Source organism: Ovis aries, chromosome 3 (assembly GCF_016772045.2).
Source record: "Ovis aries strain OAR_USU_Benz2616 breed Rambouillet chromosome 3, ARS-UI_Ramb_v3.0, whole genome shotgun sequence".
NCBI lineage: Eukaryota > Metazoa > Chordata > Mammalia > Artiodactyla > Bovidae > Ovis > Ovis aries.
In genome coordinates this window covers 127,369,449-127,441,537 of record NC_056056.1, presented here as the reverse complement: position 1 = coordinate 127,441,537, position 72,089 = coordinate 127,369,449, and the positions used below count along the sequence as shown (strand labels likewise).

The following is a 72,089-nucleotide window of genomic DNA, read 5'->3' as shown; positions in this document are numbered from 1 at the left end:
TTGCCTGAAGAATCTCATGGACAGAAGAGCCTGGCAGGCTACAGTCCGCAAGGTTGCAAGGAGTCAGAAAAGACTGAAGCGATTTAGCACACACACATGTATTTATCATCATCTCAAGATAATGGAATGAGATTACCCAAAAGGTTTACCAAAGACTTCTGCTTGAAGTTGTCAGTAAAAAGATCAGTGAAGAATGATGTTGTGTATGTTTCTCTGTGTGCTCAGTGGCACTCGACTCTTTGCGACCCCAGTGGACCTATAGCCTGCCAGGCTTCTTTGTCCATGGACTTTTCCAGGCAAGAATACTGGAGTGGATTGTCATTTCCTTCTCCGGGGATCTTCCAACACAGGGATTGGACCTGCATCTCTGGTGTCTCCTGTTCCACCTGGGAAGCCCAGTTAAGGTTAAGCTTGTACTTAATTTCTTACTTCTTGATGTTCCTTGCATGTGGAGCTCCCTTAGAAAATCTACAAGGAAGGGGAATAGTGGTAAAGGATAGTGCCAGCATTCCTCATGTATCTAATTAAATAACTCAGGGAGCAGCATTAAGTATAATAAGACTCACTGAAAGTTAAAGAATAATAGCAATAACTATCAATGTATACAAAAATTACTATTATCAAATGCTCCCTGTGCATTGGAAATTGCTCTAAATACGTTTAAATGCAATGTGTCATTTTAATATACCACCTTCATGTTAACCCTATGAGGGTATTGTTTTTCCTGTTTTACAGAATGATAATCTGAGGTAAAGATAGATTAAATGAGTTTGTCAAGTTTACATAGCAAATATTGACCTCAGGAGCGATCTGACTCCAGAGCCAAAGTTCTTTACCTGGTGTTAGGAATAAAATGCTCTAAAATCTTTAAATAAATAGCAGAAATAACATGGTGTGATAGCTAATTTTACATGTCAACTTGGCTAGGCTAATGTACCCATCATTTGGTCAAGCCCTAGTCTAGATGTTACTGTGAAAGTATTTTGTATTAATAGATGTGATGAAGATCTGTAGTCAGTTGACTTAAAGTCAAAGAGATCGCCCTTGATTATATGGATGGGGCTTACCCAATCAGTTTAAGGCCTATAGAGAAAAAAATCTAAGGTTTTGAAGGGAAGAAGAAATTCATCCTCAAGACTGTAATATAGAAATCCTCCCTCAGTATTCAACTTGCATTCTACCCTATGCATTTCAGATTCAAGGCTACCTCAACTATTGCCTGAATTCCCAGCTTGCTGGCCTGCCCTTAGAATTTCAGGCTTGACAACCTCTACAATTGTTTCAGCTAATCCCTTAAAATGAATCTCTATAGAATACACACACACACAGATATATATATATATATATATATATATATATATATATATATATATAATATGCATATGTAGAAGAATTTATATATATATATACATAAATTCTTTTGGTTCTGTTTCTCTGGAGAATCCTGACTGATATATGGGGGCATTCATTCACACCTACTCTAACACATATTATGTGCATCACTGACACTTAAGGAAAGATGCTGGTTAAAAACCTGCTTGCTTAAATTAGACTGCTATAACAGAACTCATAAATGGTACCATCTTACGGTACATGCTGACTCATGCTGGCCATTAAAAATCAAAGGAATTTTTTCATGTATACTTCCAGAAATCTTACACACTGCTTTGAAACTATACATGCCTTTAAGATTTCAGGGAACTTCAAGGATATCTATCACCTTAGATTTCAGAGGATGAATAAACTTGCCTGGGCTCATTCCCACTGCCCCCAGGCTCCACACACTTGCCCCCAAATTCTTTTTGATTGTGGTAGATTTAGTTGCCTTCAATGAAACCTCATTGAATACCCAATGAGAGTTATGTACATATGGTACATTTTAGTTCCTAGAACACCTTTAATTTCTTGTCCTTTTAGAGATTTGTGAGGTTCTGTGAGGGATCTTTGCAATGACATTTTGGGTTTAAAAAGATCCACTCTTACTTTTTCTTATTCAAGTTCTGAACTAATTAGAGTTGACCATAAAATATAGAACACTCAGTTACTTTAAATTTCAGGTAAATAATAAGTTCTTCAGTATAAATATGTCTCAAATATTGCACAAGACATAATGACACCTTTCAAATATTTCACTCCCTTGAAATTCAAATTTCACTGTGTTTGCTGCATTTTTATTTCTTAGATCTGGCAACACTTACAAGTAGTTGAGATATATAATTACAAAATACCTAAACAGGAGAGTAAAACATAATATTTTCTATTGAGATTGTAACTGGGAATATTGGCAAAATAATAATTGCTTTCACTTTAATTTTTATAAGACTTATAAGTGACTGGCATATTGGAACTGAAAAAAAAAAAAAGCTTCTTGAATGAAAGAAGGGTTCTTATGAAATGCACAACAGAAGGAAAGTCAGGAAAACCCAACAACATTTACTCACTGAATAGCTAGGATGGTGTGTCACTTAACCAAGTGTCATTAAACGGTATCAGCTCAAAGACAGACACAAGACATACTGAATAATCACCAGTGACCAGTACTGTCTCCAAAATAGACACGTTGATGATACAAGGACACAGTGGTTCCGGTGGTCTTAATCTGGACCAACGTATTTCTATCTAATTGGTATTAGTATTGTGGTAGTGGTTTAGTTGCTAAGTTGTATTTGACCCTTGCTACCCCATGGACTGTAACCTTCCAGGCTCCTCTGCCCATGGGATTTTCCAGGCAAGCATATGGGAGTGGGGTGCCATTTCCTTCTCCAGGGGATCTTCGCAACCCAGGGATCAAACCAGCATCTCCTTCATTGCAGGCAGATTCTTTACTCACTAAGCTACGAGGGGAGTTCTATACTAACCGACTCAGTAAAACTGAATGGCCTGAAGGGTAACATAATATAAAATTTGAAGTTATATTTTGTTTATCCAGCAAACATTGATCCACGCCCTCCTTTCTTCCAGAGACAGAGCTGGACAGTGGGTATCCAAAGGAGGGAAAATAAAGCATAATGTTTGCTCCCATGGAATTTCAGTTCTGTGGAAGTTAAATTTGATAATACACAAGTGCAAAATATCTGATATGAAACACGGTAAAATAAAGCAGGATGCTATGGAAAATAATAATAAGAAGTATCTTAGTTTGGATGGGTCAGAAAGGCCTCTCCCAGACATAAATTGGTGGTAGGAGGAAAATGCAAATAAGACAAAGGAAACAAAGAGGTGAAGTGCCTGAACTGAGAATGAACTTGGTGTTTTGGAGGCACAAAAGACTGCTGTGGCTGAATTTTTGATGAATTAGGAACATGGCTGGATAATACCAAGTTGGAAAGGCACTAAGTCATATCAGAAAACATATTTCAGCTATATTAGTGTTTTTTGATTTAATTCTAAACACAATAGTCATTGCTTCATTGTAAATATCAACCAAATTATCAGAGGGTTATTTTAGTAATTACAATGTAAAACAATGCACTGTGGACAATTTGAAGAAATTCAAACCAATGTATTGAGTAGAAATATAAATTTTATAGTCCTTCAAATGGAGAATTTCCTTAGTTGTTATAAACAGACTGTTTATATTTCCTCTTATAAAGAGAAGCATTTCTGATTCTTTGAGATGTTTACTTGGCATTTTAAATCATAAAAAAAGATGAAATAAAATTAAATATTTAAGTTTGGTGCCATTCTATGTAATATACTACATAAAAGTGAAAGTGAAAGTCGCTCAGCCATCTGATTCTTTGCGACCCCATGGACTACAGAGTCCGTGGAATTCTCCAGGCCAGAATACTGGAGTGGGTAGCCTTTCCCTTCTCCAGGGGATCTTCCCAACCCATAGACTGATCCCAGGTCTCCCGCATTGATGGCAGATTCTTTACCAGCTGAGCCACAAGGGAAGTCCAAGAGTACTGGAGTGGGTAGCCTATCCATTTTCCAGTGGATCTTCCCAACCCAGGAATCGAACCTGGGTCTCCTGCATTGCAGGTGGATTCTATACAAACTGAACTATCAGGGAAGCCCTAATATACTATACAGTTGCTTTTAAAATTTTTAATCAATTATTTATAAACTTTCTGAACCGCATTCTAGCTCTTTGGTATATTTTTCTTTTTATTATCTAACTTTATTTTTATTAATGATTTTGGCAACTAAATAATAAAATATAAAGCCTAAAAATGATTATAACTGGGAAACCAAAGGGACAAAGGGTGGGGGGCTGGAAATCTTAGTAGCAACATATAAACGCTCATTGAGTGCTATCTGAAGTGGCAAACACCAGAGTCAAATTAGTGTCTGAAATGCAGAAAGAGTGAAAGTTGGATGATATTTTGGAATCAGAATCAACCTTGGAGCAAAAGCCTATTCACTTACACCAACTGTGAAGGCCAAGAAGAAAAACATATCATTTTGTAAACAAGTACATGAATTAACTTATTCAGTCCAGAACAAGTGATTTAACCAAGTTAGACAACATAAAGTAACTTCAGCCAAGAAAGACTAGATATTAACTGTAACAGAGCCAAAAACATCAGAGTTAGAAAACTTAGGAGTGAAGTGTTAAGACTGCTGGCATTTATATGCCTGTGTAGACCTTAAAAGTTAGACGTCAGAAAATAATCTCTAGGAAGAACATCATAAATGGACTGTGTGATACAGTTTCCTGTTCTGATAAAAGCCTCTTTTGATTTCAAATGTTTTCCTTCAGCAAATATTTGCTAAAGGAGACAAAATTTCTGGAATTGGTATATAATGTACACAGTGTGTGGGTTTTCCCTGAAGATTAATGTAGGAACCTATCTGCAATTAAAGTAGTAACTGCGGGAGAGGTAGTACCCATAATCATATTTACCTCATTTTAAAATGTAGTTGATTTTTGAGTGAGTGATAGTTGCTCAGCTGTGTCTGAATCTGCGACCCCACGGACTATAGCCTGCCAGGCTCCTTTTTCCATGGAATTCTCCAGGCAAGAATCCTGGAGTGGGTTGCCATTTCCTGCTGCAAGTTGATCTTTAATCCAGTATAATACTGAATATTTAGTCTAAATTATTCCCACATCAGAATTCTGTAAAGTCATATACAGCAAATACAGTGCCTGATATGTAATAGGAACATAGAAAATAAGGCAAATTAGGAAGTAAAATAATATATTAATCTTTTTTATTGGTGTGAAATGAAGAGATTGGATATCTAATTTTTTAGAACAGTTTTGGATTTACAAAAACATTGAACAGATGGTGCAGAGATTTTCATGTAACACTCTCCCATTGCACATTTCCTGTTTTATTAATATCTTGCATTAGCATGGTACATTTGTTATGATAAATGAAGCAATATTAATACATTATTATTAACTATAGTCCATCATTTATATTAAAGTTCACCACTAGTAATGTATGGTGCTATAGATTTTGGCAAATACATAATGTCATGTAGGGCTTCCCTGTTGGGTCAGATAGTAAAGAATCTGCCTGCAATGAAGGAGACCCAAGTTCAATCTATGGGTCAGGAAGGTCCCCTGGAGAAGGGAATGGCAACGCCAGTATTCCTGCCTGGAAATAGCCTGGTGGGCTACAATCAATGGGGTCACAAAGAGTCAGACATGACTGAGTGACTTAACACTAACCCATAATGTCATATATTTACCATCACAATATCATACAAGATGAGTTTACTTGCCCTAATAATCCCCCCTGCCTCACCTCTTAACCCCTATTCACTCCCTCTATACCCCTGACAACCACAGATCTTTTCACTGTCTCCACAGTTTTCCCTTTTGCAGACTGTCATATGATTGGAATCACACAATATGTAGACTAAGAGTCCCCAATCTCTGGGATCAAATACCTGACAATCCTAGGTGGAGCTGATGTAATAACAGAAACAACATGCACAATAAAGGTAATGCACTTGAATTATCACAAAACTACCCCCTCACCTTGTCCATGAAAAAATCATCTTCCATGAAACCAGTCCCTGATGCCCAAAAAAGTTAGGGACCACTAATGTAGACTTTTAAGGTTGTCTTCTATCACTTAGCAACATGTATTCAAATTTTTATAAGTTACTTTATCGTTTGATAGCTCATTTAAAAAATTTTGTTAATAATGCTTCATTGTACAGATATAGCACTGTATATTCATTCACCTTTGAAGGACATGTTGATTCCTTCCAGTTTTGGGTGATTATAAATAAAACTGCTGTAAACAGAGTATTCCCAGCTCCTTCCTTCCATCCTTTACAATATTGTTGTCATTTATTTTATTCGTCCATATGCTATAATCACCTAAAACATTATTGCTATGATTATTTAAACAAATTATTATCTATTAAATTAAGAATAAGATAAATAAAGTATTTAATTTCATCTTTATTTACCCCTTCCCTTATGCTCTTCCTTTCTTTATTTAGGTCCAAGTTTCTGACCTATATCATTCTTCTCTTTAGACTTCTTTTAACATTTCTTGCAAGGCAGATCTACTGGCAACAGATTTCCTCAGTATATGTTTGTCTAAGAGTCTTTATTTCTCTTTCACTTTTGAAAGATGGGTTGCATGTGTGTGTGCTAAGTCGTTTCAGTCATGTCTGACTTATGACACTATGGACTGTAGCCCACCAGACTCTTCTATCCATGGGATTCTCCAGGCAAGAATACTGGAGTGGGTTGCCAAGCCGTCTTCTAGGGAGTCTTCCCAATTCAGGGATCAAACCTGCATCTGATGTCTTCTGCACTGGCAGGCGGGTTCTTTACCACTAATGTCACCTGGGAAGCCTCAAAGATAGGTTAAACAAAGACATAACTCAAGAATTTAGGGTTGGTTTTTTTTTTTTCCCTCAACACTTTGAATCTTTCACTCCACTCTCTTCTTGCTTGCATCCAATGTAATTCTTATCCTTACTCCTCTAGAGATGGCTTCCTCTACTGTTTAATAATTTTTTCTAGATTTCCTCTTTGTCTTTGGTTTTCTGGTGTTTAACTCTAATATGCTTAGGTGTAGATTTCTTGGTATTTATTTTCTGCTTGTTGTTCTCTAAGCTTCCTGAATCCGTCGTTTGGTGTCTGTAAATAACTTTAGAAAATTCAATTATTAGTATTTCAAATATTTCTGCTGCTCCTTCCTGTCATTTTTGTTCTTCTCATGTTTCTTATTATACATATTTTACATCTTTTTAAATTCTCCCACATGCCTTGGTTATTCTGTTTCTTTGACTTTTTTAAAAAACTCTTTGCATTTCACTTTTGGCAGTTTCTATTGGCATATCTTGAGAGCCATGAAATTAAAAGACACTTACTCCTTGGAAGAAAAGTTATGACCAACCTAGATAGCATATTCAAAAGCAGAGACATTGCTTTGCCGACTAAGGTCCGTCTAGTCAAGGCTATGGTTCTTCCTGTGGTCATGTATGGATGTGAGAGTTGGTCTGTGAAGAAGGCTGAGCACAGAAGAATTGATACTTTTGAACAGTGGTGTTGGAAAAGACTCTTGAGAGTCCCTTGGACTGCAAGGAGATCCAACCAATCCATTCTGAAGGAGATCAGTCCTGGGATTTCATTGGAAGGAATGATGCTAAAGCTGAAACTCCAGTACTTTGGCCACCTCATGCGAAGAGTTGACTCATTGGAAAAGACTGATGCTGGGAGGGATTGGGGGCAGGAGGAGAAAGGGACGACCGAGGATGAGATGGCTAGATGGCATCACCGACTCGATGGACGTGAGTCTGAGTGAACTTCAGGAGTTGGTGATGGACAGGGAGGCCTGGTGTGCTGCAATTCATGGGGTCGCAAAGAGTCGGACACGACTGAGCAACTGAACTGAACTGACAGTCACCAATTCTTTCCTTTGCCATGTTTAGTCTACTTATGAGACCATCAGAAGAATTCTTCATTGTCTATTATAGTATCTGTGACTTCTATATTTTCCTTTTGGGAATTCCCTGGTAGTTCAGTGCTTTAACTGCTGGGACCCTAAAGTTTGATCCCTGGTTAGGATCTAAGATCCCCTAAGCCATGCAGTGTGGTGGAAAAAAAAATTTGCTTGATATTCTTTCTTGGGAGTTTCTGTCCCTCCATTTATATCACCCATCTGTTCTTGAAAGCTGCGTGTGCTTTCCAATGAAGTCTTTAAAATACTAAACGTAATAGCTTTAAATTCTCTGATAATTTCAAAATTCATGTCATATCTGAGTTGTGTCATTTTGTCTCTTTATCTCAAAACTTGTTTTGTTTTGTCTCTTCAGATTGTTTCTTTGTTTTTTTATCTTTTAGAATACCTTGTAATTTTTTGTTGAAAGCTGGACATGATGTATTGAGTAATAGTCATTGAAGTAATTAAGTTTTTACTGTGACGTTTTATGTTAATCTGGCTAGGAGTTGGATTGTGTTCAGTGTTTGCCATAACTGTGATTGCCAGAAGCTTAGATTTTCTCTAGTTTCCTTGTCAGACTTTTTTCTTCCTGTTGCTTTTGGGTTTCCCTAGGGACTCCTTCTTAGATAGAATCTGTGATTCTCATTTATAATCTGTGACTCACTTATGATCTTTTAATATTGAAGCCCTGTTGAAGTGGCCGTAAGATGTTGGGAAAGGTAAGAACTCTATATTCTTAAAATAAATCTCAGATTTTTAATAGACCTTAGACCCTGAAATGTGGTTTTCAAAACATTCCTTAGCCCCTATTTTCTCATTGTTTATAACAGACAAGTCTAGCAGGGGCTGGAATTGTCTGATTGTTCTTTACTCAAGTAAGATAGGGTAGAGTAGCTCCCCATGGAGGACATTGTTAAATTTTCTTTGGGCATACTTTTAAATATTCACTAAAATCTGTGGAAGAGTGGCAGAGTTAAGAAAATATACAGAAAATATTGAGATAATAAAAAACTGATTAGAGCAAAAACTGATTGTGATGGAACAAAGCAAAATGAGTTTTAACATAGCATAATTATTATTCCAGAAAACGATTACAAGGAATTAAACAGATTCAAAGGTACATTAGAAGAGATTTGTCCTGAAATTAAGAATACTAATTAACCTGCAAGTAAAAAATGAAACTTTTTCTTTTGTAAAGATTGACAAAACTGTAAAGGTCAAGCCATCTTTTGTGATGTTCCAAGATTCGAAGTCTAGAAAACATCTTGAGTGTCCAGAGAGGAAAAGTAAGTAACCTAAACAGTGGAAAATAACTAGACTGGCTTCAGACTTTTCCACTGCAACTTTTAGTGCCAGAAGACAATGAAGCAATGTCTCAATATTCTAAGAAAAATGTGACCTAGGAGTATTCTACCAATTTGTCCTTAGAGTAAAATATTCACAGATATTAAAAAAAAAAAAAGGAAGTACTCAGGGAACATAGCAGATACGAGAAAGAAGTGAATATACTTTAAAAAGAGTTCTAGCAAAATCATACATTCAAAACTGAAGCAGATGTGAATAAAAAAGAATGAGTCATTCATACTAAATACTATTGTGCATATATCTAAAGTCAAACACAAGACATATAATTGTATAATGTGACAAATAAATGGTCTGGATCCACATTCTTATATTATAGTTTTAACTCTGACAAGTCTTAGGTCTATAACCTTGGGCAAATTAATGATACAAACTATTTCATGAGGTCATTTTGAAGATTAAATGTGCTATCATCTGCAAATGAAAGTGCAGGAGACATTAGACTATGTTGGCTAAAGTAAGCAAACATGTATTCGGACAATAAGAAAAATTGCCAATCTCTGATAAGTAAAATATAACAAAATTGGAAAGTGAAAAGAAGTGCAAATATAAATGAGTACATAAAAGTTAGAAATATTTTTAAAAGATTTAACTCGGTAATTTCATAATTTTTAATATTTGAGTGAATACTTTTGAATTTTTTGGATAAAATGTCTATTAAACTTTTACCAATTCCTTATATAAATAATATATCATTATTATATCTTATAATATTATCTACACTTATCTTTTTCATCCTTTTTTATCTCTAAATAATCAGAGATGATAACATTTTGTGTGGTAAGCTTGTGGATGATTAGCGGGTCTTTTCCTCAAAACTTATAGTTCCTGAATTTTCATAATGATGAGTATGTATAATTTCTACCAAGATAATATGCTTTTTAAAAAATGCAACATAAAAAAGACAAGTAAAGGGTAATAATTCAGGGTCTAAATTATGATGAAATAAGCATTAACAGTATCTAAAATTGTTATTTTAAGTTTTACTGATTAAGCATGAGTAATGCCAAAATGACCTGGAAAACAGAATATATACATATGTTCTACATGAAGCAGAGATTTAATGATACTGCCATAACATTTTGGTTTTCAATGATTTAGATATATCTTACATCCAATTCATTAGAAGACAGATAAGAATCAGAAACTGAACAAAAGAAGCAGCCAAAATAGTTTTTAGAAAGTCCATGCACAAAAGTTCAAAGACTTTGTGATGCATGATAAATTCACTCTTCTTTCACTAGTTTTTGCTGGGAACGACCATTCACTCTCTTTTCAGTCTGTTACAAGATCAAGGAGAAAGCATTTGGCCACAGGTCTAAGTCAACAAATATTTACTGAATGCCTAATATGTGTAATGGCCCAGAAGTACAGCAATAAACAAAACTGATAAACCATGTTTTGTGGAGATAGCATTCTGGTGGAGAAAATAAGTCAACTAATAATTTATGCATTTATGTCATATAGTTATGAGTGTTATGAAGAAGTTCATTCACTTTTAGATGGAGTGCTCAGGGAAGGAGAAACTGAGGAGGTAACATTAAGCGGAGTCCCAAATGGGGTAAGGATTCAACCAAATAGACACTATATTCTCCCAACCCCATTGTTATCTCTTTCCTTGTTTGTCTTCTGAGTGGTGAGCCTATGATTTGATCAGAATCAATAGTACAAAAGAAAATATTTTCTTGGGTTATGAGAACAAAGAGTTCTCATCTTCTTCTCTGTTTTTAACCTAAAATGATATAAGGTATGGAGCAGATGTAGCTACCACCTCTATGTGGAAGATCACTAATTATGGCATCAACAAAAAGAAAGCTCTCTGGAAAAAGAGAAACTTGTCAGTTGGGTCAAGTTACAAGTAACTTTTCAGTTTATTGGGCCAATGAACTACCTGTTTCCTAAGTCAGTTTGATTTTTATACTTCTATCCAGGAATCCTAAGTGATATGGAAGCTCTCTTAGATTCTCATCAAAACCCTATGCTATATATCTTTGTATGTGACACAAGAAAGTCATAACAAACAAATGTAAAACCTTGCTGCTGCTGCTGCTGCTGCAGCTAAGTTGCTTCTGTTGTGTCCGACTCTGAGACCCCATAGACGGCAGCCCACCAGGCTCCCCCGTCCACATGAGGCCAATGGACAACAGCTTGGAAAGTGTCACTGGACAGATTAGCAGTTGCTAGAACACAAAATGTAGTTAAAAAAAAAAGAAGAGAATGAATTTGGTATGTTACCCAAGAACCAGTTATTATAAGTGGAAGTAATCCGACTAGCCCAAGCAAATCATTGTAATTTTGTTAAGTGATTATTTATTACTTTGAATTACTATGCATTTGATTCATACAATCATTAATTGACTGATTCACATAAGAAACACTGGGCATAAATTGTGGGCCAAGAACTATGTTAGACATTAAGGATACTACTGTGACTATGTCTAGTAAAGTCTATGCCTTGTGAAGCTAGTATTCACCTAAGAGAGATGTATATAAGAAAAGAAAAACTATAATAGCAGGTTGTAACAGGTGCCATGAAAATCAACACTTGGAGGAAACAATGATTGGGTGTGACTTGAGAACAGAAAGGTCATTCATATGACTGCAGTAGAGAGACGGAGAGAGAGGTGCTTGATCTAGGCATGGGAAAGGAGGGGGGCTCCAGCTGATGGGGAACTTTCTGGGACATGGGTCAGGAGTTTAGATTTTGTTCAAAGAGAAATATAAAGCTACTGAACGCTTCCAGTGAAAAAGATGTGGAGTTCTATGTATTTATATTTTAAATGACTCTTGCTGGTGTTTGGAGAGTAAATGATAGAAGCACAAAACAGGAAGCAAGGAGACCCAGCAGCATGCTTCTTTGGTAGTTCAGGTGAGAGGAGATAGTGGAATGAAGTATATTTTAAGTAGAACTGATTTCTTTGATGGATTAGATGGGACACAGTAAAGAATTTGAAGGAATCTACAATAATTGTAAGGCTCTGAGCTGGAGCCAACTAGAGAGATGTGATTATCATTTAATAAAGTGTAGAGTGAAGGAACAGAGTTTACGGTGGGTCCTAAGGCCATTATTTTGGGTATAGTATGATTAGACACCCAAGTGAAGATGTCAAGTTCTAAGTAGTCAATGACATAAAAGAAAAGAAATGGCAGCTCAAACTGAACTATGCAGATTGGAGAGGCAGCAGTGGGAGATTTAAACATAAGGTGGTGGTTCAAAGTTGTGGTTAAAAACTTGGGCTTTGCTGCCAGATGGCTTCAGCTTTGATTCTGGCTCTGCCTCTTACTAGCTGAAGTCATTTAATCTTCCCGGACCTTAGTTACTTCTCCAGTAAGTGAGGCTAATAAACAATGCCAGGCCCATAGTAAGCATTCAAAATGGTAGTTATTCTTAAAATTTTGTTTTTGTTGTAATTTTAGAGTGGAAACAGATGAGGTCACCCAAAGACTAAAAGCTAAGGTACTCCAACATTCACAGGCTTACTAGGGAAAGAGGAAGTTGAAAAAGGAATTGAGAAGGCATAGCCAATGAGATATGGAAACCAAGGAGGGCTGCTAGGACAGCAGTTGGGACAAAGCCAGAGAACTATCCATCAGTTCAGTTCAGTTCAGTTCAGTTCAGTCGCTCAGTCCGACTCTTTGCGACCCCATGAATCGCAGCACGCCAGGCCTCCCTGTCGATCACCAACTCCTGGAGTTCACCCAGACTCACGTCCATCGAGTCAGTGATGCCATCCAGCCATCTCATCCTCGGTCGTCCCCTTCTCCTCCTGCCCCCAATCCTTCCCAGCATCAGAGTCTTTCCCAATGAGTCAACTCTTCGCATGAGGTGGCCAAAGTACTGGAGTTTCAGCTTTAGCATCATTCCTTCCAAAGAAATCCCAGGACTGATCTCCTTCAGAATGGACTGGTTGGATCTCCTTGCAGTCCAAGGGACTCTCAAGAGTCTTCTTCAACACCACAGTTCAAAAGCATCAATTCTTCAGCGCTCAGCCTTCTTCACAGTCCAACTCTCACATCCATACATGACCACAGGAAAAACCATAGCCTGGACTAGATGGACTTTAGTCGGCAAAGTAATATCTCTGCTTTTGAATATGCTATCTAGGTTGATCATAACTTTTCTTCCAAGGAGTAAGCCTCTTTTAATTTCATGGCTGCAGTCACCAATTGCAGAGATTTTGGAGCCCAAAGAAATAAAGTCTGACACTGTTTCACTGTTTCCCATCTATTTCCCATGAAGTGGTAGGACCAGATGCCATGATCTTCGTTTTCCGAATGTTGAGCTTTAAGCCAACTTTTTCACTCTCCTCTTTTACTTTCATCAAGAGGCTTTTTAGTTCCTCTTCACTTTTTGCCATAGGTGTGGTGTCATCTGCATATCTGAGGTTATTGATATTTCTCCAGGCAATCTTGATTTCAGCTTGTACTTCTTCCAGCCCAGCATTTCTCATGATGTACCCTGTATATAAGTTAAATAAGCAGGGTGACAATATACAGCCTTGACGTACTCCTTTTCCTATTTGGAACCAGTCTGTTGTTCCATGTCCAGTTCTAACTGTTGCTTCCTGACCTGCATACAGATTTCTCAAGAGGCAGGTCAGGTGTTTTGGTATTCCCATCTCTCTCAGAACTTTCCACAGTTTATTGTGATCCACACAGTCAAAGGCTTTGGCATAGTCAATAAAGCAGAAATCGATGTTTTTCTGGAACTCTCTTGCTTTTTCCATGATGCTGTGGATGTTGGCAATTTGATCTCTGGTTCCTCTGCCTTTTTTAAAACCAGCTTGAACATCAGGAAGTTCACAGTTCACGTATTGCTGAAGCCTGGCTTGGAAAATTTTGAGCGTTACTTTACTAGCATGTGAAACAAGTGCAATTGTGCAGTAGTTTGAGCATTTTTTGGCATTGCCTTTCTTTGGGATTGGAATGAAAACTGACCTTTTCCAGTCCTGTGGCCACTGCTGAGTTTTCCAAATTTGCTGGCATATTGAGTGCAGCACTTTGACAGCATCATTTTTCAGGATTTGAAATAGCTCAACTGGAATGCCATCACCTCCACTAGCTTTGACAGGACCCCAAACTGCAGGAGAATGAAGAGCGGATGAGAAAAGAGCAAGAAGAAACAGTAAATGCATACCATTAGTTTGAGAATTTTTTTTTTTTTTCTGTAAAGGGGATAAAGAAATGGAGTAATAGTAGGATGAAAATGTGGAATCTAAGAGCCATTACTTTTAATGATGAGACATACCATCTGAAGTCATAACTGTAGAATTTATAGGATGACTCAAGTCTGTAGATAAACATTTTTGGATCCTGGAGTGTTTTAAAATAATTTGATTTTGAATTTTATTTTAGAAGTGGCATATGCTCTGACAGTTACTACAGTACCCATGGTATTTTGTACTTTCACTCAGTATAGAATATCTGCTTGACTATGCACAGGCTGTGTGTGTTTCTACATACAGTAATAGAGAGGGGAGCTAGTGGAGCAAGAGGGGATAATAAAGAAGCATAGACCCACTCCAGTACTCTTGCCTGGCAAATCCCATGGACAGAGGAGGCTGGTAAGCTGCAGTCCATAGAGTCGCTAGGAGTCAGAAACGACTGAGCCACTTTACTTTCACACATTGGAGAAGGAAATGGCAACCCTTCCAGTGTTCTTGCCTGGAGAATCCCAGGGACGGGGGAGCCTGGTGGGCTGCCGTCTATGGGATCGCACAGAGTCGGACACGACTGAAGCGACTTAGCAGCAGCAGCAGCAGACTTTGAGCAGAGAAACGGAATTAGATCCTGTTTGGGGAATTTACTTTACTTCTTCCACTGTCACAGAAGGCAAAACAAAAACACACATAAGTGCAGGTGGGTTTTATAATGAGTTAATTGAACATTTCGGTAATGACTTTCACTATTACTCTGCTGATGTTTGTGAGGAGAGACAGAATATAGGATGCATTTAAGGACAACGGAAATGTAATGTAGTCATCTTAGAGTACTGGGAAGGGAATCAAATCAGAAAAATGGTAGATCTGCTGGCTAGGGTTGAAGCTTATTTTTAAGAATTTAAAGTGACGCCAATTGCTGTAGGTGATTTTCATTAGTAATATACAGCTGCTCAGATGCAAGAGAGAAGAGGGTTGGTAGTTGTGTTTAACCAAAATTTAAGTTTTCATAAATGAGTATGATGAAAGAAAAAGAAGAAAGAGAGCAGAAAGTGCTTGAAAGGGAGTAATTATGATAATGGTCCATCAAATCTAAAAGCTAAGGAGGAATTTGAAGATAGAAAATTTAATAAATAGTGAAAAAGAGACAGAGTCTGTGATGTTCTCCTGAGGCAAAGGGAAAAATAACAATGCCTCAGTAATAGGATTATGTCATGTCTAGTGATGACAAGCTGGGGTTATGACAGTAATAGGGAGTGACTTCACGTGAGAAGATAAAGCAACTCCAAGGCCACCGTGGCACGTGGATTATGCACATAGAACCATGTCATTGGACATGATCACAGGGTATCAGTAGAGAGTATGAGGGACCCAGGAGTCAAAGTCATAGACAAGGAGAGGCTTGCCTAGGAGGTCCAGCAGTTGATGACAGGAAGAGGTTGCAGATAATTAAACCATGGGTCATGAGTTTCAGAATGGATGAAGTTATCTTTTTAAGAGTAAAGAGAAGAAATCATTTGGAAGAGAAGATGTAGAACAGGGAACATCCCTCCATCTTTGCATCACGTGAGTAAAGAAGAAGCACAGCTTTAAGGACTACAGGGGGAAATGTTTCTCAGGAGACAGCCAGAATTTTAAGATTAAGAAAAACAGGGGGGGGATTTTTCAAAAGAAACTGAGGACAAAGGAGACTTTTTGGATCGGAGATCAGGATTGAAAGAATACAGGAAAAGGAGACTGGCTAGGACTAGGGAACACAGGCAGCGCATTGTATTAATACATGAGTGTAGGGTGATGCTAGAAGGCGTACAGAGCTGTGAGTGTCTGATGATGACCAGGTATTTGAGGCAACAAGGGGATTCTTCGGCAGTGGTTTTCCTCCTTATAATCAGTGGAGTGGGACATCTATACCCTCCTGCTGAGTCTTACTGATGTGGTCTTTGGGAGCTGATAACAAGGGCAGAGAGTTGTGGGCTGCCCTCGGAGTGACTGCTCCACTCTGCTCACCACTGCTACAGAAAAGAGAGAAGGGACTCATTAGTACAAGACCATTCTGTTTAAAAATTAATTCTGTCTCAGCAAGAAGGATGGTATTTAATTAACTGTGTAGAGAGTTATAGCCAAAAGGATTTGTATTGATAAAATGTTTGGGGACTAACTTAAAAGGGATAAAGCCATAAGGCCTCAATTACTAGATAATACAAGTAGTCATAATAACTGATCTCCTGAGCATATCTGATGACCAAGTTCAGGCTCTATTAAGAAAATTATCATGAAACTAGAAGATATTTACCAGGGATATGAAAGGCTGGAACTGGTAATTAATCCTGCCTCATTGTTCAGTGGAGATTAGATCCTCAGGAGGCTGTTAAAATTTGAGCTCCCAGAATTCAAAACAGTTTTGAAATATTGGAGAGGGTCCAGGTAAGAATAAGAGAAAGTACTTTAAGAATTGTCCCTTAAAAAAAAATAAACGTTGGAGTACAGTTGATTTACAAAGCTGTGTTAGTTTCAGGTGTACAGCAAAATGGCTAAGTTATACATATATATATATTCACCCTGTTTTAGATTATTTTCCCAGATAGGTTATCACAGGGTGTAGAGTTGCCTGTGCCATACAGTAGGTTCCTATTAGTTATCTATTTCATTTATAGCAGTGTGTATATGGCAATCCCAATCTATCAATTTATCCCTCTTCCCATTACCCCCAATAACCATAAGCTTGTTTTCTACATCCGTGACTCTACTTCTGTTTTATAAATAAGTTCACATGTACCCTTTTTTTAGATTCCACATATAAGCGATATCATATGATATTCATCTGACTTCACTCAGTATGACAATTTCCATTTTTACAAGGAAAGAGAACTTGGAAGAAGACTCAGAAATGATCATTTTTGCTTTCCATTCTATATTAAGACTAGTAATTGTCAACATAATATTAATTCTGTATATAGTTCTATATATAACACAAGTAATTTGGCTATGAAATCATCATGAAAAAACTGCATTCATGGAGAGTGTCCTGAGGCCTATGGAAGACATCACTGAAACATCAATAACTCAAAGCAGCAGTTCCCAACCTTTTTGGCATCAAGGGTTGGTTTTGTGGAAGACAATTTTTCCATGGGAAGAGCAGGGGACACTTCAGGCAGTAATGCTGGTGATGGGGAGCAGATGAAGCTTTGCTCTCTTGATTGCTGCTCACCTCCTGCTGTGTAAGTTTCTAACAGGTGAGTTTCTGACAGGTGTGGCCCTGGGGCTGGGGATTCCTGGTTTAAAGGACAGAAATGCCTCTTTCCAGAAATGCTCTGAAAATACCCTCTAGATGATGCGGTGAGACTGAAAGTGTGCACAGCTGCCAGGAGGAAACCACTGCCTCCAAGATGGCCTCACTACTGTTCCAGAGGTCTGTGTAGATTTTATACATTTTATCACTGCTTCAATTATCAATAAAGCTGACCCTGAGAAAAATAATTCACACTGAGAACAAATTATTTGTAACCAGGTACAGATGATGGGGATAATGACTGAGAGTGCCCTGAAGAGATGGGCAAAGCAGTTTGAAGGACGAAATGTTGGAGGGAACCAGAAAGGGGAATGAGTGTTCTGAAGACAGACCATCTCCTCCTTCGATTTGTCCAGGACCAAACCTGCTTTCAAAATCCAGGGAAGCTGTTCACCTCTGGTCATGAAGGAAAGATTCCTGGTGTACAGGTGAGAGTCAGATGCCTAGATTTACACAAGACATACCAGAACACCAGATGGTAGTTTTAGTTTTCTCTAGAACTTTTGCAGAGTGAGTAAAAGCGAAGAAGAGAAATTTAATATAAATATATTTTCTCTATATACCTGTAATAAAACTCAGCTTCACAAAACATGTCAGGTACCAAAAGCCTAAAATAAATCTTGTATTCTGGGGCAAAAAAGTTTTTAGTGTAACTTGATTTTGGGGGCTCTGATAGATAGATAAAAGAGAAGAAATGGAGCCTTCTTTTCAAAACACTCATATCATATTTATGCATTATTTCTGGGCATAATTTTTTAAAAAGATAATCATGCAAGAGGTTATTGTTTGCTCTCAAAGCATTCCAAGCAATCAAAATAATTTGTTTTCTTTTGTTTCTTTTCCTTACCCAACATTATATAGGTAAGGTTTTTGCAACATTTACTAAATTTCAGTTAATGTCAATGAAAATTGAAAAAGAAAAACAATTCAAGATATGCAAGGTTTGGTAAAATTCTTTCTTCTTAGAAGATTTCTGAAATATCTGTTTACAGTATCACTGTGTACATTAATGTCTTCCCTTAACTGGTGAATGTGTTGTAGACGAGATATGTTAAAACAGACTTTTTCCATTTAAAATTTTTAAGGTGACACGTTTGCAATCAGAATTCCTTTAACATAATTTCAGGAGCTTTATGTACTATGTAATTTGGCTTCTGCTGCTTAATTTGAATGATTATAAAATAATTTGGGTTTATTAAAGACTGAGAAGCATTTCTCAAGGTGAGCTTTTCCAAACAGAAAACTGAGTGTTATAAGTTCCACCTCCCACAGACCAGAATTCACAACCATTGGTCAGGGGCAAATACCACTGGGAAGGCATCCTCAGTCCCTGCGTGCCATTTCAACAAGTCGGAGCCAAAGGTAAGTTTTTACACTTGCCTTCTTCTTGGGTTATAGACTGTTTTTCCTACTCTAACAACCTTTGAAAAAAAATAATTCACCTTGCTTTAGTATTTTATGGTGAACTTCAATGGATTGGGTTTAGTTTACTCCTTTTATATTTATATTATTCTTGGAAAATCCAAAATTCTGAATTAGCTTAGGAATTCAAAACATACAGCAAAAGAGTTTATCTTAACAGCCATCACAGATGCCAATAAAATTATAGTTGTTTCCAATATATTCCTTAAATCAGGTGCCCTGATACAGAACATGTTCTTTGCTAGTATTGACAGGCACTATTGGTTGTTATTGACTGAAATATTATGCAAAAGAAGAAAATTATAAGAATCAGGTGTTTAAAATGTATTGATGATCATATCAGAATTCTGCAATTAGAATGCCTTTTTAAGCTATATATTTTAAAGCTTTATATAAGTATATGTTGTTAAAATATCATTAGATGGCATATAGTAGACAGTAAGTTCAAAGTTTCAACAAGCCACTACGTTAAACACTAATGTAAGAATTTGAAGGAAGAGATATGCTTTTTATCTACACATGGATATGTGTTCTTCATATTTCTAAGGTTCCCAGACTGCCTTATTGGTGATAGCTTTAGCAAACATGTCAAATGCAAGTAAATTCTAATATGCAGATCTTTACAGTGTGAAGTGAGAAAAAACTAAGCAAGTGTATAATTTTTTGGAACAATGAAACTCGCCAGAAATGTACAAGGAAAATATATACTTCTTAGATTAGTGTTGGCCATTGTTACTGCTTCCCACCTGAATATGGAGATTGGTTCTTGAGAGATTTGCAAATCACACTGTTTTATTAAGCAGGACTTTGTTGGTGATTGTATAATACAGTTTCAAATCTGAGATCGTGCAAAAACTTCTGCAAAGGCAAATAAAACAGAGGTTTAGTTTATCCTGTGTGAACAAAATTTATTTGAAAAAACCATAGGAGGGGATGAAAAGGAGCTCCTTGTACTACTTTTTATTCTCAGAGGAATTTCATATACTTCTGCCTAAACCTGCTTCATAAAGACTTTCTTTCAAGTAACTGAAGGTCAGTTGGTCTGCCAGTGCATTCAAGTTTAAAGGTAATATTTACCATGAATTCCTTTTTATATGTCTGCGTAGGTACAAAAACCACATGTACTGTTCATAAGTAAATCCAAGTGTATCTGAAATACAAAACCTTTAAAATTAGACATGCTTGATAAAAAGTTTTACAAATACTTTGTTCCTCAATAAAGGGTCATGAGGTAACACTTTTGATAGGTTTAATTTAAACATTTAAAATTATGCTAAGAGATTTTTTCTAAACTACATTGTATTCAAAGGAGTATACACAGAATTAAAATAATTAAAATTATAAGATATTGACTGATTCTCCCAAATGCATGATGTTATCATGGAAAATAAGAATTATATTAATTAAAGAATTACAAAAGATTGCTCTAATCTTATGTGTGCAAATGCTCCTCTAAGGAAATCTTGCTAAATAGTGACTTTTGAACATGTATTCCCATTGATTCTGAATCTAAATTTTAAATAGCCATTAAGAATTGAAATAAAACACCAAGGACTAAAGGAAAAATGGTTTTTCTTATCTCCTCCATTTAGTTAAGAACAAATTTTGAAAATATTGCATGAAATATTAATTTTATGTATGTACATATTAAATTATTTTATGTATTAATGACACCCAGAGGCAACAAAGAAGGGAAAAAAAAGCCTTTATTATTTTGTCTGGAAAAAGCCTTGGGCTTAAATGAATAAGAAACAGTCTTAGTTGTATTACTAGCCAACTCTGTCTTGGTTTCCTCATTTTTAAAATGGTATGACAGTGTAGTAATTATCATCATCCTCAGCTCTGCATCCCAGAGCTGATGAAATAACTTCATGCTTAGTAAGTGGTTAAACTTAGATAATGTGAAGGCTTTCGTGAATAGAGTAAAAGTCACTGAGTCGTGTCCAACTGTTTGCGAATCCCATGGATTGTATAGTCCATGCATTCTCCAGGCCAGAATACTGGAGTGGGTGGCTGCTCCCTTCTCCAGGTGATCTTCCCAACTCAGGGATCGAACCCAGGTCTCCCACATTGCAGGTGGCTTCTTTACCGTCTGAGCCATCTAAGTTTATCACAGTCTTTCTGCATCTCTTTTTCTCCACGTTTCTTTGTAAAATAAAATCAGTTTATTATCATTACAATATCTACTGCAAAAATGTGGGTAGGTTTGTGAATTAATTTGAATACCTGGCAGCAGTAGTCCTCAGAATCCACACAGTTACGCATGTTATGTTATAAATTATCCATTGAAAGAAAACTACCAGCTTGAGTTTCTCAGTATTGGCAGTGATATATCATTCCTATTTAGTGCAAACTATTCATAAGTTATTAGCAATTAAATATTTATGTGTTCCAATGTTTTATTACTAGGAAAGTTTGAAAAATGAAAGCATTAGCAAGACTTATCGTGGGACTTGTCCTCTTGGATGCTGCTGTGACTGCCCCAACTCTAGAATCCATCAACTACGACTCAGAGACATACGATGCCACCTTAGAAGACCTGGACCATCTGTACAACTATGAGAACATTCCAGTGGGGCGAGCTGAGGTAACCGATTCCTCCAACTCTTGAGATTTTTTAAGCATTATATAAGGGATTATTCGAGTTTTTCTCTTCAAATAGATTTTTGTTTACTTAGAAGTAGAGATGGTCCTGGCTTCCCAGGTGACTCAGTGGTAAAAACTGCCTGCCAATGCAGGAGATGCAGGAGGCACGGGTTTGGTGCCCTGGTTCCAGAAGATCCCCTGGAGGAGGAAACGGCAACCCACTCCAGTATCCTTGCCTGGAAAATCCCACGGACAGAGGAGCCTGGTGGGCTGCAGTTCATGGGGTCACAAAGAGTTGGACACGGCTGAGCGACAGAGAACATACACTGAAATGTTCCAACTTAATAATTTCATATGAACATTTTCTCCAGAACATGTTTGATGTGATGGAGGTTAACATTGGAAGACTCTTTTCTTTTTTATACTTCATTTCATTGTCTTTATAGCTCCTCATAAAGTTGAAGAATAAGAGTTTCTATCAAGTTAGAAAGAGGCAATCAGTGAGAGTAAGGTGAATTCAAATAGTACACCTATAGTGATAGAGAAGCTTGGGACGTTTGAAGTGAAGGAAAAAGGTGTGAGAGATTAAAATGTAATAGAAGAAAACTAAACAAATGCAAACAAGGGACAATGGTTTGCAGCTTCACTGTTTTCCAAGTGAAAATATGCTTCCCTAAATGACTGATTACTCTCAGCAGTAATGTAGGCATTGGCAAGGCTACAGACCATTACCTAAATCTAATATGACATGTTCCTAATTAAATGGTAGGCTTTTTATATAACTAAAGGATACAGACTAATTTTTCTGAATCAGAAAACAAGCAGACCTTGAAATGTTGGAGTATAATGAACATACAATATTGACAAAAACTAATTAAGTACAAATAACCAAAAGGGAAATTACATCACCTTTACAGAATCAGAACATATTTGAGGCAGTCATTCAAGTGCAAATCTCCTTAGAATAACTTTTGATAACTACGGACATGAAATATTTAAACAAAAGCATGTATTTAAATTGTATGAGACTTAGAGACATCCTTTTTAAGAGAGTAAATGTTCTCATCTTTCTTTTTATTGCCTTATTAAATAGTTACATTTTCACTGTACAATATTTTTATATCTTCTCGCCCTACCCTATTCTTTTACTGTCTTTCTCTCGTTTGCCCTCTGTCTCCTTATCTTTCTCTTCTTCTTTTTTTTTTTCAGTGAATTTTCAGGCTTGATAACAGACTTTTCTTCTGAACATTTGGTTATGACTTTTTAAATCTTTATTAATATTCACTGTTGATTCATTTCACTGTGTGCCTTCTATTATACAAAGGGGGCTTTCTGTAGAGAATTTATAGTTATTAATATCTATCTTGCTATAAATGTGATATCTATATCTCTACTGCATCAATGCAGAGCATTAGAAGAAAGTTTGCAGCACTTAACTCATCTGCCCTTCTCCTTTTTCCATCTTGCATATTTTTTTTTAACCACAGTGCATATTTGCAGTTATCTACTAAAGTAAAGATTTTAAACTTATTTGTCATTCTTCCAAAAAATATTTCATAGGATTGGTGAGTACCATAAGTGAGTTCTCTATTTTAAGTGGAGCTAAGGAATTTGGATTCAAAGGGCTATTTATTCACTTCAGAAGAACAGATGCACAATAGAGAAAACACCTTTTGAGACTAAGCCTTCCTCGTGGCTCAGACGATAAAAAAATCTGCCTGCAATGCAGGAAACCTGGGTTCGATCTCTGGGTTGAGATGATCCCCTGGAGAAGGAAATGGCTTCCCACTTTAGTATTCTTGCTTGGAGAATTCCATGGACAGAGAAACCTGGTGGGCTATAGTCCACGGGATCGCAGAAGTGAGTAACACTTTCACATTTTTTAATTCCCTGGGAAAACTGTGAAGGAAGTGAAATTTATCTGCAGATTGCTTTTAAGTTATTCCTCACTGTCAGGATTTTTTTTGTTGACCAAGAGTCCCTACACATTCTCATGAAAGTCTAAAGTTCTTTCTACCATCAAGAAAATAATTAAGCTAATCAATATATCCATATAGAGATGATTTAGTAGACAACCTTTCCTCCATGTTTGCTTATTCTAGAATAGAACCTTTCTGTAAGGTACTGAATAGGTGGCATTATATCCTTACACACTCTTGCCCTTACTTCAGGCGAACATTTCTAATTTTCATAATGGCCTACCCAAGCTCAGAAACCTAAACAGCAGAGGGTTCCAAAGAGTCATGGACAACACCTCGTACTTAATTAAAATACAGAAATCATCACTGATTTAATAATTCTTTGTGGCAAAGTCATCATCAGAAAACTGGTTTTAGGTAGGTGATAGATATAGACATAGATAGATATAGATAGAAATATAGATATAAATGTGCTAATCAGTTCAGTTCAGTTGCTCAGTCATGTCTGATTCTGCAACCCCAGGGACTGTAGCACGCCAGGCTTCCCTGTCCATCACCAACTCCCAGAGCTTACTCAAACTCATGTCCATCATGTTGGTGATGCCATCCAACCATCTCATCCTCTGTCATTCCCTTCTCTTCCCACCTTCAGTTTTTCCCAGCCAATGAATATTTCCCAGCCAATCCCTTCCAATGAATATTCAGGACTGATTTCCTTTAGGATGGACTGGTTGGATCTCCTTGCAGTCCAAGAAACTCTCAAGAGTCTTCTCCAACATCACAGTTCAAAAACATCAGTTCTTTGGCACTCAGCTTTCTTTATAGTCCAGCTCTCACATCCATACACGACTTCTGGAAAAACCATAGCTTTGATTAAACAGACTTCTGTCGGTAACGTAATGTCTCTGCTTTTTAATATGCTGTCTAGGTTGGTCATAGGTTTTCTTCCAAGGAGCAAGTGTCTTTTAATTTCATGGCTGCAGTTACCATCTGCAGTGATTTTAGAGCCTCCCAAAATAAAGTCTGTCACTGTTTCCATTGTTTCCCAGTCTATTTGCCATGAAGTGATGGGACTGGATGCCATGATCTTAGTTTTCTGATGTTGAGTTTTAAGCCAATTTTTTCACTCTCCTCTTTCACTTTCCTCAAGAGGCCCTTTAGTTCTTCTTTGCTTTCTGCCATAAGGGTGGCAATCTTGATTTAAGCTTGTGCTTCATCCAGGCCGGCATTTACATGATGTACTCTGCATATAAGTTAAATAAGCAGGGTGACAATACACAGCCTTGACGTACTCCTTTCCCTATTTGGAACCAGTCTGTTCTTCCATGTTCAGTTCTAACTGTTGCTTCTTGACCTGCATACAGATTTCTCAGGAGGCAGATCATATGGTCTGGTATTCCTATCTCTTTCAGAATTTTCCATAGTATGTTGTGATCCACAGTCAAAGGCTTTGGCATAGTCAATAAAGCAGAAGTCAATGTTTTTCTGGAACTCTCTTGCTTTTTCAATGACCCAACAGATGTTGGCAATTTGATCTCTGGTTCCTCTGCCTCTTCTACATCCAGCTTGAACACATGGAAATTCATGGTTCATGTACTGTTGAAACCTGGCTTGGAGAATTTTGAGCATTACTTTGCTAGCGTATGAGATGAGTGCAATTGTGTGGTAGTTTGAGCATTCTTTGGCATTGCCTTTCTTTGGGACTGGAATGAAAACTGACCTTTTCCAGTCCTCTGGTAACTGCTGAGTTGTCCAAATTTGCTGGCATATTGAGTGCAGCACTTTCACAGCATCATCTTATAGGATTTGAGATAGCTCAACTGGAATTCCATCACCTCCACTAGCTTTGTTCATAGATATGCTTCCTAAGGCCCACATGACTTTGCATTCCAGGATGTCTGGCTCTAGGTGAGTGATCACACCATACTGGTTATCTGGATCATGAAGATCTTTTTTGTATAGTTCTGTGTATTCTTGCCACCTCTTCTTAATATCTTCTGCTATGAAAGTATAACACACTTGAAAACATAAACTATATATAATTTTTAAAAGACATTTATGAAATTGGTCCAGTAGCAAAAATCAATCAACCAATCCACTCACCTATGGCAAAAATCCAAAAACAAACAAATCAATATGATAAAGTAAGGTGACATGAGGAACAAAACTCAGAAGAACTTTAGTTCAGATCTTTACAAATTATTACTATAAATTTCCTTATAAACAACAACCATATAATTCCCTATGGGAAAATATGAAATACAGCCAATAGTTCCAGGCATGTGAATGGATTCTAGAATCTGATTAACATGGCATGAATTTTTTGGATGCAGTCTTGGAAGTTTAGATTCTGGAAGGTCAAATAAACTTATATATCTCATCTTCATAAATTAAAGGCAGTATTTCCACATGTTCTTGATCTTATGGGATACTTTTTGTGTGAACACTGATAACACACCCATACAGGGTCTTGTTGATGAAAAAGTTCAGAGTAAATGATGCACATTGAGAATGAGGGGATTTGATTCTTCAGTTTTTTTTTTTTTTTTTTTTTGTCCTTGATGCCAAGAGTGTGGTTCTGCATAATTTAGCCTAGAATTTGTTTCATCTGTACAAAAGACAACTTGATATTCTAAAATTGTAAAATGACAGGATAACTGCTTTTAAATGCCAATTTTCTTTCTTATAAAGTCTAAGACTTGGCAATTTTTGCTAATAGCGTTGATCCTTTGGTCTAAACTTGGTATGATTAATACTTAAGGCCTTTGATATATGTGGTAGGCAGAATTCTAAGATGTGCCCTAAGTGGCCCATTCCTGGAGGCATCCATGATCTTTACAATTCTTAACATCATGTATATATTGGGATATCACTCCTGTAATAGGTTATGTTCTATGGCATACTTGAAATTTAAAAAGGGAGATTATCTTAGCCTGACCTAAACTCATGAGCCCTTTTAAGTCAGTGTCTTGAGGTTAGGGACAAAACTGGAGTCACGAGAGAAATTCAATGCAAGGGAAATGATTTGTTTCTGGCTTTAAAAATAGATAGGTGTTTGAAGCAGGAGGAACGCAGAAAGTCTCTAAATGCTGAGAAGTTGATAGCCAGCAAGTATATGGGGGTAGAAGAAACCCATTTCTAAATATACAAGAAATTTCAGGTTCCACATGAGGTTACAGCCCTGGTCATCACCTCTATTTTGCCCTTGTGAGACCTTAAGCAGAGAACCAGTCAGACAATTCTTGAACTTCTGATCCACAGAAACTATGACTTTAAAAATGAGTATAGTTTCATACTATGTGTATGTGTGTGCTAAGTTACTTCAGTCCTGTCCAACTCTTTGCAGCCCCATGGACTGTAGCCTTCCAGGCTCCTCTATCCATGGGGATTCTCTAGGCAAGAACACTGGAGTGGGCTGCCATCCCCTCCTCCAGGGGATCTCCCTGACCCAGATAGCAATTTTCAATGCAGCAACAGAAAACTAATATAATATGTAGTGATTTAAACTGCTTTTCTGAAAGTCACATTTGAATTACTGTAAGATTGCAAGGCTTGCATTTACGAGTTCAATGATTTATTTAGTCAGTGAGCCAAACCACCCTTGATTCCCAGGGTTAGAATCTCAGTAGAGCTTTATGAATTTCTACTGGTAGCAGTATATTCATTACCTCCTCAGTGGTTGGGAAGTATTTCTTCCAATGGTTTGAAAATTATATGCAGTTAATATTTCAGACTGATGACTTATGTGATTTCTGGAGCTCTAGAATGTCTGGGATCCACTGGACATATGTTAGAAAAAGATTTTAGACCCAGCAATTCCATCATCTGGGCTTCCTGGTGGCTCAGCAGTAAGAATCTGCCTGCCAATGCATGAGATGCAAATTCTATCCCTGGGTTGGGAAGATCCCCCAGAGAAGGAAAGGGCAACCCACTCCAGTGTTTTTGCCTGTGATACCCCATGGGCAGAGGAGCCTGGTAGGTTACAGTTCATGGGGTCACAAATGAGTCAGACATGACTTAGCACATAAACAACACCACCAAATTCCATCACAATGTTTTAAATTATCCTGTGGATAAATTTGCTGATATGAAGTTGCTGCAGTTTTTACCTCTAGCTTTCATTTTACCATAATAATACATGAGTAGGAACTGGTTATAAGCCATAAGACTGAAATGCAGATAGTTTCCTTCTTGATGGATAATAGCTTAATTCTGAGCACTTATTGCATGTCAGTACTATTCTAGGAATATCACATGTATTATCTCATTTATTTCTCCCAACCAAAGAAGTTCATTATTATTCCCATCGAATAGATAAGAATGTTGAGTCAAAGAGCACTTAGTAGCTTGACGAAGATTACAGTTATCCATAATATATAATCATAGTGATGTTCTCTTACCAGAATATTTCCAACAAACTAATAAAGATCATATTATTCTCCCTTCATTTTCTACCATTTTCTAATCATCCTTTTAACTTGCACCAGTTTTGGTTGAACTTAATGCCAGGTGCATTTTATACTGTACTCTTAGAAAGAAAAACATTCTTCTATGGGTGAATATGGTGAACTAGAAGCGAACTTTATAGATAACTGACAGTTATTTAATTTTTTAGGAAAAAATGGTTTAAGACTACTTAAGAATAATTGTGAATAGGTGTATGTATCTAAGTTATAAGGAATAACCTGAGTGTGTAGGGTCCAAGGAAACATTTCACTAATTTTTTTAAAAGGTTCATGAAAAATCTAAATAGTTCAAAATTCTGTATTCTTTGAATGGCTTAAGTTGAGATTGTACTTTTGATTGAGCAGGTATTTGGTGTTCACATTTTCATGATGCAGTTTTCGCATTATTGATTGTCCATTTCTCTTACGTCTAAAAAATCATTGGTCTTGTCCATGAGTAAATGATTTTGCTCAGAAACATACTCAGTGGCTGTATTAATATTTATTGAGGTTCTGCTGAAAGGTATGAACTTCCAATCCTCCAGGAAATTTTCTTGGCTCCTTCCAGGTAATTAGACTTCTCCATACCTCTATCACATTATTTAGTCTTGCATAATTACTTCTACTTAATTGAGCCTGCACTGCGCCTGTATCTTCAATAAATACCAGAGATATATATCATGTGGTCCCGTGAAGCACTTGACTGTATTTGTTGTAGGATGGTGTCGGGGACATTTAGGACAACATCACATGATGCTCTTTCATGAGGACATGAAGGAAACATTTCTCTCAGGCCTCAGTGTCAGAACAGGTTGCAATTTTAAAGAAATTTGTTTATGTTCTAGGCCATCCATCTTGTAAATGGGTTTGTCATTTTTTTTTCAGAAAACTAGATCTTAATTTTTGCCTCATTCTTCCCTGGCTTTGTATTATTTCCCACACCTCTATCTTCCCATCACCCTAAATCTCTTCAAGGAGGTTATTTTCTGAAATATTACCATATGTGCTTCAAAAATTGCCTTATATACCTACTGGAATGAAAGAAAGTATGCATTCATAAGGAAATGGCATTAATAACTAACAAAAAACATCAGTAATAATTGGCCAAGAGTAAGTTTCTTGAATGAGGAATGCTTTTTTTGCTGTTACTCTTCATTGATCTTAAAATTAAGGACTTTCTTTTTTTTTTTTTTTCCAATTTCACAGAAAGAACAGGCGGCCAGATTGTTTAAAATTATCCTTAAAACTGCCATTGAAATAAATATATTCAGCTTCAAAAATAGCATTTATCAATAACCTTCAAGGGAATGAAAATTAAATTTAGTGAAGTTATAGGAATGGGAGAAAACTCAGTGAAGGCAGTTGTATCAATTAACAATAGATTTATCTCTTATCATAACAGGATGTTATGCAAAAAAAATTTAGAATATATGTTGATGGCCTGTAACACCTGAAATTGCTGAAGTAGAATCAAACTAATATGGGACTACTTACAGAAATCAATGTCCACTTTAGATAATGACATATAAAAAGGATCTTAAAGTTAGGTTATACAAGTATAATGAATTGATGTACAACTTCATTAATACCAGAGGACAGTTTGTCTCAAAACTCATCTCTATATATTCTGAACAAAAAACAATTAAATTAGAAATATTTCTACTATTTATTTCTTCTGGTGAAAAAGGCATGCAATACTTTATATTGTATCTGGAATGATGTCTTACTTTGGCTAATTTATATAATACATTTTAAAGTTTCAAACATATGGTTGGCATATAAAATACCTCTTATTGGAAGAAGTAACTTGTTAAAGTATCAGTCAGCCTGAAGTAAATATTCTTTTCAGGCTATGGCAAAAATTAAAAGCTAATCTTTCTCTTTACCCTCCCTTTTCATCAAAGATGCTCTGAGGATGAGAGGAAAGAATTTTGCTGATGATCCTTTAATATGGTTGTCTGATTGAGTTTCCATATGCTTCTTTCCAAAGCAGCATTAAACCATTTGATTTTTATTTTAAGCTATTTGAAACCCTTAAAAAAGTGAAGTAACAAAAATGGTACAATCATGCAGGCTCATCAGGAGAAAAAGATCACTGATATTATTTGCCAGCGATTTGTTTGTGTTTGTATCTGTACTCTACATTACTTATGAGACCACAAATGTAAGTTAATTATCAAAACTGGCCCTTGAAATAAGACTTATTTTTAAGAACAACTGAGGAGCAGAGTTCTTATTCAACTAGGAAGTTTCAGAGTAAAATTTAAACCAGATTCTTCTGATGCCAAAGTACAGAGATCCAGGCACTAAAATCTCCATTATTTTTCAATTCCTCCTCTTTCATTTTTGCTTCTTTTAGCTGTGTCCCATATTAAGGCTTACTTTCTTTGAAATTAAGTTATTTGAGTATTAGGAACCAGAAAAAACGTTTTCTAGTGATTGCAATTAACACACTATATAAGTATCTCTCTTAGCCGTCAAAGTATTTAAGGAAGAGACAGGAAAGATGATCCTTCTGAACTCAAAGCAGCTTTGTAAAACACATGGCGATTGAGTAATCTTTGCCAAACACATTTCTTCCTCATACATTTTCAAGATAAAGTAGAAAATAAGATATAGCTTTCATTGCCAGTGTTCATGGTCGCATTCATTTAGATAATTAATATAAATCACTTAAATCAATTTAAGCACCAAACTTATGCTTAGCGCAGAATTTCATCACACTCAGCCTACCTACATGCCAGAATGTGGAACCCACAAGAATACACTTAGTAACTCAGGCTGAATGAATGGCCCAGGGCCTATTTGGAAACCAAATTTTGATATAATGATGACAACAAAGAACACTTTTAAGACTGAGTATTGACTGGTGGGGTAATTTGGGAGAAAGATAAATTTAAAATTCTGTCCTGTTTTACTTGGTGCTGAATAAAAATCCAAATAGTATTCAGGATTTTGAAGACTTTAACAAAACAGGGAGATGAGCCTGTAATTTAAATATTACGTGCTGGAGGAACGGAGTTCACTGGTTAGGTATAGACTGGCAGAGTGGAGACTCTGAGCAAACAGATAAGTAGGACATTTGCTTTTAAATCTGGCTTTGCCTGGGCACTTAAATCATTATCACACACACTGCAAAGAATGGGGGTAGAAACCACCAGCTTTGGGCGTTGCTCATGAGTACAACTGATTCATCCTTGAGAGGCAGTTTTTCACAGAGTTGAGTGGCATGGGCTATGGAGTCAGACTCCTCATGTGTGAGTCTCAAGTCTGTCACACCAACTGTGTGCCTTGGAATGCCATAAAAACCCTCTGAGTTTCAGCTTCGGAGTCCTAAGATACCTTGGGAGAAGACTTGAGCATCCCTTGGACTACAAGGTGATCAAACCAGTCAGTCCTAAAAGAAATCAGTCCTTAATATTCACTGGAAGGACTGATGGTGAAGCTGAAGCTTCAGTACTTTAGCCACCTGATGTGAGGAGCAGACTCACGGGAAAAAAACCCTGATGGGAAAGATCATCTTCAGAACATGTGATTTAATTCAAAATAATTTTTAAGGGAATTTTTGAAAGAGTTAACTTTTGAAGGTAGCAGCTTTAAAAATGCAAAGAGCCAACAAACTGGAAAAGACCCTGATGCTGGGAAGGATTGAGGGCACTAGAAAGTGGGTGACAGAGGATGAGATGGTTGGAGAGCATCATCGACTCAATAAACATGAGCTTGAGCAAACTCTGGGAGATCTGAAGGACAGGGAAGCCTGGCATACTGCAGTCATGAGGTCACAAAGAGTTGGACACGACTTAAGAGACTAAATAACAATGATTTAACTTAGAGCCTGGAACATAGCTAACGTTTAATGAATGTTATCTTTACCATGGAATCAGTTATTAGTCAACAGCCACAGAGGGTTATGCACTGGTGATCAGAGAAGCCTTCATGGAAGGGAGAGGACTTGTGCTATAATGAAGACTAACTCTACTGGCATGGGTTCACTTACAAATTGTCCACGTACCAATCTTTTGCTGAAAGTCAGGAATAGAAGCAGGTAAATCAGACCAAGTCCGTCCCTGTCCCTCAGTAGCTCTCAGTCTAGTCATCTTAGAAACACACAGCTTCAACATAATAAAGGAAGTGAAAAAATTCAGTATAAACAAGATCTGTAGTTTGGGGACATAAGGTTTCTATGAGTTCAGCCACAAAATGTACAGAAGTGCTGAGAAATTATGTCTCCAAACCTGACGTGAGTCACAGACCTGACAGAAAATCTTAGATATAAATTATTCATTGCAGCACTGTTTATAATAGCCAGGACATGGAAACAAACGAGATGTCCATCAGCAGATGAATGGATAAGAAAGCTGTGGTACATATACACAATGGAGTATTAATCAGCCATTAAAAAAATACATTTGAATCAGTTCTAATGAGATGGATGAAACTGGAGCCGATTATACAGAGTGAAGTAAGCCAGAAAGAAAAACACCAATACGGTATACTGACACATATATATGGAATTTAGAAAGATGGTAATGATGACCCTGTATGTGAGACAGCAAAAGAGACACAGATGTATAGAACGGACTTTTGGACTCTGAGGGAGAGGGAGAGGATGGGATGATTTGGGAGAATGGCACTGAAACATGTATACTATCATGTAAGAAACGAATTGCCAGTCTATGTTCGATGCAGGATACAGGATGCTTGGGGCTGGTGCACGGGGATGATCCAGAGAGATGATATGGGGTGGGAGGTGGGAGGGGGGTTCAGGATTGGGAACTCATGTACACCCATGGCGGATTCATGTCAATGTATAGCAAAACCAATACAGTATTGTAAAGTAAAAAAAAAAATAATAATAAATAAAATTGATTGCATTAAAAAATAAAAAATAAAATGTCAGATAAAGAATAAAAAAAAATAAAAGTAATTGGTGTCAGATATTGTAAAAAAATAAATAAATAAATTATTTTCCTCTTGTGTTTATCTACTATTGTTTTTGAATAGTATGTAAGTCTAGCTACATGCATAAACTCTATAATGAATACAGAAATAGATGTATAAATATATAGATAAATATAAATAAGATCAGATTAATATAAGCTATATACAATGGGTTTCCCTGGTGGCTCAGATGGTAAAGAATATAGTATGGAAGGCCTGGGTTTGCTCCCTGGGTTGGGAATATCCCCTGGAAGAGGGCATGGCAACCCACTCCAGTATTCTTGCCTGGAGAATCATCATGGACAGAGGAGCCTGGCAGGCTACAGTAAATGGGGTCATAAAGAGTCGGACACAACTGAGCGACTAAGCACAGCAAGAGCTATATACAATAATATTATCTCATAAAATAGTTTACAAAAAATATATATAAAGTATATTGTATTATATTTCCCACATCACATCTTTTATTATATATTATTAATTATGTGTTATATTATGATATAAAATATATATTAAGACCGTGAGGCAAAGAAAAGAGTTGTTAACATAATATGAAGCCAGGGGTTGAGTACATATTTGAAAATGCATACTATTCTATATATGACACATAGAGATACATATAATATAGAAAATTTCTGGGCAATAGTGTTAGGTTTTAAGGAACCTTATACATGTTCCTGCTATGGCCTACCTAAATTTAGGATCAACTGAGAGACAGCAATGAGACTAAGACAAATAGAGTTCAAGATATCCCCCTTATTACTGATAAAGGCTGAGTTGTAATATATGACTTAGGTGTGAAGCAACTGTGGGGTTTTTAATATAAAACTTCAGAAATAGGCCAGGTCATCAGTCACAGGTAAGGCTAGTCAACTTCAGGACTCAGAATACAATAAACCTTATTGCCTGCACGAAGGGGCAAAACAGAATGCATCCTCCTGGCAAGCAGGCAACTTCTTCTAAAAAAGAAGATTGCCACTCATGCTGAGCTCCTTTTCTTACTCACTAATTACCCTGGTCATTCTTCTTCCCTTAGGAGGAGTGGATGGACCTAATCCCCAACACGGTGGCCTCACGAGCCATTAGGCATGGCCACTGAGTTCAATATAGCTCTCCACATCAAGAGGGGAAGTCAGCCCATTTTTAGGACACTGGCTCCCACATTCCTGAGGCCTGCATGAGGCCAACCAGCACTCTTGGATATCCTCTGTAGATTTGGATTGCACAAAATCCTGAAGTAGGTCCAAGAACATCAGTGAATTTATCTCAGAGATTGAAATTTCACTCTCAGTTCTATGTTCTAACCTCAAATTATATCAAGCCCCATTATTTAATATCAGAGCTTCTGCAGTGAAGTGAAATGCTGAGTAATTACACCAATAATACAATTTCAGAAACATAGAGGAAACAGATTTGCCTATAGCTCCTCTACCTCTATAACATTTTGGAGGAAAAGTTAAAAAGTACACATTAATGTCCCTTGCATATTAAAGCATGTTGTTGTTTAGTCGCTAAGATATATCTGACTGTTTTGAAACCCCATGGACTGTAGCCTGCCAGGATCCTCTATCCATGGAATTTTCCAGGCAAGCATACTGAAGTGGGTTGCCATTTCTTTCTCCAGGGGATCTTCCTGATCCAGAGATGGAACTCGCATTTCCTGCATTGGAGGCAGATTCTTTACCACTCAGCTACCTGGAAAGTCCATATTAAAGTACGAGTGAAAGTCACTCAGACATGTCTGACTCTTTGCAACCCATAGACTATACAGTCCATGGAATTCTCCAGGCCAGAATACTGGAGTGGGTAGCTTCTTCCTTCTCCAGGGGATCTTTCCAACCCAGGGATCGAATTCAGGTCTCCCACATTGCAGGCAGATTCTTTACTAGGTGAGCCACAAGGGAAGCCTATATTAAAGTAGAAACTTGTTTAAATCCAAAGAGATTATAGTACAAAGTCAGAATTACTTGCCTCATGATTTACGAGATCAAAGAATATGGACTCCCAAACTCCCCTTTTTCACAACCTGAGTGGACTCTACCAGGTACAGATGTAGTTCTTCAAAGGCACGTAAATTGCTGTTTGTTCATTACCAAGTCTCCCATGACTCTGATATTTAAAAAGAATGAAGCACTGATTGCCACATACAATATTATCACAGTATTGAGCCCAACTTCCATCAAATTTTAAGAAATATGTTAATCCTGAGTCCCTCAACAGCTATTCTAGGCAAAAGTGTATTTCTCATGCCTGTACATACTATTGCCAGAGACCAAGGAGAGAGTTGATGGTATCTGAGAATTCAGAAGATGGAAGAACTTTTGGTTTAACCTCATCCGGATATTGGTCAGCTTACGTTCATTGTCCCTAGCCTACAGAATTTGAGGTCAAGTACAATTTGGAGAAATCTCCCACTAGAAGTTAAATTTTGGCACTTTTTTACCTTTACGAGAGCAGCTGTTCTCAAAGAGTAATTCTTGAGCTGGCAGCATCAACATTAAGCTGGTCAGGTATGCAAACTTTCAGGTTCCACTCCAGATCTAACAAATCAGAAACCTACCCTCCAGGTCATTCTGATGTACCTGTGAGCTGCACTGAACTAGAAAACATCCCCAAACATCATGTCTCTTCCCTCACAGTATCATTGGAGATATTACTGTTTATTGGCCCAGTTTTAAACATCCATTTTTTCAGCACAGGTGATTGATGGCTTTCCTGGTGCCTCAGTTGGTAAAGAATCTGCCTGCATTGCAGGAGACTGCCTGCAATATAGGAGACCTGGGTTTGATCCCTGAGCTAGGAAGTTCCCCCTGGAGAAGGAAATGGCAACCTACTCTAGATTTTTTTGCCTGAAAAATCCCACAGACACAGGAGTCTGGTAGGTTATAGTCCATAGCATTGCAAAGAGTTGGACATGACTGAGCAACTAAACCACCACCCCACCAATCATCAGATCCACCTGAAGCTTATATTTCTGCACAGTCAAAGCTTTTGAACTCCATTTTTCTGCTAAGTCCTGGTTGTCTGGCTCCTGGTGCTGCACTGAGTATGGGTTCTTTCAAGGGAAAGATGGTTGTATGCAAGGGTTTTCAGCCAGGGGTTTCTCCAGTTTGGAAGCTCTGTATGCCGGGCGCTTTTAGCCTTGCTTCAGGCTGTGAAATTCAAGAAATCTACCTCCCAGAGTGTTTCCACTGCTTTCCCACGAGTTTTTGTTTGTTTGTTTTGTTTCAAGCTGGAGAATGAACCTCTGTAGATTGCTGAAGTGAAGCTGCCAGCTGATGTCTCTCATGATTGTGGCCCTTGGGAGGCCAGTAAAAATCAATCCCTCTACTGTGTGTGCTGAGGCTATACTCAACATTTCAGAGTTCCAGGACAATTGGCACTTGTGTCTCCTACGTTCTAGTCTGTGGAATTAGACGTTGACCTGGGCCATATATGGAGAAGGAAATGGCAATCCACTCCAGCACTCTTGTCTGGAAAATCCCATGGACGGAGAAGCCTGATAGGCTACAGTCCATGGGGTCGCAAAGAGTCGGACATGACTGAGCAACTTCACTTCACTTCACTTGGCCATATATTTGAATCACCTCTAAGACGCCAGACCTCCCTGTCCATCACCAACTCCTGGAGTTCACTCAGACTCACTCATTCCTTCCAAAGAAATCCCAGGGCTGATCTCCTTCAGAATGGATTGGTTGGATCTCCTTGCAGTCCAAGGGACTCTCAAGAGTCTTCTCCAACACCACAGCTAAAAAGCATCAATTCTTCAGCGCTCAGCCTTATGATATTGAAACTCTGATCAAAGACATAAATATGAACAAAATCAAATTCAGAACGTTTAAAAGTCCTTCACTGTAACTATATTGAATCTATAACACATATATAGGATGGAGATTAAAGCAGATCCATACATTTTGATACTGAGATTAATAAGGAAGATCGTAGAGCCAAATATTACCAGAGTCAATCAACTACTACTCAGCAGCCTTCTGTTGACAGGATGACTTCTATCAGGCTAATGACTGCAAAAACGTACGATAGTCAACAAATTCAAGGATTTCAAACCCTGGAAAAACAGCCTTCTGTTACTTTACGTTATTATAGAGCTGATATACACAGGGTCCTCTGTTCTGCTTCTGTTTCTACAAAGTTTTAACTATAATTGACTGTGAAGAAGGCTGAGCACCGAAGAATTGATGCTTTTGAAGTGTGGTGTTGGAGAAGACTCTTAAGCGTCCCTTGGACTGCAAGGAGATCCAACCAGTCCATTCTGAAGCAGATCAGCCCTGGGATTTCTTTGAAGGGAATGATGCTAAAGCTGAAGCTCTAGTACTTTGGCCACCTGGTGCAAAGAGTTGACTCATTGGAAAAGACTCTGATGCTGGGAGGGATTGGGGGCAGGAGGAGAAGGGGACGGCAGAGGATGAGATGGCTGGATGGCATCACGGACTCGATGGATGTGAGTCTGAGTGAACTCCAGGAGTTGGTGATGGACAGGGAGGCCTGGCGTGCTGCGATTCATGGGGTCGCAAAGAGTCGGACACGACTGAGTGACTGAACTGAACTGAACTGAACTGAAGCCCCCAAGTGAAGCTACAGAGACTACAGAGAACATACTGGTGGCAATAACAGGGTTCAGGTTAACATACTAGGTTAGAAAGTTCTTTTGAATTTGTTTAAAGTCATTCTGCCACTGAGAGATTAAGTCAGATTTCTAAATTTGCAACATTTGCAAGGCCTTACCACCAATCCTGTACAATAGGAAAAAAATATAATGTAACAACTATTTTGAAGACAATTGAATCTTAGCTGCTTCTCCCTAAAACATCCTCTGAAATGCAAGTTTTCCTGTTTAAAATGTCTATAATCACCTCTGATAATACATAAATCATCATCGTGAATGAACAGCAGTTGTATTCAGAGATGGTCTGCATATTAAAAGGCACAGCTTGTTATACTTTGTGCCCAAGAAAGTCTGTGTTAGAAGGAACAATTTGCTTTGTGTTAGGATGGGAAAGATTGAAACTTAAAAAAAATACGAAATTACTCCATCATAAAATAAAGAGCCAGTGTTTGAAAGGTTCCAAATATCTTGGTTTTCAGTCCAGCTTCTTTGTTTTCAATTACTGTGATTGACTCTCTCCCCCTACTCCCATCCTCATGAGATTACTGATTTCAGCCTGCACTAAATTGTCCTTCTGGCAACCTTACTTGGGGAACAAGGGCAGTAAGGGGAAAGGGAAAATGAACTGACTTTGCTATTAGATAATGTTTCTACAGTCTTTGCCAAAGTCCCCTACCAATATCATTTGGAGACATTCAATTATAACTAGATGATACATTTTGTGAGAACTAAGATATTAGAAACCTATTTAGTTTCTGGAGCCTAAGGGGGTGATGGTGAACAGAGTCCTGAATAAACTGGGATAAAACTGAAGTAAAAAACAGTCTATCTGGCAAGTAAAAATGAAATATATCCATTTTCTGACAACAAGAAAAGGAAATGAGAAAATAAACATGTGAACAAAGGAAAAAACACTGAGGTCCCAGAAGAGACACCGGCTAGAGAGGATATGATTAAATGCAACCTTCAAATCATCAGCTTTTGTTTCTTTTGCATTACAGTTTTCACTTAAACATGGCATTGAACACAAATCTACAAAGAATAACTGTACATTAGGATAGATTTAAAAAAAAGAAAGCATTTACAGGTTTTCTTCAATACATACATATCTTAGCAAGTTAATATAAAATATTATGACCGTATGCTATTTTGATTTTAAAAAGCCATTAACTAGTCTTGATTTTGACTTTCATTTATTCATTATATAGATTTACTAATTTTGAAATAAGTTAATAAAATACTGAGATTTAAAGATAGATAAATGGAAATAATGCTGAACTGAGTAAAATTTGCTAATATATTTCAGTAAGCACTACATAAGTGACCTAGATCAAAGAACAGTAGTCTGTTAAAGAGAAATTAGAGAGGATAAAGAGACAAAACATGTGCATATTTACATTTCTCTAATGTCAATGAAATGTGCTAGGTAAATAAATTCCAAAAATGTTAAAAATGGTTTCATTAATTTAATTAGGAAATGAATAAGAAAACAAAAATTGAAAAGGTCTATTTTAGGGCAAGTTACATTAGCAGCAGTAACAAATAATTCAAAATCCCAATGGCTTAATGCAATAAGAAATTTATATCTTGCTGACATGGCTACCTAATGCAGGTCAAGGGGTTTACAGCCTTCCAAGTAGTTATTCAGGGATTCAAACATCTTTCATGTTAGACCGTCACCATCTTCACCTTTGGACTTCAAAGTCACAGTGGATCTTCTGTTGACAGATTAAGGGAAGAGAGAAAATCTGAGGAAAGAATGCTTGCTCTTCTGATTTGAACCAGACGTTGCACTTGTGGTTCAATGATCTTCTCTCCCTATCAGTTGGCCAGAACTAGCCACATGACCCAATCTAGAGTCTAAGAAAGTGGGAAACTGATTTTAGCTGAGTGCCCAAGAGGAAAATGAATATATGAAACTTTCATAGCTTAAGCAGACTACAGCTTCATTCTACATAAAAGCTTATTTCTTACAAAATTGAGAAAATTATAATCAATGCTGCTTGAATTTTACATTCTACCTACATCAGTGTTACGTAATATTTTTTATACTTGTCAATTTCAGGAGAAAAACTGATCAGCTGCCAAGTGCTCTCATAGGGGAGCATGGCCTTGGTAGGGTGTTCAGCCTTCATGTGTAGCAACAGACCTATGTAATCAGTCATGGCCAGATATGATGGTAGGCTGATAAATGACACTGAAAAAAAAAATCACATGAGGCTTAAAATATGTTCAAGAAAGTCCATTTATGAATTTATAATGTGAGGTCATTTCCACCGATGACAATGCTTACTTCTCCTATCCAGAGCTCCTCTTTCTCAGAATGAAGGTATGTAAGAAGTCAGATGATTCAGCATAATTTTTTTTGGCTGAGTACAGAATCAGTAAGTATTAAGGAAGTTGTGTAGTTTTATGACAATCATAATCAGATTTAAATCCTGGGCTGACCACATAGGAGCTGTGTGACCTCAGACAGCTTACTCAGCCCTTCCTCCTTCCATTCTCAGTTTACAAATCTATTAAATGTACACAATCATTGCACCTTCTACAGAGGGCTATTTTGAGAATTACCTGCAAATCAATGGAAAGAGTATAACAGTTGTTCATATACAATGAGTATTCAATCCATGCCCAATATTTTCATCTAGCTCATAATGAGATCCAATGAATCCTCTCTTCTCCATTTTAGAGATGATATCTTTAGGTTCAGTGAATTTAGTGTTTCTCTCTTCCAAACAATGATAGCTACAATAACCAAATATCAGGGAAATATAATATTTCCCTGAACTCGATTTTTCTAGACTATCCTCTTCTTCAGTTTACTTGCGGGAGACCCGAGTTCTATCCCTGGGTTAGGAAGATCCCCTGGAGAAGGAAATGGCAACCCACTCCAGTTTTCTTGAGTGGAAAATCCCATGGGCGGAGGAGCCTGGCAGGCTACAGTCCATGGGGTCACAAAGAGTCAGACATGACTAAGCGACTTCGCTTTCCTTTCTTTGACTATATCACCATCACTAATGAGTCAAGAGTCGTGAGTCAAGAAACTGCTCCCAAGGGTTTGAGACAGTCTCTTCTCACTGATCAGATCTACATCATAAGAACAATCTAAAGTAACTTCAGTTTCCTGGGCTGGGAATCTCATTGTGACTCTATCCTGGACTCTATTTTATCTACTAAAATCCGCATTATTTTTTTTCCAATAGGGTCAATTATATTTTCATTCTTGGATCAATGTTTAGAAAATATTAATGGCAGGGGAGATGGACAGTTGACCATAGCTTAACTGTAATGCTTGGCATAGGCATTCAGTCTGGTTGATTAGATAATGATAAACACTGCTAAACCTTCCATCGTTTATAAATTCATTCATTCATTTAGTGATCCTTTCATTCATTCATAAAGATAGGAATTGAACCCAAGTAATGATTTCCATCTCACATGTATTATATTTTCTTTCCATCTCACAGGTGTAACATTTCCATTGAGTTTTTCACTGGAAACTTAGTGCAGATTAAGCACAGAGATGAAAAATATTAAAATATCAAAAAACAAAATATACTAGTTTTAATTAATTCAAACAGTGCTTAAGAGCGGCAAAATGTTTGTGACTACCCTGAACAGGTGTGAGTAGCATGCTCAACAACAGGTCTCTACTGAAAGAATCAGTGGCCGATAAGACAATTAGAGGTGTGGCTGCTGTTTCTGAACATACTAATTATTCATATTTTTACTCTGAAATTAAGACAAATAAATTTAGGCTTAACGGTAGTAATTCAGTTGCAGAGATCATTTAGATATACGTTTTGCTAGAGGGCAAAATTGATTTGATTAAAAGGATTTTTTTTTGTTTAATATTATATTTCTTATTATTGGAGTACAGTTGATGACAGTGTTGTCTTAGTTTCAGGAGTATAGCAAAGTGAGTCAGTTATATTATATCTACTCTTTTTTAGATTATTTCCCCATGTAGCTCATTACAGAGTATTGAGTAGAGTTCCCTGTGCTATACAATAGATCCTTATTAGTTATATGTTTTTATATATTATAGTGTATATATGTCAGTCTCCCAATTTATCCCTCCTTCTTTATGTTACTGTCACTTAAAATGGTGCTGGGTGCTTTCAGAGAAAGTTTCTTCCGTGGGCAGCTCTGCAGACTATTTTTTAAAAATAAATTTTATTGGAGTATAATTTCTTTACAATACTCTTAGTCTCTGCTATCCAACTAAATAAATCAGCTCTATGTAAATGCATATCCCTTCCTTCTTGAACCTCCCTCCTACCCTCCCTCATTCCACCCATCTAGGTCATCACAGAACACTGAGCTAAGCTCCCTGCCTGCTGACTATTTGAGAATGAAGGTTTCAAATCTTTCACAGTTTTATTAATAAGAATATAAACAAACACAGCCAGTAAAAGTCTGAGTACACATAATCTGGTTAAAAAGAAAAAGTAACTGACTTTCTTTCCACTTAGAGTCCTTATTTCTCCAGGAGGAGAAACCTCATCTAAGCCACCTCAGGGTCATTTCAGCCCTGTTTTCTCAGAGACTGCATTGAGGTGCGGGGTTACCTCCATGGAATCAGGGCTGTGCTGCGTGTGGAGGCCAAGGGACGGTGGAGGACACTTCTTGGTACCATTATCTCTTCAGTGTGACATTTGCAGAGACCTCACTGTGACTTCCCAAGTGGCTCAGTGGTAAAGAATCAGCCTGACAATGTAGAAGAAGCAAGAGACATGGGTTCCAGCCCTGGGTCAGGAAGATCCCCTGGAGAAGGAAATGGCAACCCACTCCAGTATTCTTGCCTGGAAAATTTCATGGATAGAGGAGCCTGGCAGGCAACAGCTCATTGGGTCTCAAAGAGTCAGACATGACTGAGCGACTAAATTCAGCACTCTACCCAGCCTGTGGGCTATGCATCTGTAATCTCTGATAGAAATATACCTCTTTCATGGATATGGAAGGTACTTCTAAACACTGTCTGCCGTGGCATCAACTATCTACAGTTCCAAGGCCAGTAAACAAGAAAATAGAATGAGAAAACCGATTAACTCAAAAATATTCCCTACTGGTACTGGGTCAAGAAGATAAGCACAAGAAGTAATGACACGTGGGAAAAACCTTGTATTGTGTCTTTAAATTTAGGGAAATATAATGATCAGATCCAAAGTCAACTCAGTAGGGAGCAAGTTTGAATAAAATAAGAAGGCGAAATGAAAAAGAGGGGAGAAAAACTCCAAAAGAATATTTATATCAGAGGCTCAGTTATGTGTGCATTTGAGAAAGGGGGCAGGGGTATTTTCTGGCCGTTTATGTTTCTTCCCAAATTTAGGTTTCTGCAGCATTAAGCATAAAAGTCTGTTACTCGGAGAGCCAGGTGGTTACGTCTTCCTGGCCTCATTTTCCTGCATGCATTGCCTCACCGCTTCATATCACGGTATGAAAATTGTTAAAGAGGAAAAGAAGACAGAACCCTAAATCACTCCTATCCAATGGTGAGAATAAATGCATCTGCAGGGCAAAAGTCTCTCCGGGCACAGTACTTTGAGGCTATAGTTCTGTAACTTTGCTGAACTGAAAATGCATTACTTTCCATCGGTCTTAAAAGCTGCTCAACATTCACATTTTATTAGCAAGGAAGCATGAACAAAACAGTTTTTGATAAACATAAAAGCTGTTTTGCCTCATTATATTGAATGACAACTGAGATCTTACAGCTTCACGTCAAATCAGTGGAAAAACAATTATCTGTAAAAAAAAAAAAAAGCATGCACAAACATTTTTCTACAAAGCTAAAGATTCAAGGCAACGTGTCTGGAATGTGTTTCTCCCTTTAGGCTGCCTCCATTCCATGAAACATCTGTCTCAATTTCCGTTCTTCCCAGAACCTCCTTTTGGTCTCTCTGCAAATCCATTCCTTCTGAAACTGCCTCCTTCTGACCCTGCAGATGGAAACCGTATGTTTCTCTGTTTAAGGAAGTGTGCTTCTCAGGCAGAGATTTCTGGACATGTTTTATAATATCTTCATGTATGGCTTCCTAATGCACCCAATATACTGTAATTTGCTTTACGTTTGCTTTCATGCTTTAAATGCAGTAAAATAAGCTTTAATACCTGTGTTGATTTTTCTTAGCAAAATGTCTAAAACCAAGCATGGAGCTGTGAATTAGATATATTTTGGACAAGCAAATATTTTTTTTATTATAAACAATAAGCACTTGTTGACCACCTACTATGCTACAGCCTTGAGGTGCAAAGATAGAAGACCTAACTCAAAGTGTACCATACAGAAAACCGATGGAATCAATACCATACAATGCAGGAAGGGGGTGAAATGGAGAAACTACAGATGCACAGAAGGAGACACAATCCAGAAAAATAAATTGACCAAAAAATAGTTTAGTTTCCTTTAAAGGGATACTTTTCATTTGTGAAGCAATGTATTCAAGCGCATAAAAGTGACCTTAAATCATAAGTCTATCATAAAATTTTAAAATAATCTGAAACATCTATCTAAAATACTCAGAAAGTATCTAGTGTAATTATGTATTTATTTTACATATTTCATATTTCAAACATGAAAGTAGTAGCTTGCATATCATGTTGACATTAAGTAAGTTAGAAAGTAATTTGTGTATGTGTTTAATGAAAACAAATGAAGAAGGATTAAAAAAATCAAGGTGATAAAGGGAGACTTTGGAAATTCTAGGGTGCCCTGAAAAAACTAGTCCTCTAAGGATGATTCCTACATAAGCCTGTGAGCTGGTGTAGTCACTCAGTTGTATTTGATTGCAACCCCATGGACTGTAGCCCACCAGGATCCTCTGTCCACGGGATTTTCCAGGCATGAATACTGGAGTGGGTTGCCATGCCCTCCTCCAGGGGATCTTCCCAACCCAGGGATGGAACTCAGGTCTCCTGTGTCTCCTGCTTGGCAGGTGGATTCTTTACCTCTGAGCCAGTTCCTACATGTTGACAACCAATTGTCTTGAGCAAATTTCTCACCCAAAGTTGCAAGGTCAGCAGGAAGTTAGGGTAGGGTGGTAGGGATTTACTAAGGGATACAAAGAAACAGGGGCTTCCCTAGTGGTTTGTGATAAAGAATCCACCTGCCAATGCAGGAGGCCCTGGTTCAATCTCTGGATCAGGAAGATCCCTTGAAGAAGGAAATGGCAACCCACTCCAGGGTTTTGCCTGGAAAATCCAATCGACAAAGGAGCTTGGTGGGCTACAGTCCATGGGGTTGCAAAAGAGTCCGACACAATTTACAAACTAAATGACAACAAAGAAACAGACACTGAGATAAGGGAAGAAAGGTGAGTAAGGGGCTCTTCTAAGTGCCAGTGTTCTTAGAATCAAAAACTCACTGCATAAAGCATGGAAGTAAGAAGAGAAAATCAAGAATAATCTAAAATAGAAGCCATCTTTGACTAGGTTTCCAAATTTTATAAAAGTGCCTTGTATTGTCAAAGCTCTCAAGAAGGTCAATTTTAATATCCCGATATTATTGGTAATATTTGTTATTCAAATAATAGTGAAAACATATGAGAAATGGCATTCCATGATCAAATCATGTAGTTTTCATACTTTTACATATTGTAGTTTAGCATAAAGGATAAAGGAGAGGAAAGTGAAGTCGCTCAGTCGTGTCTGACTCTTTGCAGCCCCTGGACTATAGCCTACCAGGCTCTTCCATCCAAAGAATTTTCCAAGCAAGAGTACTGGAGTGGGTTGCCTTTTACTTTTCAGTAAAAATGCAACCGAAGGAAGTGTAAATCACTGTAAAGGAACAGAATATTTGAATCTAGAAAATCAAAGATTAAAAGGACTTGAAAATACACATCAATTTCTTATTGGGAGTAGAATTGGGGCTGCAGGAGGAAGGGGAATTTCGGATTTTACTCTCAGAATCTTTCACAATAAGGCATTCTTGCAACACTATGTATTTAGAAAACAATAAACAAGGTTATTTTTAATCCTATGAAATAAACACACGCGGGTGTTTTAAAGAGCAATAAGACCAAAATTAAAAAGGCGCTGGAAACTATTACTAAGATTTGAGAAACAAAATTAATTAAAAACAAAACAGGAACCGCATGTGCCTTCAGAGGCAAGCAGGCGTCACAGTGTTCAACTTCAGGACACCAGCGCCCTCTTGTGGCAAAGATGGATACATTTTTTTTTTTTTTTTTTTTTTAATTTGTGTCACGGCCACAAAGGGTGATTGAGAAGGTTGCCTGATGAAATTCTGCTTCTTTTTTAGATTGAAATAGCGACAGTGATGCCTTCTGGAAACAGAGAGCTCCTCACTCCGCCCCCACAGCCAGAGGAGGCTGAAGAGGAAGAGGAAGAGGAATCTACCCCCAGGCTGATCGATGGTTCTTCCCCACAAGAGCCTGAATTCACCGGGGTTCTGGGTCCACAGACCAATGAAGGTCAGGTCCATCAGGGCTGGACTGTAATGACGTTCAGTTGTCTCTTTCTCAAAACTGCCAAGTTCCAACTCTGCAGGGACCCACATGGAGAGAGCTTTGGTAGAGGCTAGGTTTGAAGCAGGGGATACATGTGTATTTTGTGTTAAAATATAAAGCAGTTTTAATAATTCAGCTTTGGCATGATGGAAATGATCAAATAACCAAAGATCTGGGGTGAAAATATTTGGCATCATAATTCAAAAAGCTTTGTGGTGGAATGCATTTCTAGACCAAAGGATACACTGTTAGCAAGATCCGAATCCATGGCTGAGAGATCAAGTTCCAGCATTTCTAGGAGATAAGTGATGATGGTGATGATAGTAATAATGTTTTCCATTGACTGAGCACACACTTTCTGGGGGCCATAAGGCTCAGCATGTCACATTACCTCATGTGACTACTACAACCTCCCTGTGAAGTTATTAGTATTCATTTTTTTATATTATTACCTAGGAAACTAGCTCAGAAAGGGTTGGAACTTTCCAGAGATCACTGAACATTAGTTTCACACACTGAGTTTTAAGCAAAGTTGTTCTGATTCTTGAGTGTGTTCTTAGCGGAAACCAGGCTGCCTTTCCACTCAATTCCAGGGGCAGAGAAAGGAAAAGGGAAGACAGGGTTCCATAATATTGGACTCCACTTTGTAGAACCTGAACATTATGTAAATCAGGGCTTTTGGGGTGATAAAAGGAATTCCTGGTGCTAAATGTGAGCCTACAGTTTGTCTATATTTCATGTTAGAATTTGTCAGTGTCAACCTCGGGAGGTATTCAAGTGGACTCACACTAGAATACTTTTACACACATGGAGAAAATATGTGCTCTGATGAAGGGGGTGCAGAAAAAAACGAATAGTTTCCATTGAGAAGGTTTACTTAGCATCGAATGTCTCTGTACCGTAAGTTCTGGATATGCAAACATCTTTAAATGACTACTATTTTCACAGATATTTCTGTCTAGTACAGAGAGACAGACATGTGAACCAACTTAGAGACAGTAGGCGTTATAGGTAATATAAGAAAAAGTCAGTACAGAGCGCACTGAGAGAAAGAAAGGGAGGAAAGAGCATTCAGATCCCCACTTTCAGATCTGCTGGATATTCAGTCTTGAGCAAAGCATTCAATATTTTTTTGCCTTTGTTTCCTCATCTAGAAAATGGGGTAATCAGTGACAGATGTTACCTCATAGAGTTGTTACAAGGATTAACTGAATAAATTTAGTGCCTGGCCCACAGTAAACATCATCAGTGGTAGTGATTCTCATTATCATTGATAGAAGAGAATTTTTTTTTTCTTACTGTCAATAAATTGTTCAGTGTATGATACATTAACTGTAGGCACGCTGTTGTAAGCAGATGTCTAGAATATAATTCATTTTACACACCTGAAACCATTTCCCCCTCCCGCCAGTCCCTGGTAATCACCAATGTACTCTCTGATTCTATGAGTTTCTCACTATTCACTAAGCAGTCATATGAAAAGTTGTCTTTCGTGAAATGCTGCCAATATGCCAGTCCCTAAAGTGTTTTCTTGGAGAAGGCAATGGCAACCCACTGCAGTGTTCTTGCCTGGAAAATCCCAGGGATGGGGGAGCCTGGTGGGCTGCCGTCTATGAGGTCGCACAGAGTCAGATACGACTGAAGTGACTTAGCAGCAGCAGCAAAGTGTTTTATTTTGTGTCTTTGAAGAGACACGATAGTACTAAGTACGTGCTAGTTATTATTATTTTCACTTTCTAAACAGGCAAACTAAAATTCCAAATACCGTGAAAGTGGTCCAAGATCATGGAAGTCGTACGTAATGGTGCTGGAATGAAGGCAGAAACCGCTAAATCCTGCCTTTAATGAATACATCGTATTCTTCCCACACAGTCAACTTTCTGTGGGGTGATAGAACATGCTAAAAACAGAACCAGGAAAAAATATATAAAAAAATAAAAACAACAAAATGTGCGTGCCCAGTAGAAAGTCCTCAAAACAGGGAAATTAAATATCTCTAGAACATTACTTACTTTTAAGTAATTTCAGAGCTTTCAAAAGTTGACTGATTTGGAATTACCCGATGTGCCAAGATTAAGAGGAGTAAGAATGCCCAGTCTTCTGAAAAGCTCTAGTAAAATGTATGGCTCGATAATGTAAATCGTGAAACAATGTAAGAAGAACTATGCCTTAAAAAAATTTGTTTCTTTAAGGAGTCTAAGTAATGAAATTAAAAATTTAATTCACATTTTAGTTTGCACAAAAGTAAAATCTAAACTTTAAAAATTAAATGTAAATCGTAAATTTATTTAAGTCAAATAGTTTGGATATATTTAAAACATTAAAAACTGAAACATTATCTGTTACTATAAATATCAATTTCTAGAAATAATACTCAGAAGCTACATTGAGTAGGCTTGAGTTATAAGTGGAAAAAAAAACTAGAATTAAAAACAATTGTTATGCCTATATATAATTACTCTAAGCAATTACTGCTAAATTAGCATGGCCGCATTGGAAAAGGAAATGGCAACCCACTCCAGTGTTCTTGCCTGGAGGATCCCAGGGATGGGGGAGCCTGGTGGACTGCCGTCCATGGGGTCGCACAGAGTTGGACACGACTGAAGTGACTTAGCAGCAGCAGCAAGTATTAAATATTTTATAGCTCTCTCTTAAAAATTTTTCCCAAACTTCCATTCCTAAAATAACTTTCATTCCTGAAGTTGTTATAAGTGATTTTTTTCTATTTAATGACATTGTTTTCTTGGGAATCCTAACTTTATAATTAAAATCACTAAAATCCACCTGCAAATGCAGAAGACTTGGGTTCAATCCCTGGGTCAGGAAGAAGGAAATGGCAGCCCACTCCAGTATACTTGCCTAGAAAATTCCATGGACATTGGAGCCTAGTGGGCTACAGTCCATGGAGTTGCAGAGAGTCGGACATCACTTAACAGCTAAACAACAACAACAATAAGACCTTTGTAGGTGCATTACTAATTCTTGATCTCAAGCCACAAATGGATCCATCAACAAGGGCAACCAAATGTCTTGATTTGCCTGGGAGCGAGGGATCCCAAGACACGAGGCTTCCAAAGCTAAAATCAGCAAACTCTCAGCCAAATGAGGATCACCAAGCAATTCCAAGAAAGTTTTTCATCACTTTTTTCTTCTGTCTCTCATGGCTACTTGACTTTCTCCATCCATCTCACGTCTCACAACCATTCTCTCCTTCTCCCTAGACTCTTCAAACTCATCAGAGAGCTTAGCTTCCTCCTACACAAAGAAAATACAGTCTTTGGGTTAACGGCTCTTTGGTCTTTCTATTTTCAGACACATAATTTACCTACATCTATGTCCATGCTATTGGAGAAGGCAATGGCAATCCACTCCAGGACTCTTGCCTAGAAAATCCCATTGACAGAGGAGCCTGGTGGGCTGCAGTCCATGGGGTCGCTAGGAGTCGGACATGACTGAGCGACTTCACTTTCACTTTTCACTTTCATGCATTGGAGAAGGAAATGGCAACCCACTCCAGTGTTCTTGCCTGGAGAATCCCAGGGACGAGGGAGCCTGGTGAGTTGCCGTCTCTGGGGTCGCACAGAGTCGGACACGACTGAAGCAACTTAGCAGCAGCAGCAGCATATCCACGCCATACCTGTTTTACTTACATTTCCATCCACATCCAGCAAATTTGGAAAACTCAGCAGTGGCCAGAGGACTGGAAAAGGTCAGTTTTCATTCCAATCCAAAAAAAGGCAATGACAAAGAATGCTCAAACTACCACACAATTGCACTCATCTCACACATTAGCAAAGTAATGCTCAAAATTCTCCAAGCCAGACTTCAACAGTAGGTGAACTGAGAACTTCCAGATGTTCAAGCTGGATTTAGAAAAGGCAGAGGAACCAGAGATCAAATTGCCAACATCCATTGGATCATTGAAAAAGCAAGAGAGTTCCAGAAAAACATCTACTTCTGCTTTATTGACTATGGCAAAGGCTTTGACTGTATGGACATCACAAAGTGTGGAAAATTCCTAAATAGATGGGAATACCAGACCACCTTCCCTGCCTCCTTAGAAATCTGCATACAGGTCAAGAAGCAACAGTTAGAACCGGACATGGAACAACAGACTGGTTCCAAGTAGGGGAAGGAGTATGTCAAGGCTGTATACTGTCACCCTGTTTATTTAACTTATATGCAGAGTACATCATGAGAAACGCTGGGCTGGATGAAGCACAAGCTGGAATCAAGATTGCCGGGAGAAATATCAATAATATCACATGCGCAGATGACACCACCTTTATGGCAGAAAGTGAAGAGGAACTAAAGTGCCTCTTGATGAAAGTGAAAGAGGTGTGTGAAAAAGCTGGCTTGAAACTCAGCATTCAAATAACTAAGATCATGGCCTGGCCCCATGGCAAATAGATGGGGAAACAATTGAAACAGTGACCGACGTTATTTTCTCGGACTCCAAAATCACTGCAGATGGTGACTGTGGCCATGAAATTGAAAGATGTTTGCTTTTTGGGAGAAAAGCTATGACAAACCTAGACAGCATATTAAAAAGGAGAGACATTACTTTGCTGACAAAGGTCTGTATAGTCAAAGCTGTAGTTTTTCCAGTAGTCATGTAAGAATGTGAGAGCTGGACCATAAAGAAAGCTGAGCACTGAAGAACTGATGCTTTTGAACTGTGGTGCTGGAGAAGACTGTTGAGAGTCCTTTGGACTGTAAGGAGATCAAACCAGCCCAACCCAAAGGAAATCAGTCCTGAATATTCACTGGAAGGACTGATGCTGAAGTTGAAGTTCCAGTACTTTGGCCACCTCATGGGAAGAACTGACTCATTGGAAAAGAGCTCGATCCTGGGAGAGATTGAAGGCAGGAGAAGAAGGGGACAACAGAGGATGAGATGGTTGGATGGCATCACCAACTTGATGGATATGAGTTTGAGCATGCTCCAGGAATTGGTAATGGACAGGGAAGCTTGGCGTGCTGCAGTCCATGGAGCTGCAAAGAGTCGGACATGACTGAGCAACTGAACTGACTGACAGACATCCTCGCCTCTTCCCCTTCCTCCTGTTACAACAGAGGAACTGTCTGTGCTCCCTCATGTGGGGTGTAAATGCTTCCCACTGTGTTCTTGGTTCCATTTCCTGCTGCCCTCTCAGGATCCTTTTTATCTTCAGTCTCTCTCCCTTTGGATACTTTTCTTCAAATCTCTCCCACTTTAGTCCATTTCCTCACCATACACACTAGAAATATGTTTTATAGTTATCACTGTCTCTCTTTGCTTTTTCTTTACAGTCAAACATCTCAGAAACACTGCCTGCATGTTCTGTAACTGTCTCCTCACCTCCTACATCCTCCTTCAGGGACTGCAATCTGGCTTCCAGCCCTATCACTCCACAGCTCTTTCTGAAGTCTCCTTTAACCTCCACAATAACTACTCCAAGAGACGTTTTTCAGTCCTTAACTGATATCTCAGCAGATTGAGATTTTCTGTTCCCTGTTCCTTCAAACTCTCTCCGCTTGGCCTCCGTAATACAGATCATCTATTATCCTTCTTTTCTTCTGACCATTGCTTCTCTATCTCCCTTAGAGGCTCTCTGTCCTCTATAAGACCAATAAGACCAATAAGCAGAGAGCGAAGGAGGGAGCTCTGTGTGTGTGTGTGTGTGTGAAAGAGAAAATAGATTAATAAATGGAGATATAATTTGAATTTTTTTTGGGGGGGGGTCTGTTGCCTTTTCTTGGAAAATCCCAGAGACGGGGGAGCCTGGTGGGCTGCCGTCTATGGGGTCGCACAGAGTCAGACATGACTGAAGCGACTTAGCAGTAGCAGCAGCAGCAGTTGCCTTTTCTATCACATTATCATAGCCAAGCAAGCACCATCTTTTATCTTGATAACTCACTGCCCCTATGCCCATCTCACTCTGCCGCCCCCCACCCCCATCAATCAGTCTTCCAGCTCACCTTCAAGCAGGGAGATATTTTAACATGCAAATCTGATCATGTAATACTCCTGCCCATCCTTAGGACAAGACACCAGACCTGTAACACAGCCCGTAGGCCTGTGTGTCTTGTGTCCTACACATTCTGATGCTTCTGTGCTGCCGCTACAGACACTGCCTTTCAGTCCCCAGAGTGAAGGGACCTGGTGCGTGCTGCGTCCTCGGCCTGCAGACTCCACTCACCTGAACAGTCAGGGCCTGCTCCTCCTGCAGATCTCAACTCAGTCATCACCTCCTCAAAGAACCATGACTCTCAGACTGGATCAAAGTCTCCTGTTTTATGCTTCTATGATATTCCATGACATCTACCACAATCATCATTTTTGTGTGTGTGATTAACATTTATCTTACACAGCAGATCATGAAACAGAACTGTGTCTGTGCTTACCACTGTTCCACCAGCTAGCACAGTGCAATTTACATAGAATAGATTCAATAAATGCATATTAGGTGAATTAATATTAATGATAATTGCCCTACCATGTCCTTTGATTTTATTTCAGTAGGGTGTATAAAGTACTGAATGAAAGATCTAAAAAAAATATTATATGTGATGTTTTAAATTTATAAAAACCACAATCTTAATATTTACTTCTGAAAATAGAATTTTCAATAAATATAAAAGCAACAATCATGCAACATTCAGTAGATAATTTAAAATAAAATTTTAAAACATTACAAAAACTATATTAATTATTAGGGCAGCCTGGGTTGTTACATGGAGAAGGCAATGGCACCCCACTCCAGTACTCTTGCCTGGAAAAATCCCATGGATAGAGGAGCCTGGTAGGCTGCAGTCCATGTTAAGGGTCAGACAAGACTGAGCGATTTACCTTTCACTTTTCACTTTCACGCATTGGAAAAGGAAATAGCAACCCACCCCAGTGTTCTTGCCTGGAGAATCCCAGGGATGGGGGAGCCTACTGGGCTGCCGTCTATGGGGTCGCACAGAGTCGGACACGATTGAAGCGACTTAGCAGCAGCAGCATTGTTATATTTGACTTTAGTATTTTATTTATAGGAAACTACATAAGAAGATATTAAATATGCCAGCATAGTCTATATGAGACTGTAACCTTGCTTAATAAACATTTGTAATCCCATTATTTGTTAGAAATTGCTTGCTTCTTACATATATTATTTGCCTCTCTTTCAGACTTTCCCACCTGCCTTCTGTGTACTTGTATAAGTACCACCGTATACTGTGATGACCATGAACTTGATGCTATTCCTCCACTGCCCAAGAACACAGCTTATTTCTATTCCCGTTTTAACAGAATTAAAAAGATCAACAAAAATGATTTTGCAAGCCTAAGTATGGATGCTGGCACTAATATCCTTCCCTTTTGTTTCTTAAATGTTTGCATTGTAAAATGTTGGTACCAAAAATGAAACTTGAATATTAAAATATGTCTCATAAGTCAATTTTTACTTATTTGTATGCTTGAAGGTTTGTTTTAATTACAATAAGAAAGAATGATGAATCACTAAAGGTTGTTATGAAACTATATGGATTTCCCAAGTGGCATTAGTGGTAAAGAACCTGTCTGCCAATGCAGGAGACAGAAGAAATGTGGGTTTGATCCCTGCGTAGAGAAGGTCCCCTGGAGGAAGCCATGGCAAGCCACTGCAGTATTCTTGCCTGGAGAATCCCAATGACAATCCTCAGCCCATGAGGTCACAAAGCATCAGGCACGATTGAAGTGACGTGACTTATGCACATGAAACTATATAGTTGTTGATATTCTCAAACTATTTTCAAGTAAACAAAAATCACAAATAATTATATTTTATAAGCTAAAACTCATTATCACGTTATCACAATAAGAGCAGGAAGTCTTGACCATATATTTAGTAGGATCTGGCTTGTTCGAATAGACTTCCATTGAAGCACAATTAAAAAAAAAAGCAAATTGATGAATGCAAATCTAAATTCTGGCCAAAGTTGTTGCCGACTTTGAAAAAAAGTTGGTATGTGTCTTCATTAAGTGTTTTAATCATTTGAAAATTTCTTTTTAATGTCTGTGTATTTTAATGCTAATGTATCTATTACTGTTAGAAAATATAATAATCTGCCAGCACGGAGAAAAAATATTTTAAATAGTAAGATCCAGACAAAATTTATGAGGAATATAGGAAAAAGATCAATTATTTTAAATATAATGAAATATAATGGGTCAATTTCTTTGCAAAGGCTGCATTTTCTTTGGAGTGCATAAATATGAATAGTATTTGGAGGAAATCTAGGTGGTTCAGTGGTAAGGAACCTGCCTGCCAATGCAGGAGACATAAGGTTCAGGGGTTCAATCCCTGGGTCAGGAAGTTCCCCTGAGGAGGGAATGGCAACCCACTCCAGTATTCCTGCCTGGAGAATCCCATGAACAGAGGAGCCTAGAGGGCTATAGTCCATGAGGTCGCAGAGAGTTGGACATGACTGAGCAGCAGCAGTTGTCTATTACATTTTTATAAAGTTGTTAGAAATAATTGTTGCATTAACTATTGCTGATTCATGTTTATATCTGTTTATATGTGGGAAATTTTATATTTTTATGTGAGTGAAATATATTCAACTACTTGTCTCATTTTTTTCCAGATGATCTAAGAAGGATTGATCTGACTTCAAACTTAATATCTGAGATTGATGAAGATGCATTCAGAAAGCTGCCTCAACTCCGAGAGCTTGTCCTGCGTGACAACAAAATTAGGCAGCTCCCAGAACTGCCAACCACTTTGAGATTTATTGATATCAGCAACAATAGACTTGGAAGGAAAGGAATAAAGCAAGAAGCATTTAAAGTGAGTTTTAAGTTTGAATATGAAATACTTTAATCTTCCCGTTCCCTTTGCTATCAGTGTCTAGATTTTTTATTTCCACAAAGGGATTCAATTTGATGAGACTTTTAATGCCTAAAATAAACTTAAGAACACTATGTGTCATGCCTTTGGGAAATACTGTGTTCTGGTACATTCTGAAGCGGCTTAAGAACTAAGAAGAGAAAGCAGAGCTGGAATAAGAAGTGGGTGGAGCACCAACCAGTCTGTTAAGTTGCACCTAATAATACTATACGCCAAATGATACATGTTTACCAAGGCTCCACCCAAGGAGAGTACTTTGTGTGGCTGGAAGGACAGTTACTTGCACAGCGTGTGGGTGGTGCCTTGAGGGTAGAAGCCTTCTAAATTATCTGTAAGGGAGATGGATTCAGTTAATCTTATGAATTTTATTTTCAAGTGAAGGAAACAAGTTGCTTGGCCCAGCTGCAGAGTCTGAGAACAGTAACCAGTTTGGCTTTCTTACCCAGTCTTAACTCCCTTCGAGCTGCTTCTCTAAAGATCTGTTGAACAAATAAATTTAAGCTACTGTTTGAAGGGACATCTCACAACTTCCATGGAGGCTGCAAGGGGTTGTGTGGATTTGCTAGCCCTGGGCAATGGTAGAAAGCCTGTATCTCCACCTGTGCTCCTGTGACACCACTGTGGTGGGCAAGGGAGTTAGGGCACCTCAACAGAGCCTGGCAAAGATTAAATATAGTCCCCTCACTCAGAGTCTATTGGCATGGGTGACAGTGAGTCACAGTTTGTCCTATGACGTAGACCTGGTCGTATCTAAACGTATATTCTGTCTTGTTAGGCTGCCCTCTTGCTACTTGCGATGCAGGTGGTACAATTTTCTTGGGGAGAATTTCTCATTTCCCCATTCCTGTAATGTGAAGAAAATTCTTGTTATTTCTCACCATAATCCTAAAAATTTTATTGCAGAATCTCTATGTGGGAAATCGATGCCTTGCTTAAACAGAGAAAGTTAGAGTAGACAAAGTAGGTTCTTCCAGAGACTAAGATGTTTCATTTACATAGAGAGATATCTGCTTGCTATCAATTCTTGAAGAACCCAGTTGAATAGTCCAGGAACACAGAGAACTAATTTGCCTCAACTTTAGAAAACATGGCAACCCACTCCAATAGTCTTGCCTGGGAAATCCCATGGACGGAGGAGCCTGGTAGGCTGCAGTCCATGGGGTCGCAAAGAGTGGGACATGACCGAGCAACTTCACTTGCTCACTCACTTAGAAAACAAGACCTGAACAGGCCTGTGTTATTTTACAAATAGTTTCATGGACAGGGGATGAACCGTGTGACTGTGGCCCACTAATTTCTATTAAGGCCCTCCATTTGGAATGTTTACAGGATATGTATGATCTCCATCATCTCTACCTCACGGATAACAACTTGGACCACATCCCTCTACCACTCCCAGAAAATCTGCGGGCCCTTCACCTCCAGGTAGGCTTCTGCTAGTAAGTTATGCCCAACACACCCATGGAAAACAGATGCAGATGGGAGGGAGCCACGATGCAAAAGCTGTGTATAATGGCATGTTAATACACTATGATAGGTTTTTTTTCTTCTCTCATTTATTCTCTCTCTCACTCTGAGAACAAGGTGTTTGCATATTCATGACTCTATCTATACTGATTTATTTCTGATAACTTTAGTTTTTATTTTCATTTTTTGCCAAGTCATGATGCATCTTTTTGGCACACAAATCTTCTTTTTTTAGAAAATAAGAGCTTCATCTGCTGAAGAAATGTGTGAAGATTAGAAATGAAAGAGAATAAGAGAGAAAGAAAAATTTAATTTGATTTCTAGCTTTCAGAGGAAAAATTGTCAGTTTTAGGTCTTGATTTTAGGTTCCATGAACTGAGTTAAATTCAATCTTAGGACATTCCTATCTGCTGAGAGATGATGGACTTTCCTCTCTCTGGATTAAGAAAATGCAGTTTTTTCTAAACCAACATATTTGAAAGCTTGCGTTATTTTAAATTCCTTTAAGCTACATTTTATCTTTGAAGTAATGAGTGAAAACACATTTTCAAAATGTTACAATCTAATATTTTCTAAATACTGGGTTTGCCATTAAGTTTGTTCATTTTTTTTTTTTCCTGTAAGATGTTATGGAAAAACCCGAACAAACTTTGGCCAACCAAATATATTCCATTGAGTATAATACAATATGATCAATTAAAACACATTTTTGGTTGTTGAAACAAAGAAAGATAAATTACTTCTTATTTCAGATGTAACTTTTGGTATACAGTTTTTTTTTTTTTTGGTATACAGTTGTAATCAACTTTCTGTAATAATTTCATCCATTCTGTGGAATAAATCTGTAGAGAAAACAACCATTATGTGCTCAAAGACACAAAATCATAGTGCAATATTATAATCTTTTAGGAGGAAAAGTATAAACCATCACAAGATTCTGCTATGTGAGAGCAAGTCTGATTCTTTTTTGCTCTGTGGATTCTGTAATTATTTACCTCTGTGCCCTTTCTTCCATTCCTATTTACACCTTTCCCTATTTCTTTTTGGTGTCTTTGTGTGTGTATCTGTCTATGACTCTTAGATATCTATCTCTTGAGAGTTTTTCTATTTAACTTCCTTAATGTGATGTCCTTTCTAGTCCTTATCTGGTTTCTGGATGGCTCTCTATTGGTCTTCTCTTTTTCTTGGGGTGAATGTCTATGTCAGTGAGAATTTCTTGCCTGGTTTAGGATTGGAAAGAGGATTTTCAATGGAACCATAAAAGGAACTGGAATTTTTTTTTCCAATTCTGAATTAAATTTCATTACTATGTCTGATGATATTGACTCCACAGAGTAACCAGGTCTCTGATGTTACATTAAAACATAATATGCTTGCATATACAATCTAAGATTTTTTTGAAGCAATTGGCTTTACATTTCCTATTCTAAGGATTAAAAAAGTATCAAGTGAACATTTAAAAATATTTCTTTTTCACAATCACCTTACCAATATCCAGTATAAAGCTGTTTTTAATTTACATTGTCTTCATTTTATATTTATTTTTAATGCTGATATAAAAATTTCTTTTTGTGATTCATTTGAAAAATATTTTCCAACATCCTATAAGAATGACAGATCTGGCAAAAGCAGATTCCCTGGGCTGAAATTGTACTTGACACTATTTAATGATTGAACAAATATCTAAACCTCCGTGCATCTCAGTTTTAGTTTATAAAGTGGGTGCTGCATTCACTGATACATCATAATGACTTAAAGATAAGGCATAATAATTATTAACTGTGTATGTATTATCTATCAAAGAAAATAGAATAGTGCACAGGTGCTAAATCTGTATTATTCCTCATGGACACTTTGTAAAATAGAGAGTCAATCTATCAGAAAGACATAAGGCTTATACATACATATGTACCTAACAACAAAGCCTCAAAATTTATAAGGACTTTACTATTAGAATTGAAGGGAGAAAAAGACAATTCAACAATAATTGTTAGATTCCTCAATATTCCACTTTTAATAACTGATAAAACAACTAGCCATAAGATCAACTAAGAAACAGAAGACTTGAGCAACACTATACACCAACGAGCCCTAACAGTCACGTACAAAACTTTCAACCCAATAGCCATTTGACTTTTTTTTTTCTCATTCTTGAACTTTCCATGCATATTTTTCAGAATTTGAACTTAGCGTTCTCTCAGTCTGGGATCTTCTTACCTCAGCTCTCTCCCATGCCCATGTCTCCTTGTCATTCCATTCTCAGCTCCAAGGCTGTCTCTTAAGAGAATTTTTCACAGACAGCTTTCTTTTCTTCTTTTTTCAGATTATTTTTGGAAATAATTTGTTTTCTTTAAATTTGTTTTTTCATCTCAGTATCTTATATTCCCATTACTGAAGTATAAGCTCCATAAAGGCAAGCATATATTTATTATGTTTATTGGTTTATCCTCACTGCTTTAGAAAGTGTTGATGTATATAATAGTTGCATAATGTGCTTTTCTGGATGAGAGAAGGAATGAAAGAGTAAAAGCAGGGGTGGAGCAAAACTGACTATATTATTCATCAGTACTAGGACTATGTGAGAACTCATCTAAGAATTTACCTTAATCTTTTTTAGAATAACAACATTCTGGAGATGCATGAAGATACCTTCTGCAATGTTAAAAATTTGACTTATATTCGTAAGGCACTAGAGGATATTCGACTGGATGGAAACCCTATCAATCTCAGCAAAACTCCTCAAGCCTATATGTGCCTACCTCGTTTGCCTATTGGGAGCCTCATTTGATTTCAGATAATGGTTAGCGTTATGACACCTCCTAAAACAAAATGATTCTTCCTGCTCTCTTCGAAAAGAAAACTCAGCATGATACTTTCAAAATATGTTCTGGAAGATAATATAAGTACATAAAATACAGCTAAAAGTTTTAATATATGATAGCAATGTAGTAGTCTATGAAAATACCAAATGAATCATAAATAAACCGAAACGTACAGAAATAGAAGACTAAGAAAATATTCCATAGATATTCTTATAAATCACATGTAATTTTCAAGTTTTAGGAATTCATATCCTATATAATTTTAAATTAATCATATAATAAAAATTAAAAGTTAACAGTGTAGGTATATTGCCAAGATTTAAATGTTTTAATTAAACTTTTCCTTTTTTTAGCTAAATCATGTTTTTATTTTCAAATTCATTAAAGAAAATGAAGAAAAGAATAAAAATATTTGAAAATTATAAGAGTCTTGTGGAAAATATTCATTATAATCACAACATGCAAAGAATCATAATAATACACATAGCTTCAGTATTTTAACAATAATATTTTATCATCTTAAAGCCCTGCCAACTCGTTTTTGACCTTTCCTAAATTATTAGTTCAACTGGTAATATTTCTATGCCTGTGGAAAAAATAAAACATAGAAAGTGAAAATATAAACAATAATATGAAAATGACAGTAGGGAAGAAGTTAAGGAGTACTTTCTAGAGAGAAAGTTGAACTTTTTGAAATGTGTGATAATAATACAAAAAAACTGAAAGATAACAAAAGAGTATACTCTGAAAGGTGAGTTTCTTTCCTGCAGCAAACCCTAAGTTCCACTCCTTGGGAAATGGTCAATGGTTTCTTTCATTATTTTATCAAGTTTTCCATGAGAAGCAAAAACTTGCACATGAAATAACTGCTCCTCTTTTACAAAAATACATATGGATATATTATATATATATATATATATATATACACACCATTATTATGTATATGTTGGTACATGTAAACATGGATTTTTAAACACAATAGATCATGACTATTTTGCTTGTTTCACTTAAAACTACTCCTTGATCACTCTTACCATATCTACTGTATTAGCACACACAGATCTACTGATTTTGAAAAACAGATATCAGCTTACTACAAGGATATATATTGTTACAACAGGAACCAATTCTTGAACACAAAAGATGTACTAGGCATCTACTAAGGTTTTCTGCATGTATTAATTCACAACATCCTAGGAGCTGAAGATAGTAATGACTATTCCAGGCACAGATCAGAGAGAGAGCTTAAACAACTTGCTGCTGGTTAAGGGCTGATCCCAAAGGCCGATTCTACACTTCACCTCACTGTCCTGTCTCATATACCATGGATGTATCTTTTCCCTGTATTATAATACAAGAAAATGGTGTACGTACTGGACAGGGAAGTTATGAGCTGAATGTTTACCCCCCAAATTTGTATGTTGAAGTTTTAAATAACCCCCTCCCCATTGTGATGGTGTTTGGAAATGGGGCCTTTGGGAGTTTAATTAGGGTTAGATGAGGTCATGAGGTAGGGGCCTCATGATGGGATTAGTGGCCTTATAAGAAGAGGAAGAAAAGGAGACTACTCTGTGTGGGTGTGTGTGTGCAGGAGGGGGGTGTGTACCTATACTAAAGAAAAGTCATAAAGAAATCAAAGATGACACACATAGTTGGAGAAATATACCATGTCCATGGATCGGAAGAATCAATATAGTAAAAATGAGTATACTACCCAAAGCAATCTATAGATTCAATGCAATCCCTATCAAGCTATCAACAGTATTTTTCAGAGGACTAAAACAAGTAATTTCACAATTAGTATGGAAATACAAAAAACCTCGAATAGCCAAAGCAGTCTTGAGAAAAAGACTGGAACTGGAGGAATCAACCTGCCTGACTTTAGACTATACTACAAAGCTACAGTCATCAAGATAGTATGGTACTGGCACAAAGACAGACACATAGATCAATGGAACAAAATAGAAAGCCAAGAGATAAATCCACACACATATGGACACCTTATCTTTGCCAAAGGAGGCAAGAATAAATAATGGAGAAAAGACAATCTCTTTAACAAGTGGTGCTGGGAAAACTGGTTAACCACCTGTAAAACTAGAACATTTTCTAATACCATACACAAAAATAAACTCAAAATGGATTAAAGATCTAAATGTAAGACCAGAAACTATAAAACTCCTAGAGGAAAACATAGGCAAAACACTCTCTGACATAAATCACAGCAGGATCCTCTATGACCCACCTCCCAGGAGTAATGGAAATAAAAGCAAAAATAAACAAATGGGACCTAATTAAAATTAAAAGCTTTTGCACAACAAATGAAACCATAAGCAAGGTGAAAAGACAACCTTCAGAATGAGAGTAAACAATAGCAAACAAAGCAACTGACAAAGAATTAATCTCAAAAATATACAAGCAGCTCCTGCAGCTCAACTCCAGAAAATAAATGACCCAATCAAAAAATGGGCCAAGAACTAAACAGACATTTCTCCAAAGACATACAGATGGCTAACAAACACATGAAAAGATGCTCAACATCACTATCAGAAAAATGCAAATCAAAACCACAATGAGGTACCATCTCACGCCAGTCAGAATGGCTGCTATCAAAAAGTCTACAAACAATAAATGCTGGAGAGGCTGTGGAGAAAAAGGAAGCCTCTTACACTGTTGATGGGAATGAAAACTAGTACAGCTACTATGGAGAACATTGTGGAGATTCCTCAAAAAACTTGAAATAGAACTGCCATACAATGCAGCAATTTCTCTGCAGCACTGTTTACAATAGCCAGGACATGGAAGCAACCTAGATGTCCATCAGAAGACCAATGGATGAGAAAGCTGTGATATGCATACACAATGGAATATTACTCAGCCCTTAAGAAGAATGCATTTGAATCAGTTATAATGAGGTGGATGAAACTGGAGCCTATTTTACAGAGTGAAGTCAGAAAGAAAAATACCAATACAGTATACTAACGCATGAATATGGAATTTATAAAGATGGTAACGATGACCCTATACGTGAGACAGCAAAAAAGAGACACAGATGTAAAGAACAGTTTTTTGGACTCTGTGGGAGAAGGTGAGGGTGGGATGATTTGAGAGGGTAGTGTTGAAATGTGTATATTATCCTGTGGAGTGGATCACAGGTCCAGGTTTGATGCATGAGACAGGGTGCTCACGGCTGGTGCACTGGGATGAACCTGGGGGATGGGATGGGGAGGGAGGTGGGATGGGGGTTCTGGATGGGGAACACGTACACCTGTGGCGGATCCATGTCGATGTTTGGCAGAAACCACAACAATATTGTAATTAGCCTCTAATTAAAATAAATAAATTAATTTTTTTTTTAAAGAAAATCTATGTGATGACATAATGAGAAGTCATCCATCTGTGATCCAGGAAGTAAGCTCTCACTAGAAACAAAATCAGCTGAGACCTTGATCTTGGATATCCTATCCTCCAAAACTAGGACAAATAAAATTGTTTTATTTAAGTCACTCAGTCTATGGTATTATGGTAGCCCAAACAGACTAACACAGGTGTCAACCTCAGTGTTATCTTTTTGCATGCCACAGTGACTTCCAAATGGCCAAAGGCCTTTGAGTCACATTTGAGTAAACGCTTCTAGGGTCCAGAGTAGGCTTCCAGATACCCAACCTCCAGAAGTTCAGCAGCAAGATGGACTGAGAGGCTTTGGACCAGGAGGGTAAAGAAAGACTCCCAGCAGGCAGAGCTGACTTACTCATTTTTGGAACTTTGCATATGCTTTCCAATAAAAAGAAAACATATGATTATAATAATAATAGTAAACAGGCAATAAAGAATCCAGCCTGGAACATATTAGTGTTTATAGCAACATGATATAAACAATAACTTTCACTTTTTAATGAAGGAAAGGGTCCATAAATTCATAATGCCCTGCCCACACAAGCTACTGATGATCTCAGATCTCCCCACAAATGTCATAGAAAACCCCTCTGCTCTCACAGTCTTCTAACACACCATGACAAAAGAGTCATGAGAGTGGAGTGTAGGGAGTTGTAGTTAAAGGAAAGAAAGAGGGAGGAGGGATAATGAGAGAGAGAAAGAAAGAATGAAAAGAGAAGGAAAGAACGAAAAGGAAGGAAAGAAAAAGACTGGAAGGAAGGAAGAAACAAAAGAAAATACTGGGATAAAAAGAGTATCATTATGCAAAAGCTACGGGGTCAGTTGACATTCTCATGGGCATTATGACTGCCTACTCACAAGGCTGCTTTACAGATGTAATTCATCATCAACTCTATAAGGACAAAGTAAGTACTATAACCCTGAAAATATGCAATTTTTGCACCACCTGATGTGAAAAGCTGACTCATTGGAAAAGACCCTGATGCTGGGAAAGATTGAGGGCAGGAGGAGAAGGGGATGACAGAGGATGAGATGGCTGGATGACATCACTGACTCAGTGGACATGGGTTTGGGTGGACTCCGAGAGTTGGTGATGGACAGGGAAGCCTGGCATGCTGCAGTTCATGGGCTTGCAAAGAGTTGGACACGACTGAGCGACTGAACTGAACTGATGATGGCATTCCTTTAAAATTTACCCTATTTAAATGACCACTTTAAACACCTCACATTCTTAATTGAAAGCTCTGATCTAAAATTGATCCCTGATTAAACACAATCTTTTTTTTTATAGCAACAGTTTTTCTTTATGAATATGCTATACACATTTCTTTTTCTCTAAATATTACAGGTTCTTTTCCAAGCGGGAGGACATTGCATTTTATTGCCCCATATTATAGTGTACTTTAAAACTATTTATAAGCGAACATCTCCATATTGAAATTCCGAAGTAATTCTCATTGAATACACATATTTCTCAGATAATAGGACTACAATATATTTTGCTAATCCTCTGAAAACCTTGAGTTGTTGTAGGGTTGGTAATATTTTTAAAAGGCAATAGCAAATAATACCTACATAGACTACTGTTATGAGTGTAAAATTCATATCCTTACTTCTCTTTAAATCTGTACCAACACTGTCTTTGTAGTTATTTTTTTACAAACTCTCCCTTCATAATTTACTTAAATGAGAATCATAAATGGAAAATATCACAGTGGTGTTCCCTGATGCACAAGGTGCCTTATTTACTTGCAAACACCACAACTTTCCAAATTGTGGAGAGAAAGCGATGAGTAATTTTGAATCCCTTTTTTCTCACTTTCAAAAAGTCAGAAAGGCTTAATACTTTGCATTTAGTCTCTGTAACCACTAGATGGCAACTACATTTTAAACTACATGACTATCTTCAGGGTGGAAAAGAGCAAATTTTTGAGAGCACATAAAAGGAGTTATGTTTACATTATTTTATGTATATCATAGCAACACATTGATTACAAAGATAAATCTGAAATAGGCTTTGTATTTCATTCTCTGACCAAATATATCAGGTATATCCCATTTTTCTCTGAAGAATTTTATTTACCAGTTTAACTAGCAGAGCTGAGCTTTCCAAACTTCAGGTCAAAAAAAATGCTAAAATCTAATAAATATACCCAATTCTACCACTCCAGGAAAAAAAAAGGATAATTAATACTGGCAACCTGGAGTAACTTGATATATGTGATAAAATACTTTTTATAAAGAGTCTAATTTCAGTTTCTTTGGCAGAAGGACTTTTACTGACTGAATCTTGAGTTACTACTGCCATCAAGTGTTAGAATTCATTCTTTTCAAGTCACCCAAATGCACAACCAAGACTGCAGTGTTTTCAACTTAACATAACGCTCTGAATAACATAAAATATAGCAAAACCAATGCTGTTACATGGCACTCTTCAGATTTTCAAAATGCAGCAATATCATGAAAATCTCGCAAGTTGTAACTAGTTACTATAAAGGACCTATTTGACTGCCTTTACTTGAAACGTGCAAGCAGACAAAGGTGATCCCCAGTGATGTCCTGCCTGTTGGAATTCGTGCCTTCGTGTCAACCTCTCTTCTTGAGCGCTGGTAGGCCAACCCTGGCCTTGCTTCTAGCCAAGAGGAAATGACAAAGGTCAGGGATGTCACAAAAGTCAAGCCCCATGATTATGATACACACATATGTGTCTCTGTGTGTTCACCGAGCTAGGAAGCACGGAGAGGCTCTCGGCTAGCGGGAGGGAGTGAGAGGCCACGTTGAGGAAGCCATGACTGGAATCTGCAGGCTGCCTCTAGAACCCCTGGTGTCCTTGCCAACCTGCAGTTAGCCTCCAAACCTGCAGACTTCCTCCAGCCAACATGTAAGCTAAAGTTTAGGGCCCTCTGTTAAACAGCCACAAGGAAATAAATTCTGCCAATAACATGAATGATCTTGGGAGCAGAGTTTCCCAAATTGAACTCCAGGATGAGAGCACAAACCAAATGCTTCTATCATAGCCCCAGGGAGATCCTGAGCAGAAAACACAGCTAAGTTGTTCCTGGATCCCAACACTTGGAATAGCTGAGAAAACAAATGTATGTACAGGTTGTTTTAAGTATGGATGACTAAGTTTGTGGAAATTTTTAATGTAGCAATCTAGATGGATACAATGTATAAAAATATGGTGTGTTGGATTTAAATGTTGAATCAAAGCATTTCCTTTTGCAGTATTTGAAGAATACCGGTCAATTTTAAAAGTCTTTAAAATTTCTTAATTGAATTTCTGATGGTGGTGCTTAACAATCTCTGGTGCTTATTCTCTTGGGTAATTTACCAGTACATGAACAATCAGTATTATAATGTAAATGTACCGAAATAAAATCATAAATGGTAATTTGCTGCTTTTCTTAAAAAAAGGAAGACAATTCTGCATTAATGTTTTTAAGTACGGAGGATAGATCTGAAAAATATAGATCTCACCATGAAAAAAGTGTATAAAGTCAGTATTACTTATATAAAGTTCACTTCAACTGAACAAAAAAATGCCCTTAATTATCTTTGAGGTAATCTTTTTTTTTAAAAGAAAGAAATGGATGGGAATTCCATTAATCAACATGCTCAATTTCTAAAACTCTCAATTAAAACAATATCAAAAAAAATAAATAAAACTCAATATCATATACCATATATGTTCTTAGAAAAATAAATCTGGAATGGCACAGTTCCAAGTTCAGCAGATCAGGGGGTGAGTCACCACCCAGTGTGTGAGTCTCTGTTCAAAAATGGACACTTGGAGGCTTAAAACGTCAGCATTCTGCCCTTGGACTCAAGCAGACGTGTCTCCTCAGCAAACCACAGAGCAAATGAACTTGAACAATCTCTGCGGAGTCTGTAAGTCCCACGTCAAAGGGTGGAGTGCTGATCCAAGAACCCTGTTGCTGCTGCTGCTGCTGCTGCTAAGTCGCTTCAGTGTCCGACTCTGTGCGACCCCAGAGACGGCAGCCCACCAGGCTCCCCTGTCACTCAACCAGGAAAGTATAAATGACCTTTGCAAACAGCAAGGCTTCCCCACATTTTGCTTCTTTGTCATTTAATGGAAGCCTGTATGGACTCAGTTCCTAGTGGGCAGTGTTCCATTTTGCACAATTCCACTGAGCACAGGAAGGTAATAAAAGAATATACTTGATAGTTTTCTGTAGGGTCAAAGCCGGTGGCACTTTCCTGCTATTTCTCAAAAGTGAGACAAGAAAAAGGGCACAAGGATGGGGACATCTAGTCTATTTTTGCTTCCAGCATAAGGTTAGTTATCTCTACATGTACTGTATCAATTTCTTGACAAGTACTAAAACATGTAAGCATGATAATGATGCTAGTTCCCAGTTACTAGGTGCTCACAGAGTACCTGTGCTAAGTGCTTTAATCGATACATAATCCTTAACATGCTGCTGAGTCGCGTCAGTCGTGTCTGACTCTGTGTGACCCCACAGACGGCAACCCACCAGGCTCCCCCATCTCTGAGATTCCCCAGGCAAGAACACTGGAGTGGGTTGCCATTTCCTTCTCCAATGTATGAAAGTGAAAAGTGAAAGTGAAGTTGCTCAGTCGTGTCCGACCCTCAGCAATCCCATGGACTGCAGCCTTCCAGGCTTCCTCCGTCCATGGGATTTTCTAGGCAAGAGTACTGGAGTGGGGTGCCATTGCCTTCTCCGAATCCTTAACATAACTCTATGCAATAGGCACTATAACTGTACTTATGGTATGGGTAAGGAACCGGAGGCTTCCAGAAGTTAATAACTGCTGAGCTGAAGTTGAAGCACCTCTATTTTTTATTTTTGTTGTTTAGTTGCTAAGTCATATCTGACTCCTTGTGACCCCATGGACTGTAGCCCGCCAGGCTCCTCTGTCCATGTGATTTCCCAGGCAAGAATACTGTAATGGGTTGCCATTTTCTTCTCCCGGGGATCTTCCCAACACAGGGATCCAGCCCCAGTCTTCACACTGGCAGGCAGATTTTTTACCACTGAGCCCCCAGGGAAGCCACTATTTGTTTTTTTTCTTATTAGCCCTTATTTTTTGGAGCAATTTTAGTTTCACAGCAAAATGAGAAGAAGGTACAGAGATTCCTCATATATTCTCTCCCCCGTTGTAAACATCCTCCACCAGAGTGATTCATTTATTAATAATGAACCTACAGTGACACATCATTGCCAACAAAAGTCCACAGTTTATATTAGAGGTCATTAGCATCTGGTCCCATCACTTCATGGGAAATAGATGGGGAAACAGTGGAAACAGTGTCAGATTTATTTTGGGGGGCTCCAAAATCACTGCAGATGGTGACTGCAGCCATGAAATTAAAAGACGCTTACTCCTTGGAAGAAAAGTTATGGCCAACCTAGATAGCATATTTAAAAGCAGAGACATTACTCTGCCAACAAAGGTCTCTGCCAACAAAGGTCTGTTTAGTCAAGGCTATGGTTTTTCCTGTGGTCATGTATGGATGTGAGAGTTGGACTGTGAAGAAGGCTGAGTGCCGAAGAATTGATGCTTTTGAACTGTGGTGTTGGAGAAGACTCTTGGGATTCCCTTGGACTGCAAGGAGATCCAACCAGTCCTTTCTGAAGGAGATCAGCCCTGGGATTTCTTTGGAGGGAATGATGGTAAAGCTGAAACTCCAGTACTTTGGCCACCTGGTGCAAAGAGTTGACTCATTGGAAAAGACTCTGATGCTGGGAGGGATTGGGGGCAGGAGGAGAAGGGGACGACAGAGGATGAGATGGCTGGATGGCATCCCTGACTCGATGGACGTGAATCTGAGTGAACTCCAGGAGTTGGTGATGGACAGGGGAGGCCTGGCGGGCTGCGATTCATGCGGTTGCAAAGAGTCAGACACGACTGAGCGATTGAATTGAACTGAACCGAACTGAGGGCTCCTCTTGACATTACACCTTCTACAGATTTGGATAAACCTAGACTTCCCAGATGGCCCCAGTGGTAAAGAGTCCACCTGCCAACAGAGGACGCAGGAGACACAGGTTCTGTCCCCTCAGTTGGGAAGATACTCTGGAGGAGAGCATAGCAACCTACTCCAGTATTCTTGCCTGGAGAACTCCATGGACAGAGGAGACTGGCAGGCTATGGTCCATGGGGTCGGAAAGAGTCTGACAGGACTGAAGGGAATCATTCAGGGTAGGCTTTTGTCTATTTAAACCGAAGCCCATATTCTTAACTATAATGTTACAGAGGCTCCCAAGGTACCATGCTGCCTCGTTAACAAAAGGGCAAAAGGAAAAACAATTGGCACAGTAGCATTCTTACAAACAAACTCACGGTAAACATCCTGGTAATGTTTAATCAAAGCGCATTTACACGATATACGACAATTAGTACAGTGCTTGACCATACAGATTCCCTGTTCTTTTCGTCACAGTCCTGTTTAAGGTGTTTGGGCACTGCAGTTACCTCACTAAGAATCTGGGCTCTGAGGTCAAACATGTTTAAACACTAGCCCTTAAGTTCACTGACTTCACAAGCTCGGGTAAATTAACGTCTTAGCTGCCTAACCTACGAAAAGTGGTAACAATGCCTACCTCACAGAGCAGGTGTGAGGCTCGTGTGCCACGAGCCCGCCTGCACAGAAAGCACACACAATAAACGTTTGCCATCTTGTTTTATGCATGATGAAACAGAGCTCCAGGAGTTAGAGCAGTGGCCACAAAGTAAGGCGTGGTGCCCTGTTTCCGACTCCGGGGGCTTTCTCTTTATCCCTTCCATCACCCCAAAGGCGTAGGATATTGTTTTTCAACAGACAAGTTTCTCCCCAATCCCCAACTCTGGGTTCAGCTGAAGGTCCGTCTTCTCTAACCCAGCACCTCAAGGTGGTCGAAGGGGGCAAAGAAATGGCCTCAGGCGGTTCCTAACGTGGGCTGCACAAACCCAGCCTCCGCCCTCCCTCCCGCAAAAACTACGTCACAAGCCCCCTGCGAATGTTCACTGGGCACCTGTTCCGGCCGGAACCCCACCTCCACGCCCTGGGAGAACGACCTCAACCCCAATTGGCTGTCTCCCGGGGCAACCAAGGATGCGGTGGGCACGCGGGGCCCCTGGCCGGTATTTAAAGGCTGCTGCGGCCCACGCCACCCCAGTCCGGCCCGGACGGCGACGGTGAAGCACCTGGGTTGAGAGGGAGCAGGAAGGTAACGGCGCGACCCCTGCCTCCCCCCGGCCCCAGCCCGCGCATCCACTGAGGCGGGTGTGAGTGGGACCCAGGAGCGGGTGTCACCGCGCGTTGCCCACCAACACCTTCCTCACCCACCATCCTTACCCAGCCCCACTCCCACCCAACCCGCCTGGGCGAGACAACTCGGGTGCGAAGGATCAGAGATTAGGCGGAGAGCGACTGAGCGAACAGAGAGGCGGGGATCCTTCTGGAGACAAAGGCGAGATCCCAGCGGCGGGCACGTGGTGCTGGGCAGAGAGAGAAACGAGGCGCTTGAGACCATCAGATCTGTCCAAACGCGACGACAGCTTCTAGGGCGCTACCGTGTCGACCTCTCGGAGCACCCTGAACCATGACCCAGACCCTCGACACAAAAGAGGATCCTCTTAACCTGGGCGGCGGCTGGGCATCCTCTGCCCCGTTACGCACCTGGTCGTCCGGCCCCCGAAGGCGCAGGGGCGCTCCCATTTACAGGCGGCGGCCTCGCTACGGCCCCAAGGCCGAATACGAGCCCCCGAGGAACCAGCCGAAGCAGCAGTACGGTCCAGGCCCTTGGTTCCAACCACCCCGGCGTCCCTACTGGGCCGTGTATTCTAGCTGGGGGCGCTGGAGAGGGCCCTGGTGCCCACCGCCGGCGGGATTCAGGAAGCCCCCGGGCCGGGTGCAGGTGATCCGGGTGTGCGGCCTGCACCCGCTCTGCATTTGCTGCTGCTCTTGCTGCCACGGGCCCTGGAACCCCGGCTGGGCGAGGCCCCCGGGCAGAAAGAAGCGCTGGGGTCGCCGGGGCCGCGGCCTGCGCCGTCACCCTCGCCGCTCCGCCCGGAGGAGCCCTCCGGTGGATCTGAGCACGCTGCTGCGGCCGGTCAACCTGTACGGGTGGCGCGCCCCCGGCATGCGGGCGCCGCGCAACACCACGCAGTTCATCATGAACCAGATCTACGAGGACATGCGGCAGCAGGAGAAGCTAGAGCGCCAGCAGGAGGCGCTGCGGGCGCAGCAGGCCCAGGCGGGGGGCACAGCCTCCCCGGAGGGCGCCTTCGGAAACGACGCGCCCCCTAGCGGTGGCCAGGAAGACGGGGCGCTGCAAGATACTCTGTACAGCTTTGTGGAGAATCCCTCTCTCGTCTTCAGTCCTGACCCAGACGAAGAAAAGCAGCCGGCCACCTCACAGCTGATGGAGGAAGAGGAAGGGGAGAGAGAAGAGGGGGAGGAGTGGTGTGACGAGGAGGAGTGTGATGGCAAGGAGTTGGAGAGCCAGGAGGAGGACGAAGAGTCAGAGGCCAAAGATGAGGAGGAGGGCGAAGAGGCTGATTATATGGAGGAGGGGGAGGAGGAAGACGAGGAGAATGAAGCGGAGGAGACCGCAGAGGAAGAAGAGGGGCTGGTGGAGGATGAGCAGATGGAGGAAGAGAATCATTTGCCCCTGGAAATGCCTTTATCATTCCTAGTGGGGGCTGAAGAAGAGAGAGAGAACTTTATGAACTGTACGTGTTTAAGCCCCAAACAGAGAATTCCCAAAGTGGCACAGGAAGCGCTCTTCATGGTGCAGGACATTAACTGTTGAGACATCAGGAAAGGGATTGAGAAATGCGATGGAACTGATTGGAGGCTAAAATGAATTAGCCACTTGTCAAAAACTAATGAAAAAGTGAGTTCCATTAATAAACCTATCATCTTTGGCTGTTATAAAACGTTTAAAAATTGGTGTGTGTGTGTGTGTATGACTATGGGTGGGGGGAGGTAGAGCTTTCAAATATAATTTAACTGGAAATGATTAAAGGCCAAAAATTTTATTACTACAGTTTGAATATTTTCATTTGGTGTTTTCTCCTCTAGATATTTGAGGTTTTTTGTTTTTTAATTCTGGCAATGCTGAAAATGTTTCCTTTTATAACAACTTTATACATCATCTCTACTTAATGAGCTTGGAATGAACAGTTATTTTGACTGTTAGATGCCTAAGAAGCATGTGCCATGTTTATTAAATGTTCGTCAGTACTTTTAACATGATAGCTGAAACCATTTAAAAATGCCTATTTTAATATTTTTTTTCTTATAGATTTTCCACCTTCAGAGTTCATTTTTGAGGGCTGTATTTTGGTAACCCAGTTTGCAGTCTCTTGTGGCATCGCTCATTTATATTCCTTGTTCCACAGTGCTATGGATCTTCCTCAGAAGAACATGAAGTTGCTTCTGTGGAACTGGTTATCTGCCATGGCCTCAGCAATCCATAAATCCATGCATGGAGAGGAT

General features: G+C 38.6%; 2 protein-coding genes across 2 annotated transcripts; both read left to right on the top strand.

Annotated features, from left to right (window-relative positions):
• Positions 1-18,997: 18,997 nt before the first annotated feature.
• EPYC (epiphycan) lies at positions 18,998-59,568 on the top strand. Its single transcript, XM_015094588.4, has 7 exons — positions 18,998-19,034; positions 21,504-21,681; positions 45,873-46,044; positions 53,236-53,394; positions 54,673-54,875; positions 56,265-56,360; positions 59,020-59,568. The coding sequence occupies exons 2-7, from the start codon at positions 21,517-21,519 to the stop codon at positions 59,188-59,190; spliced, it is 966 nt and encodes a 321-aa protein (XP_014950074.1). The 5' UTR covers positions 18,998-19,034; positions 21,504-21,516; the 3' UTR covers positions 59,191-59,568.
• Positions 59,569-70,188: 10,620 nt separating this feature from the next.
• Positions 70,189-71,464, top strand: CCER1 (coiled-coil glutamate rich protein 1). Its single transcript, XM_015094587.3, has one exon. It carries the CDS (start codon positions 70,189-70,191, stop codon positions 71,398-71,400), a length of 1,212 nt encoding a protein of 403 aa, XP_014950073.3. The 3' UTR covers positions 71,401-71,464.
• Positions 71,465-72,089: the final 625 nt, after the last annotated feature.

Coding starts and splice junctions, on each gene's coding strand:
- CCER1 (XM_015094587.3), top strand. CDS start 70,189: ATGACCCAGACCCTCGACACAAAAGAGGATCCTCTTAACCTGGGCGGC.
- EPYC (XM_015094588.4), top strand. CDS start 21,517: ATGAAAGCATTAGCAAGACTTATCGTGGGACTTGTCCTCTTGGATGCT. Junction 46,045..53,235: donor GGGTCCACAGACCAATGAAG/GTCAGGTCCATC, acceptor CCTCTCTTTCAG/ACTTTCCCACCTGCCTTCTG. Junction 56,361..59,019: donor TGCGGGCCCTTCACCTCCAG/GTAGGCTTCTGC, acceptor AATCTTTTTTAG/AATAACAACATTCTGGAGAT.